Source organism: Zootoca vivipara, chromosome 8 (assembly GCF_963506605.1).
Source record: "Zootoca vivipara chromosome 8, rZooViv1.1, whole genome shotgun sequence".
NCBI classification, from domain to species: domain Eukaryota; kingdom Metazoa; phylum Chordata; class Lepidosauria; order Squamata; family Lacertidae; genus Zootoca; species Zootoca vivipara.
Genome location: NC_083283.1, coordinates 29,190,796 through 29,262,884, shown reverse-complemented (window position 1 = coordinate 29,262,884; position 72,089 = coordinate 29,190,796). Strand labels below are relative to the sequence as shown.

The 72,089-nt window shown below is 43.0% G+C and overlaps 1 protein-coding gene across 1 annotated transcript; it reads left to right on the top strand.

Moving 5' to 3' along the window:
- Positions 1-24,104: 24,104 nt before the first annotated feature.
- STMN2 (stathmin 2) lies at positions 24,105-63,445 on the top strand. The gene is made up of 5 exons (XM_035126226.2): positions 24,105-24,214; positions 54,516-54,611; positions 54,857-55,029; positions 59,456-59,647; positions 61,900-63,445. Exons 1-5 carry the CDS (start codon positions 24,196-24,198, stop codon positions 61,957-61,959), a joined length of 540 nt encoding a protein of 179 aa, XP_034982117.1. The 5' UTR covers positions 24,105-24,195; the 3' UTR covers positions 61,960-63,445.
- The last annotated feature ends 8,644 nt before the right edge of the window (positions 63,446-72,089 follow it).

The following is a 72,089-nucleotide window of genomic DNA, read 5'->3' as shown; positions in this document are numbered from 1 at the left end:
CAAAGCACCACAGGGCAGCAGGCTATGTTGTAAAGCAGGTGAGGAGAACCTGTGGCCCTCTAGGTGTGGCCGAAATATATCGCTCCTACATCCTTGACCACTGGCCATGCAGGCTGGGGCTGCTGGGTATCAAATCCAATGACATCTAGGAACACCAGATCCCTATCCCTGGAGTTTTGTTACCATTTTCAAAGAGCATATAATGATGGCTCAGTCTGAGTCCTGAATCACAGAAGGTCCCTCTCCTACCCATAGACACACCTGCATCAGACAACCTTGCTAATTACCAGAACTCTAACAATCAATCCCAGTCTACCTTCTGCCTGCCCCTGCACTAATCTGTCCCTTGCATTTCCCCTTTACTTTGACAAAGCACGATTCCCACCTGTACTCATTGGGGCATTAGCAGCTCTTTCTTGGAGAGAAGCTGAAGGTTTAAGGCCAAGACAGCTCTTTCATTTACAGGTAGGTAGCCGTGTTGGTCTGGATCGAAGTAAAATAAAAAAATTCCTTCAGTAGCACCTTAAAGACCAACTAAGTTTTTATTTTGGTATGAGCTTTCGTGTGCATGCACACTTCTTCAGATACCACTGAAGATACCACTGAACCGCTGTAGCGGTTCCTGTTTATCTACTTGCATTTTGACGTGCTTTCGAACAGCTAGGTTGGCAGGAGCTGGGACCAAGCAACGGGAGCTCACCCCGTCACAGGGATTCAAACCGCCGACCTTCTGATCAGCAAGCCCTAGGTTCATTGGTTTAACTACAGCGCCACCTGGGTCCCACCTGGGTCCCACACCACTATAGAGGTAGAAGACAGCAAAGGGCAAGATGGCATCTCTCCACCCGCCCTTCTACGATATGAAAGACTGCTTCAAGACTAGCAAAAGGATAGTGCCCTCCCCAACTTCCGAGGGCAGCAAGCTAGTTATGGGGTGCAGGAGAGGCCATGTGGAATGTCCAGCTATGTTCTTCAACAGAAGGGTGTGACTATGGGCTCGTGAGGATCAGCCAGGGCAGTTTCCTCCCTCTGCCTAATGGTAGGTCTGGTCCTAGGTGCTCCAGCAATAACAAAAGGAAATGAATAGCCTATTAAATAAGGTATTCCTGTGTAGGGACAATAGGGGACAACCTGAGGCTCTTCACTGAAGCACCAGGAAAGGGAAAGAACAGAATCCCTACATTTGCCCAGGGATGTAGTGGCGGAAGAGGTGGTTGCTAGGGTGGCCTGCTGTCCTGCTTTACAGAGAACAGTCTTCTACTGAGATGCTGTAAGAAGATTGTCCTCCAGTTAAATGACTCTCTGCTTCAAGTTCTGTTTAAAGATAAAAACAGCATAAGAAGAGAGAGTAGGGCCCTTGACATTTCCATCCAATTGCACAGCAGAGCAAGGCAACACACAGGTCTCTTGGCCACAGTCTTCCCCAGTCAAGTGAGATGTCTTGTATTTTGAGTTAAATTATACTACTTATTGCTAAATCTGCATCTATGCTGTAATTTAACAATTGCAAGTATCATGCAAATGTGTTGTCTTTAATGGTGATGGGTGTCCTCTTTTTTGGCAATGTGGATCCTCATCTCCTTCTTGTCTCTCTGTCTCTTATATTAGGATTCTTGCCACGTGCAGAAAAATGCACAGAGATGGTGATGGATTGATTTTAATGGTTTTTTATGTTTACTGTGAAGTGCTTTGTGATACATAAATGAAAAGTGGTATGTATTTTTTTCAAAAGAATACAATAAAATAGGACCCATGTCTATGCATTGCTTCACAGTTTAGTGCCCAGAGTCACAGAAATGTACAGTTCGGTTTAAATTCCTTGGAGTCTACACTGAGACAGTATGACAAGCACCTTGCAATAAAATTTAATCAAGTAGGAAGACAACACAGCTTAAAGGGAGAATGGGTCCCCCCCCCTCTACCCTAATCCGGTCAGTTTTATCTAATCACTGGACCATGTATAGTCCAGCTAATTTCTACTTCCATTAACATAGGCCTAAGCCAAGTGCTCATTTTAATTTAAATTACATAGTAAATGGAATGTCATCCCAAGGGTCTTAGTGGAATCTGGAAGGAAGAAACCATGTATGTATCATTTGTATTTCTGTTCTGGCATTAGATTTACAAGGATGGGGACTGGGAGGAGGGAATGGCAGGAAGAAAAGCACAAGAAACAACATTGGGAAGAGTCTTTTTGGGTTTTGTGTCAAACATGATTCAGTTCTGATCCATTAATTCTGTACTCCTATTCATAAGTCCGCTTATCAAAAAGTATGTTCCACTGAAATCAAGTTTATGCACTGCATGGGGTTGGACTAGATGACCCCTGGGGTCCCTTCCAACTCAGCAATTCTATGATTCTGTGACTTCTCTGTTACATTTCTTTCCCACCTTTCAGCCAAGGAACTCAAGATGGCAGTCATGGTTCTCTTTCTCTCCATTTTATCCTCACAACAACCCTCTGGGGTAACTTAGGCTTGGAGACAGTGAGTGGCCCCAAGTCACCCTGTGAGCTTTGTGGCTGAGTGGCAATTGAAGCGGATGGCCGAGCCTGCATGTCCAGGGATGACTGGGATGGCGGCCGGTATCTGTATCTCTCTGAATTTGCACCCTCTAAGGATTTCCAATATATTCTTGCAACCGTAAGTATCTTACTAGTTATTTATTGTTAACATGAAAACATTCGCAAACTCAGCATACATAGACAGCGGCACTCTTTTACACCTCTAAATCCTGTCCTGGAGTCTGCTTCCCTCTCCTCTTTCCCCATAATCCCACTTGGCTTCTGTTAAAGGGGCAGTAACATATTAACAATTAATAAGGGCAAATCTAAAGGCCTAAGCTTTTATGCTTTAATAAGCTTTCTTTTCCCCTTTGCTAGCATCCTAATTCAGAAACCATTAATAAGGCATGATTTGCACAAGAGGCCAATTGCATAGGTGACTGCTTGCATAGCAACTGCTATGTAGCAAGCGGTTTATATGAAGCAGCTGACCTTGTGGTTATGTCAATGTTAAGCAAATCATCATATATGTGGCAAGCTACATGAGTAAATTCAACCAAACACTCCTTAAATTAATCCTACATGGGAATTTTTTAGGATCAAGTTCTAGGGCACAAACCATGAATGACAAGTTAATGTCTGGGGTGTAGAAAGCTCAAAGGATTAAGAAGCTGCAGTCCTTTATATGTCATTTGACATCCCCTGGGCAAACGTTCCACATACAGAGAAGTAGCAGGAATTGATCCAAGCAAGATTGACAGGAGCTAGCAAGTTTTCATTTCAGGCTCAGAAATGAGCTGTAGAAATATTGGTAATCTAAAGCGAAGAATTTGATGTAATAGAGTTTCCTGGGGCTAATATTTTGCTTTCTAAGCCTTAGAAATATGGAGATTTGATGGAGAGAGGAAAATATTCAGTTACACCATGGATGCTTGTGTTGTGTTGAACATTGGAGTCCCAAGATTCCATCACAATCATTTTGACACCATCTTCTAATTTTTTGAGCTTGCCATTAAAAATTGCCATCTGTGTCTTGCCCTATACTCAGCTCTCTCACCCATCATTATTGTTCTTGTGAGGTTTCATTCCGAGCTCCCTTCCAGTTCCTTTCTCTCTCTCCATTGTGTTTTTTGTTCCTTCCATGGTGACAGAACACTCCTGCCTCCACCACTTCTGCAGCAGCTACCGGCAGTATTACGTACAAAGAAATAATCAAAAGAGGGGCACCAAATCATTTTCACAGAACAAAACAAAACACACACCTCAGTCTGATTTGTTAATCAAAGGAACTGAATAATCCCCAAGGTATTTTCATTTACAATCTCACAATTTATGTAATTATGTGATTTGAAATTGGCAGCAAATGTTTGCGAGTCTGGAGCTATAGCTTGGCATCATCATTAGCTTTCAACTGGATTTTGGGCCGTGGGTCTTTTCCTGCTGAATGTTTTCTATAGAAAAGTATCCCTGTGTATATGTATATATGCATTGTTACATATTAAATTTCTTTTTTTTTAAGAATAATATTTTATTAATTTTCCAGAAAAAAGGTTAACAAAACACTAAAGACAATAAAAAAGGCAAAATAGAAAAAAGAATGCAAATACAAAAACAAAGCAGAAAACAAAAACATATAAAACATTATATCTTATCTCCCTCACAATATATATTGGGACCTCCTCGGGTTCCCATCCCTGTGGTTCTTATATACGTTTATAATTAGCAAATTCTATATCAAATTATTCACCTTGTAAAAACTTCTTCTTTCCCTCTAGATAACATCTTCACATATTCCACAGTTTTATTTACAACTTAATTTCTAATCTAAAATGTTACTTTGGCATATTTTTTAAAATACAATTTAAAATCTTTCCATTCTTCTTCCATCGCTTCTTCTCCCTGGTTGCGGATTCGTCCAGTCATTTCAGCCAGTTCCATGAATTCCATCATCTTCATCTGCCACTCATCAATCGTTGGTAATGTTTGTAGCTTCCAGTTCTTAGCTATCAAAAGTCTCGCTGCTATGGTGGCATACATAAAAAAAGATACATTCTTTTTGGGAATCTCCTTTCCTACAATGCCCACTAGGAATGCTTCTGGTTTCTTAACAATACATATTAAATTTCTATACTGCACTTCATCTGAAGATCACAGGGTGAAGCACAAAAACACATAACATAAAAGCAAGCAAAATGAAACAAGAACACGTACACCCCAGTTTAAAAGTACCTGTATGTAGATTGCTTAATTAGTCAAAAGCCTGGGAGAAGAGGAATGTTTTTGCCTGGCAAAACAGGAAGTGGCAGAAGTGGGTGGAGTACAAGTCTTACTCTTACTTTTGTACCATACCATGCAAAAGCGAGAGTTTTGGACATCTACATCTCAATGCCGGTGAGAGGTGCTATCATAGTTCCAAGGACACATTCCACCAGGCAATGTACCCAAGGAGGGTGAAAACTGTGGCCTGAGGAGCAGGTGCAGCCTGGGGAGATTCCAGGGAGGGCAGATACAGAAACATAATTACATAAATTGTCATATTCAGACCCTGTCCACAAAGTTACCAACTACAGATTTAAGGCTAAATCATCATAGCAGCTCTTTGACCAATAATAAGATTAGGTTCAGAAGTTATATCAACCTATCTTTCCCAGATCAGATTCTCAATGTCAGCATCAAATGTGGGCCACCTGATCACTATAATCTATTCAGTTTAACATTTTAATAAATTCATTTTCTTCTTCAAATACCAGTGTAGTAAATAAGTAAATAAGTAAATAAATAAATAAATAAGATAAATAGGTGGGAAGATAAATGGCGTTTCCGTGTGCTCTGGTTTCCGTCACAGTGTTCCCTTGCGCCAGAAGCGGCTTAGTCATGCTGACCACATGACCCGGAAAGCGGTCTATGGACAAACGCTGGCTCCCTTGGCCTGAAAGCGAGATGAGCGCTGCAACCCCATAGTCGCCTTTGACTGGACTTAACTGTTCAAGAGTCCTTTAACTTTTACCTTTAGTACTTTGAACCAACCCTGTCCCAAATCTCAAATTCCTAGCTCTTTTTGCAGAGATGTCCTGTCAGGTGTCTTCTCTTAACATATCCCAATGATAAGTTGCTGCAGAACTGCTCTGCCCCTGAGTTTAGGGTTGATCTTAACTGTTTCTCTTTTCGTATCTCTTCTATAACCTCATTGTACACTGCTTAAAACCTATTAACACTGTAGTTGAATAGTTGAACTTAAAAAAATGACAACACTGATATTAAAAAGCCTGTGGCCTTCAATAAATTTTGTATCCCTCGTGCCATTCCAAAAGTCCAAGGTATCTCCATTAGATGAGAACTCTACGTATGCAGATCAGGCAGTGTTGTTTTTGAATGATTCTTCAACACATCATTGGAATATGAAACTAACTAAATGGTCAGTCAAGGGGAGGGGGGGAGAATATGTCAAAGGAATGATTTGTCAAAAGGACAAGCCAACTACATAACCTATTTTAAAAACCCAACAAGACCTCATAGTCCCTTCCAAATCTACAATTATGTGATTCTAAGATTCTCCATGAGGAAAGGCTGGGGTATACTCAAACCATTGGACTCCCCACTTCTCACTCGTCTCATCACAAAAAAGTATATTGAGGAATTGGAAAAGGTTCAGAAAAACACAGCCAGATTATCAAGGGGGTGGAGTGACTCCCCTATGAGGAACAGTTGCAGCAATTGGGACATTTTAGTTCAGAGAAAAGGCAAGTAAGAGATGATAGACATTTATAAAATTAAGAATGGCATGGAGAAACTGGATAAATAAATCTTTTTCTCTGTCTCATAACGTAACATTCACGGACATCCAATGAATCTGAATACTGCAAAATTCAAGACAGACAGACAGACAAAGGTCCTTCTTCATGCAGCACATAGTTAAGATACAGGACTTATTCCCACAGGAGGCAATGATGGCCACCAACTTGGGTGCCTTTAAAAGAGGTTTGGACAAATTCATGGAAAATACCTACAATTCTGGGCACCGTAGTTTGCTACGGGTTGCTGGGAATTGTAACTTTGCGAGGGGTGAATTACAATACTCATAATTCTTTGAGGGAGAGAATGTGCTTTGAATGAGCTTTAGAGGTGAAGTGCGCTCACAGCCTTAACAAATGCTAAGAATTGCAAATGGAAATGTGCTAAGGTGCTCTTGTAGCCTGTGCATCAATGTGTCATTATCTGTAACCTCTCTCTTGTTCAAGACAATAGCAGGAGGTCTATGAAATGTTCTGGTAATGAATTAAAATTCATCTTATTTGTATAATCTTCATGTGCTGGGACTGTCTCAATTTGTATACCATTGTTTTTTCCCCACTTTGCATTTTCTTGGCTTTGGGGGGGGGGGAGAAATAAGAAATTAATCAATTTCATTCTTTCTGCAATCTGTTGCGTTTCCTAGTTCCCAACGGCTAACCCTCCACCTATTTATTCCCTCCTTTCTCCCCGCAATCCGATTCTTGGGGCGGGGGGGGGGAGAACAATTTATATTGGATTTTGTTTCTTACAAAACACCAGCATAATTTTGAAATAACTGTCTTGCTGCATTTGGAATTATTTGGCATTATGGCCGACTTCTAAGTGGAAAGAAAATTAGCTCCAATATAATCAAAAACAGAAAATCAATTAAGTAAATTTTTATTCATCTATCAGTTTTATTCACACTGTTACAAAAGGCGACCATGCCAAGGTTCTGATTAAATAAAAACCTTTCATTAAAAGAACACCATTTGAATGGCAATGCCTATCAACTGGGGGAGGGGCTGACCCATGAAATATGGGGAGGGAAGAGACCTTGATCCCCTAGGAGTTGGCTCCTATAGTGCTCCACAATTATTTTCTGCAATGTATTTAAGAGTTCAGTATTGCAAATGTTGGAAGTAGAAAGAAGGCCAGTCAGGGGCAAGAGAAAAGCACCTTTGCATATCAGCCTTTGTAAAGGGAGTCCATGAGATCAGTCTTAATGCTGCAAGACAAAAGGAGAAGAATGACTGCAATATTAACAAGGGACCTTGTTTTTATACTGCCTGTTATTTTACATTCTAACAAGCCAGATTGTTCTGTCGGAACAACATCATTTTCTGGCTAATTAATTTATCCATTAATGTATAGAACCTTGTTCCTAAACAGTGACATGTGTGACATGTGGCATCTGTCAATGACCAAAGGCCGTTGTGATGCAAAGCAGAGTCACAGACAGTTCTCATTGTGCTCTTGGCTGAATCACCGAGCCTTGACATTAGCAGAACTATATTCTCTCTTTGCTAACTACCCTCCAGTCCTAGAGGGGAGAATGATTTCAGAAATTGAGTGAAAGGAAGGGGGAAGGGGACGAGATCATCACTGGGGAAACTGAGCTCTGGGGTATTTTTCCAGACCAACAATATATTTCACACATCCAGTGGCATGAAAATTCTGCAGTCAGTTACAGTGCAGGCCAATCTGCACAGATGCAACAAGCAGTGGGCTCAGGCACAGCATTGTTTAAAAAGCTGAATGCTAATATTCATATGAAACCTCTCTCTTCAGAGGGTGAACGTGGAGACAGGCAGGGCATGGCATGGCTCAGTCAATAGCTGCTGCTGCTGCCACCACATAATCCAGGTTCAGAGGGCTGGTAGGTCAGCTGAGCTGAAGATACAACAAAATCAGGCAGAGAACACAGGGCAAAGTACGGCAGCCAAAGAACCAGGTCTATTGAACTCAAATGTTGGATTGTTCATTGTTTTCAGTTTTGCATTTCAGGGAGTTGTACGTGTCTCTGAGACATTTGTTTGCCTAAAGTGATGAACAAATGTAAATAATAAAATATTTTTTTAAAGTGTACTGCGGTGCAAGCTGCACCCTCTGTTCAAGTCACTTCAGACAGGACAGGCAAGGAGCCAGGATATAGCGCTCTCATCCATACAGCTCCAAGGTTCCTCTCCCCATCCTTTGGTCGAAATAACTCCTCCAGGAGGCTCGTGATACCTTCAGATACTGCATCAAGAAGACATTCACATCTTCCCAGAAAGGAGGAATCTTATCAGCAAAATAATACGCTGCAGGTTGATATGTGGCAATGGGCACATTGGAAGCCACAAAGTTTGTGAACATACAATACCAGTTCTGAAGGAACAGCACCGGCTGCCAAAGTCAAGGTGATTGCTTTGACATATTAAGCCCAATATGGGCATCTGATGGACTACCTGCTTCCCAAACATTACGATCAGGCGATCATACCTCTCAATGGTGCCACAGTTGTTGAGTGTCTGATATGCAGCAACTCATGGAGTGTGTTCTCAGTAGCAGCACCTTTGCCCGGTCCTGCCCACCATTGGCACGCAGCTGCTAGGTTGCCCACAAGGTTATAAATACTGATCTAGATAGACTAACCATCTGACCCAGTATAAGATACTACTTCCTATATCCCAACCAAAGGTGAAACCTGCAAATAGATTTCAGGCGCCTCCTAGCAGAATGAGTTTATCTGTCAGGAACTCCCAAGGAAAGTAATCTTTAAACAGAACAGGCAGCAGCGGTATTTAGGAAATGAATCCAGTTAGTTAATGGATCACAGAGAAAAGCAGACAAGATTATCCTGCAAAGAGGATGTCTCTAAAGATGGATTATCTGTAATGAGATTACTCACACAGCAGAGTTCAGTTCCAAGAGAGGAGAAGAAGACTTAGTGCTATAATGCAATTCTGTTTCTAAATGTATATTTTTTTCCCCAGAAGAAATATTAATGTTAATCTCACAGTCATCACCTCCCTACTTCAGTCAATATTATGTAGCTGGTTACCATGATAGAGATATTATTATTGTTAATGATCCAATGCTGTGTTTTGTATTGCTCGTTGGAGTATTTCACATCCAACTATTCATGACACCTAAAAATGAGGTTCATTCCAGTTATATTATTGGGTTTCCTGGGTGCTGGAAAGCACAATCTGGGCAGGGTAAAATTATTTCCCCCTCCTGAGCCAGATCGCTGTCATCTTCTTTGACTTGTGATACTTTGCAACAATACTCCCCATTTTTATTTTCCCCAGCAGATGCCATGTTACTACCATTTGACCATATTTCTGTGAAGGCTCTAAGGGCTTATTGAAACCTATAGACATCAGAATGAAACAAAATCAGCAGATGGATTAAAATTAAATAGCTGTTGGAGAGTTGAGTGCCAGACAGACTCAAGTTCAAAATCCCATTCAGCCATGAATCTCACTGAGTGGTTTTAGGATGGTCACTGACCATAGCTGCCAAGTTTTCCCTTTTCTCGCGAGGAAGCCTATTCAGCATAAGGGAAAATCCCTTTAAAAAAGGGATAACTTGGCAGCTATGTCACTGACTCTCAGCCTAACCTACTCCATGGGGTTGTTGTAAGGGTCAAATGGGGAGGTGAGGCATGGGGAGGTGAGGCATGTAAACTACCTTGGGCTCCAGGGAAAATATAAACACACTAGCTGAATTTGTCTCCATAACTCTGTCCCAGAACATGAATATAAAGATTACAAAGTTATAATTATTTTCTTCCAAAAAAATGGAAATGATAGTCATTTTGCATACCTGACATATGGTAAATCTAAACTCAGGCAAAGGGAAGGACATCTTGGATAAAATTAATCCCTAGAATTAGACATCCTGTCAAAATGCAAGGTTGTCACTTTGCGTGTTCAGACCCAGAGACCTCCCCCCTAAATAAATTCACACTTGAATGTTCAAATTTTAGTTTTGGTTTTTGGCAGAATTTAGGCCACAACTTTATTGATTACAGTAAGTGAGTAGTTGCATAGGCTCTGGTTCGACTAGCTCCCTGCACCCTTACAGGCAGCGCTGACCCAGGGCACCACCATAGCAGCCAAGGGTGAACACCTGGATAGGCAAAAAGCCGGGAACAGACTATGTTTGCCACCCAGATGTCCCCCTGGACTCAGGCACGGGCACAACCCCCTCTCATTTGAGTCCCTGGATTCCTTTAACGGAATACCCTTCACATAGGGATGGCAAGACCATTCTCCCATCCCTATCACCTGAACCGTGCCTATCAACAACCTTACAAGTTGTGACGGTTTGCTACACGGCAGGCGAAACCCAAATGGCAAACGCCAATCAGCCAAGTGGGGGAAATTCCTGTCGTGCCCCTGTCCCAAAGACACACGACGGCATAGCAAGGTCAAGCGCAAAATGCCCTAAAAGTAGGGAGAGATGGGAGGGTGTTCCGAATGCACGGGCCAAAAGAGGAAGCTCTGGGTCACGTGCATGGGCATATATAGGTCCCTCAATCCATTTGTACTACGCCCCATTGTCCATATTGAACCCAACATCGTGGGATCGGGTGTTGTGGCTGACCAATCTTACCCACCCACAACACAGGGGATCAAGCTCCAGGTCCCACCGCAACACATGCCCTCTTTTAGGGAGGACACGATTTGTCACCCAAAAATAACTTTGTGACTAAGTAGAATGCAGGTCTGGTTTATTTGTTAATTTGTTATAGCAAAAGCTGCCAGCATCTCCTCCTGGGATTTGTAGTGTGTGGCACTGCTGGAAATCCACTCTTAACCTAATTTTTAAAAGTGCAATATATTCCAATTGTATATTTTCTGAATTTATTTTAAATCATTTGTAGTTAAAGCTTTTAAGTTTCATTTTAACTCCAAAGCCAAATGTGCCAGTAAATCAAAGCAATGAAGTGGTTAATTGGAGCCAAGGGAGGGAGAGGCAGGCTGGCAGGCAGAGGAACAATCAGCTCTCCTCACACCTGCTTCTGCTTCAGTAACCAAATCTCCCCATCACCACCACCGCACACACATGCATGGTGGCCATAAAAGAGTTTAAGGCTGAGTTGAAATTTTAGAGGCTGGGGATCAAAACAGAAGCTAAGACTATGGTAGGAATGGGAGAGAGGTTTGATTCAGTTTTATTTAAAGACAAACCCACCTCCTTTCCATAACAAAATGCAAACCAAAATACAACCTTCAAAATATGCACTTCTCCAGATACTGTGATGCAGTTCTCCAGCTGAACAATGTGTACAAAATTGCTTGTGCTATGTTAAAATGTGCATTAAAAGTACACATACTGATGTAAAGGAAAATGCATTTCGTTGGGAGAAATTCACATAAAAATGCTGGTGAATTTTCATAATATTTTTTTTAAAAAAAACGAAAAGAAAATGGGAAACGATGCAGAAATGTGAAGAAATGAACTAAGGATCTGAAAAATGGGAAACGGGGGGACCGAAATAGAAAGACTTCATCCATCCCTTAAAGCAGACTGTCTTTTCTTGCCAACATTTGCTATGCTGTGGCAGCACTGCTCCTGTGTGATGGAAGCTGCCATATTAGCCTGTAGGATCCCCCTTGGCATGACTGTCAATATGTTGCATTCTTCTGAGGGAGGAAATGGTAGCCATGGGCCAGAGGTACCAAGAAGAATGGCATTGCTGGTTGTAACCCCCATTCACCCACATTTTGCCTCACCCCCTGAATCACTTCCCTCCCTCCAATTTCACCACCTATGAAGGGGGCGGCAGAATGATTAGCCAACTGCCTTGTGTGAGAGGAGGAGGAGGAGGCAAGCAACTCACTATCTTGGGCCTACTCTCATGTCAGAGTTTACCTCTTTGCTACTGCCATCCTTTGTATTCAAAGGAGTTAGGTATCTCTCTTTTTTTGCTTATAAGACTTTTGCTTGTTTAGTTTTGTTTCAGGCTTGTTTTTCGAGTTCAACAATTTAACAATTCGTATGCAACCAGGTTTCCGCTTTGCTTCCCTTCTCCTCCCACATCAGCCCATTTCTTTCATGGCTTATAAATTTCTAAAATAGTGGTGTTATTTACTGGGACCATGACACTCTATGCAAGTTTTCTCAGCCCCTTGATGGCTTTGCTTAGAAGGTGGGATACAAATGAATGAAAGACCGGGATATCATTTAATCCTGCCTAGTGGCTAAGGCTGCAATCCTCAGCTGCTGCAATACCTGGGCACAAGCACCACTGAATTCATTGGGGCTTGCTTCTGGCTACCGTATATGTGGTTAGGATTGCAGCCCAAGAGAGTTCAAGCCAGTAAGCTTCTAATTCGACCTCAGTTCAGCCACAGACTCAGTAAAGGGTTTTAGGCTAGCCACTGTTTCCTCAGCTTTAGCTAGAGATAATAAAATGCCCATTTGCTTTCCAGCAATAACGGATGCGAAAGTGCTTTCAGTCCTCAAACCGTGCTGTCTATATGATAAATATGATTAAATAAGTGTGATCATTACCTAAGCCTGACATCACAGTTTAAAAGCAGATTAGTCATGACATTTCACAAACAGGGAATCTGACTTAACTGCCTGTAAATGGCCCTGATCTAAAGATGTGAGAGAGCAGCAGAGGTTATGGGCCCACTCCTTCACTTCAACAGATCAGCTATTTTTGGTGGGGATGCCTAGACGGAGACTAAGGCTCATCTCTTGCTTTCCTGCCCCACACAGGCCCTATTTAAGCATTTCCCCTCTAGTGTTTCCCATCGCATGAGGCAGAAGATCATGCACATTCAATGTGTCATCCCTACCTCCACTTTCAAGTGGAGCCTCTCCATCCCCATCGTTCAGCCCGGACACTGAGGTCCAGCACCGAGGGCCTTCTGGCAGTTCCCTCACTGCGAGAAGTGAAGTTACAGGGAACCAGGCAGAGGGCCTCTTCGGTAGTGGCACCCACCCTGTGGAATGCCTTCCCATCAGATGTGAAATAAATAAACAACTATCTCACGTTTAGAAGACATCTGAAGGCAGCCCTGTTTAGGGAAGATTTTTAATGACTGATGTCTAAATGTATTTTTAATCTTTTGTTGGAAGCCGCCCAGAGTGGCTGGGGAAACCCAGCCAGATGATGATGATGATGATGATGATTGAGTGTCAGTTGCTGGGAAACACACGTAGACAGAGTGCTGTTGCAGAGGAACATCCAGGCAGGGCCATGCAGCGGAAGTCAGTCCCTGAGGCACGCTGGCAACTTATGCATTACCAAAATAAGAAAATGCTTCACACACGAAGACATGGCAGAGATTTGCAAACACTAATTTACACACATACCTGTAGATGTAAATTTAGAATAATGACCATAATTTAAATAAGAAGACAATACGTCTCAGCGTCGGGGAGAAAGAATGCGACCAGGAGACCTGTGGGCCTGGTCTTCCACTCCATCCATATTGCTAGGTTGGTGTTCCAGGTTGCAACACATCAACACTTCTGATAGGAATCAGTCTGCTGTCTAGGTGCTAGCTGAACTTCAAAGACCTCCACTCTTTCTTCTTAAGGAACTTTATCATTAAATTGGATTTGAAGCAGGCAACCCTTCAAGGAAATGATTGTTCTGTTGAAGTAAGATGCATGGCAATGCCACACTCCTCCCAAGCCATTAACACCTTCCAAAATGAAAAGAAGCACACATGCTAGAAATGGACCAAGAGCTACCGTACTGTAGTTGTTGTTTGAAACCAGTGTATTTTGAAGCAGCTGCCGTTTCTGAACAGTGCTCAAAGTCAGCCCCATGTACAGTGCATTGCAGCAATCAGAATTTTTCAAAGCACATCACATTTGGGGGTGTCTGCAATAGTTCATTTCAGCCTGGCGATTTGTCACCGCAAATTCCCATCTCCTGTGCAAGGAAGCAGTGTTGGAGGTGATTAATATTACCCTAGGGATCAGCGTGTGGAGTCGTTTTTCATTTCCACTAAATCAACAAATTGGGCAGATGTTTAAATATTAAAATAAAAGCAAGGCCAACAGGTAAACGTCAACAGGAGAAAAATAATAATTACAACGCCGATCTACTTTATCCTATCATTTTAGTAATTTTGCACGTGTCTATTATTCAAATAAGATTTCACCATGAAATTATAGTTTTAAGTGGTGCCTTGGGTTTTGACATTTAATAAATGTATTTGTCTCATTATAGATGTTCTTTATCAAGTGTTCATTTGAAAAGCCCAGGAATCCCATATAGTAAAATAACATTTTTGATTGGAGATATTAATGAGGTGATTAAGATGTCTTGCAAGATTTAGCTTTCACTGGTAAACTGATGGCTCAATTCTAACAACTAGTAATTAGAGCAAATCATTTAATTTTAGCTGGTTACAACTGTGTTGTCTTGTCTGCTTAGCATTTTCTTTTGATATTTGCTCTTTATAAAGTCTGCTTTTAAATATTTTATTATTTTAACATTTATGTGTAAACAAGTAGTTGCATGTCAATAAATTAGCTGCTGAAGACCAACTATAGAAATGGTGTAGTAATTTTTTTAAAAAAAATTGTAAAGCACAAATCACTAAAAATATGGAGCTGGCTTCAAATCCTGCTTAAGAGAGAAGCTAACTTGCCTTAAATACAGCTTAGGTCAGCGCTGAAGTAACACCCACAACAATAAAAGAAAGGAGAGGTTCTGCAGTATGGAAGGTGCGGACCTGTTAACAATCGTGAGCGAGAAAAGCAACTTTACATCTACACTAGCCAATGAAGATGGCCCAAGACAACTTGGTTTCAATAGTGAAATGCTGTTTGCAACATTATGATGTTAACAGATAGCAACAAACAATTGGTTGTCACTTCAAAGGAATGGCCCACAGGAGATCACCAAGACCTTCAGGTGTATGATGTACAGAGCACACGGATTTTTTAAATAAATAAATAAAAAAACAAATCTATTCATTGCCTTTCAGGTGCTCAAGGCCAGCATACAATGACAAGCAAGCATAACAAAACAGAACAGATTCAATGAGCAGCACAGAGACTCAGACACAAATAAGATAGCAGCTCCAATAAAAGGCAAGGAAAATCAGGGCTCATCCAGACTCCTCTTTCTGCTGTGTTTCTTGGCTTCAAAGCTCATTGTCTGAGCATTTCTCTTCCCCCCCAGGAAAACTGCATTTTACCACTAAATTGGGACAAATGGCAATCAGATTTTCTGCGGATTACCACTTGCTTTGATGCAGCAGTAGAACATTAGTTTTCCTGGGCAAAGTGCCAAGGCAAAAAACAAAAACAAAAAACAACCCACTCAGACAAAGGACCATGTGCCTGGAAAGTGTGGTGCAAAAGGAAGTCCAGATGAACCCTTAGATAGGACTTTTGTTTCATGAGCCTGGTCTAGTTTGATTAAAGGTGGCTTAGAAGTTGAATGAGTGAATGAGTCCATGATGGAGAGCCTTTCTCAGCCTGAGGACTACATTTCCTTCTGGGCCATCTGCCATTGGTGGGTGAGGCCAGAAGCAAATGGTAGTCCAACAACATCTGGGGGACCCAAGGTTGGGAAAGTCTGCTTTGAAGACAAGGGCTGGATCTAGACACATCAAAAAGAAAAAAGAAAATGCATTGTAAACCGCATAATGAGAAATCACATTGCCAAAAAATGGAACTCCACAGCGCCATCTGGTGTCACAGTGTCATAATGCATTTAAAACACTTTTCTTCTCATGTAGCTGAGCCCTGGTTACATGTAGCAGCTCATGATTCATATACAAAATTCATATATTGTCCTTTCAGTTTAATATCCAGCTGCTGCTTTTCCCCTGGCAGAGACTTCAGGCATGACCAACAACCTTCAGGGTCTGAAAAGCCTCGGTCCTAACCCAGGGGTCAGCAAACTTTTTCAGCAGGGGGCCGGTCCACTGTCCCTCGGACCTTTGTGGAGGGGCCAGACTATATTTTGAAGGGGGGGAAATGAACGGATTCCTATGCCCCACAAATAACCCAGAGATGCATTTTAAATAAAAGGACATATTCTACTCATGTAAAAACACCAGGCAGGCCCCACAAATAACCCAGAGATGCATTTTAAATAAAATGACACATTCCATTCATGTAAAAACATGACCGTCCGCGGGCCGGATTTAGAAGGCGATTGGGCCGCATCCGGCCCCCGGGCCTTAGTTTGGGGACCCCTGGTCCGAACCTATTAAGCTACTGTGGACTGCATTTCCTGAGACCTCTGTGCCCTCTACAGATGCAGAAGGGGACAAATGTGTACCCAGGGAGCTGCCTGCTGCAAAGTCCACCTAGCTCAGTACTGTCTACGCTGACAGGCAGTGTCTCTCCAGAATTTCAAGCCAGGTTCTCCCCTAGTCCCATCAGGAGATGCTGGGTATTGAACCTGAGGCTTTCAGCATGCAAAGCAGATGCTGCAATGCTGAGCTACAGCTTTCACATGTACATCTCCCCCCCCCCCCATAACTGGAAGATAGCAGCAATCTCTGGGTTGATTAGGTCTAGTACCGGTAGTAGTCTACTTGGAACCTGGGTGTGTTTCTTTGCCTGGTCAACAAAGTGATATATTTTGCTCTCTGCATTCTCCAGGTTCAAGATACTGACCTTAGAAGGTCTGGATTGAGATACAGTTCAAGCCTTACAACCCAAGAATAACGAGGAATGAGAAAGGAGAAGGTGCATTTCTCCTTACCCAGCAATGTTCTGCTAAGAAGCTGCAGGGAGGTTCAAAGTTCTATCACTGTGTTGACTAAACACAAGAAAGTAAATAATTAAGAGAGACAGCCTTTTGACATTCTTTATTTTCACTCTGAAATGAGAATCTTAACATGACTGCAATGTAATTGTTTTTGCTGCATATAAACCCTGATGCTGGACAGGGCTTGTTTTTCTCTCTTTTTTAGCAGCAGTGAGCTACTGTTTTAATTGGCTTTTCTGAGCTAGTACATATTAATAACAGCTTGCAGTCTTTTTCAACTTTGGGTGTTTAATAAGGAGTCTCTTTTCTTATGATTTACAGCAGCATTTTTATTCCTCCTGGCCATTATTATTAAATTCAAATTTAAGCCTTCAAATTCCAGTGCAGGAAGCTATATTCTCTATCATGTAGTGCTGGTAATTAATTAGGATCTAATTTAGTATAATCCTTGTGCATTCTTTTTTCAACACAAAGTTGTATAGAAGAGCATCTGAATGGACTTATTATACCCATTTTTTCCCTTAAGGGTTCAAAATCATTAAGGATTTCAGCTTTCAGTTTTTACAAAGTCATCAAGCTTCTAGTCCTGAAAATTTATAAAATATGCATTCACAGTATCTGCAAAATGCTCTCTGACTTTTTCTTTTCACAGAGTTTCTCCTGTAAGGTTCCAACCAGGTCTGGATACAGTTCCTGTGTGTGTGTGTGTGTGTGTGTACGGCTTTACTGCACACACATGAAACATATTTTATGCTGCTTGCATGATTAGTATTTTATATTTCTTTATTGTTGGTTTTACAACATGCTGAATAATTTCAATGTGGGAATCCAGTTCAAAGCCTCTGTAGACAATAATCAAACCTAGGGTTCATCTCCCCCAAAATTCTGGATGGAATATAAAGTAGCTTTAAGGAGATCATTCCATCAGCATAAGCATCTCTGCTTGCCAGATGGCATATGTGCCAACTATGTGGGGCTGTGGGGGCCCAGGCACCCACAGATTTTCAGTGAAGGGGGCCACCCCTCAAAGTTCTATACAGCAGGGCGTGCACAATATGGGGTGTCTGCATGTCATTCAACACGGCCCCGCAATGTGTGCAAGTCACCAATCCAGACACCCTCTGTAGCAGGGGCAAGGCAGCGTACCTGCCTGCCTGATGGAATAATCTCCCATCTCCCCCCCCCCACATGCTGTTCTGGGGATTCTCCTGATTTCCCCAGCTGATGTGGGGGGGGGCTACAGGGGGAGCAGAGGAAGAAAGGCTGCATTGTGCTAGTGAGACTAGCAATTCAGCCAGACCTAACCCTGATCCAAACATTCTGATCATCTGAACTGGCAACATAATCCCTAATATGTTCCATGTCTATACAACCATGTGCTCCCAATTATCTCAATTTCTTATTTTCCAGCATACGTAGAATCATCTAGGATGCTAAAATATTTACACCTGCAAGAGGTTTCTCAGCTCTCCATTTGCAAAATGCAATGTGTGAGGTGCCGTTTACAGTGTATTGACTAAGGATGTGGTATTTTAAAAGCAATTAGATATTACCCTGTTCAGGAACAAACGTTTGAGAGAGAGATATTTCCATGAATGACAATGTACGCAAAACTAAGGGGACTTCAACTCAATAAAAGCTTCATATAGCCCCTCAGCTCTTGAAACATCTGAAGAGAATTATTGGAAGAGAGCATTTAAAAAGAGGCAATTTCTAATGTCAAATCCTGAAGGTTTAAACTCCCTCTCATCCCCCCAACTTTTCTCTACAATTTGTGTGAACTCAGTATAAAAAATTTGTAGCCCCGAGTGCTCCATAGAGGGCCTGATAACTGCTCCCCATAAATAACTGATATGCCAAGGGTTTGACATGACATTGATTGTCATGTAATTTTTTGAGCCCAGATTTTGGTGTTGGAAATCTCTACGGTACTCAAGACAGTCTCCTCCCTGTTCCCTCTGGGGGCAGGCAGATTTTTATGTGCCTGACAAGTTAATAATGTGGCCTGTTACTCTGCCACATTTTCTTTTCAAATATGGAAATGCTTGATCTGTGCTGCTAGCCACAATGAAAGAAACCCTTCCCCCTTTTGGCTCAAGTTGCCCTTTCTACTCCTCCCAGTGAAATCCCAGAGAACAAAGAAGCTGTCTCTGGATTATCATCCATTCTTACAGAATGGCATTAGGCTTTGCAGATAGCAGTGGTCTTAGAGTGCTCTGGTTTGCATACCTCAATACTCTTACATATTGTGTTCTTATAACAAGGATGATTCAGGGAACATTAAATCAGGTACTTCTTCATACAATGTATCATTAAGTTATGAGATTTACTGTGCAGTGATTGGCCACTAGCATTATCCGGGGTTGGACTCATCAGACAGACCAGTAAGGGTAAGACGGAAATGAATGAGTCAAACAGACTCATTTATGCTCTTCTGTAAATGTTCGGTCTCAAGCTGCTTCACAGATGTGCAATGGAGGGAATCTGCCAGCAAAGAAAATTACCTTCTAGATTCTACAGTAACAGCCAAAAGGTTCCTGAATGTTTGGATGCCTTATGCAGAAAACCCAAGTGACATAGACACATTGATTACCAACAGGAAAAATCCAACAGGAAGTTATCCTGTGGAAGCATAATGAGACTCAATGGGCTTCAAAATTTCTGCTCCTGTTTATTTAATGAGGCTTGTACAGGAAAACATCTTGGTAGGTTGTGTGCTAGGGGTCATCTTGCTTGTTCCCCACTCTACCAGCCTTAATTAATGCTTAATAAATGCACCATATGAAGTGACCATCACATATTGCCTCATTTCAGGAAAGCCTCTAACAGGAAAGGATTGGGCTAGGGCTGGGTGGACTTCATGCTGCCAAGGGTTGAAGGAAGAGTCCCTAGCAGTGGTGTAGTGGAGGGGCAATGCATGTGCTTTGTCACGGTAGGAGCTATGATGTCATCTGCCAGAGTGGCATTTGTGGGGGTTTCAGAGACAGATCTCGTCTGGCACATGAGCCTAGGGTAGACTCAGGCCCGAAGTCACCCAGTACAAATCATGACTGATCAGGCACTATAGGCTTCTAATTCTTGATTAGGTGTATTGTATTGCAGTGTGTGTGTGTGTGTGTGTGTGTGTGTGTGTACCTGTCATGATGAGCTCCTACACATCATACATTACCACTAAACCACTGTTTCCTGCACTGGAAAAAAGACAATACCCTAATGCTCTTGTATCCCCTCTGAGTATGACTCAAGGAAGCCATTACCTTTCTCTCTCTTCTCTGTAAATTAGAGAGAGAGAGAGAGAGAGAGAGAGAGAGAGAGAGAGAGAGAGAAGAGAGAGAGAGAGCATCCCCTTCCCCACACCCCCTCTCTACTGAGCTTTGCTTTTTAAATTGTTTCAGAAGAGAGAATCTGCTTTTTAAGATAAAAAGTAAAGGTTATTTTATGGCTGTATCTACGGAGGCCACATTGTGCTACACAAAGAGTTAACTGAAGTCAGCCCATCCCATTTACACCCATTCATCATTTACATCACATCTCCTATTCCTAATCCAGCTCAGATGGGAGGGTGGGGGGATTTAGCTTTCATACTTTATAGCCAGACGAAAGGAACAGAGTGAGAATATAATGAAAGTGGCAAGGTACTGACAGAAGCTACTGATTTCTTATGTTGGAGAAAATGTCGTATAAAGAAAGGAAGCAACAGATATACAGGGGGTGTTCCCCAAGCTAGACCCTGATTCATTCCCCTCCCCCCCCCCCACAGTTCCAGTCATTGCTGTGGTGAAGCAAGCTTTCTTATGATTCAGCTAAGTGATTCAATTGGCAATGCAACAGTCAGGAAAGCTGCAGCGTGTTTCAGTACCAAGGAGAGCTCCAGTGCTGCTGCTGACTTGCATTCTTGCTTGCCTGCTGAGCCCGAAGTCCTGGACAAAGCTTGTGTGTGAGGCAGCCACAAGCTGATAATTATGACTATTCTCATCTGCAACCTCATTGTGGGTTGGTTTCTGTTTCTTAGCCTAGATTTTAGAACCTTTTGGTGAAAATCCAAAGAAAGTCACCAGTGTTTGGGGCTCTTGCTACAAGAGCTGTCCTCTTATTCCAACACATGAATCCTTTCTTTTTCACTTCAGTACAGCAAACATTGTCTCATTCAAAGTCAAGCAGCACCTGTGCTCTCCCGCAAGACTTTGCAGTGCATCAGCAACCCTTGTCTCTGGTCTGGAAAATATCAACCATCTGCCCTCTCAGCAGGACTATAATGGTTGTTTTAATATTTGTTTCAAATAACCTGGGACTTTCAACATTTTTGTGGGGATATGAACTGAGAATCATACCTGCTAAATGGGTGGGGGGACCTCTGGCCTGTGGGCTAATCTTGGCCCACCAGAGGGTCCAATTTGGACCAAGAGGCCATTGCCCCCAAACCATGCATACCCATCCATTAGCTGACATCACTGATATCGGTTGATGGGCAGGAGGACAGTGTTGGCTGTGCAATTCTTTCCCCACCAGGGAATGCCACTAGCATGTGGCTCCCAGATAGTTGCCTAGATGGGAATGTGGCCTCGGGCTGAAAAGGGTTCTCCATCAGTGCTGTAGGTCAAGGCCTTGAAGAGAAATTCCAAGGTCCTCACATCATACTGTAAACTGCCATCCCAGTCTGAAAATTTGGGCAAGATTTAACCAATATACCAGTGACTCCAAATCACTTTCTGAAGTCAGGTTTACAATTTGGGGCTTCCGCTAGAATGCACAAACACCTTTGTTTCCGGGAACATCTCACCTAGTCCTAGCTGTACATGCCCTGGCAATAGCCAGACCAAATTACTGCCTATGTGGACCTGCTTGTAATAGTTGCTTAGAAATTTTAATTGGTTCAAAATGCACCTGAGAGGATCTTAACTGGGACTCATTGCATGGAACCTATAACATCAATAAGACATCATCTTTATTGCCTTACAGTTTACTTCTGGCCCCAATTCAAAATGCTGCTATTGTGCTTTGGAGCCCATAATAACAGAAGGAGGGGATTTTCAGTAATTGCATCCAGACTCTGGAACCCCCTTCCTGAGAATGCTTTGCTCCTTCTTGGTTTTCAGAATATTGTGAAGGCACAGATGTTCCGGGGGGATTTTTGAAGTATGACAAATGAAATCTGCCCTGATGCTTTAAAAAAATTTAATTGTGTTTTAGTTCTCTACTGGATTTTCTGGGGTGGTGTTGTTTTAAATAATAATAATGTGATTTTAGCATTTTTGGCTTTTTGATATTCTTATAACCAGCCTTGGATGTTCAAGTGAGACAAAGGTGAGATGTGTTTAAAAATTAGAGAGTGAAAATCCTAACATCACACACACACACACACACACACACACACACACACACACACAGTGGGTGCCTGACAAATCCTTCCCACCAATCATTTTCATCATAGCTACCTCACAATTATTTTCACTCACAAAGAAGTATGTGTTGTGGTAAATCTCAGGATACTATTTAATTCCATCACTTTGACTATCAAATATTACAAAAGAAAGAAGATCACTGGTATTAGTTCTTAGCCCCGCCCCCCCAAGCTGTGTTCATAGTCCTTTCTAGCACACCATCTTTGAGTCAGTATCTTACATGAATTTCAATTCTCTCCAACTCAAATTATCAGGTGAAAGCACAAATTGATGCTTTTGCTCTACTGGATCAGAGGGGAGGGTGGGTGTCCTTCTCTCTCTCTCTCTCTCTCTCTCTCTCTCTCTCTCTCTCACACACACACACACACACAGCCCTTTTGGCAATCACATTAGTGCTTAGTTGTGACAAAGGAAGGGAAACATGGCAGCAGAAATTAAATCAGATAATTATCATCACCTGGATATATAATTGCATCAGAGAGAACAAGAGAGATGTTGAGCCACTTGAAACACATTTTTCCCCTCAGGATTGTATTCTGATCATTTTGCAATTTCTCGACTGCTTATATTTATATTGGCTAGTCTCAGGCCAAGCTTTGCCACTTTCTTATTGTTTCTATATTGTTTAGAGCACTAAAATATTGGAAGACGGTGGTGAATAGGCCATTTCCATTCTTCATTTTAAAAACCCTATGGTTTATACACACTCCATCAAGCTAACAGTTCTTTTCACACTGATGGAATAGAGGTTAGTGCTGATCCTTCTCACACTCCAATGAGGCCACCTCATACGGTAATAAAATTTTATTTCTCCATTGTCACCACACCGCAGAAGAGGAAAGAACAGGTTCATTCTTGTCCCACGTTGGGTTCACAAGAGAATTTCCCCTGTTCCCAAATTTCAGACACATACTGTACATAAGCAAATGAAGCTGTACATTTTCCATTAATGCATTTGGCAGCCATCACACTTTCTCTGCCTTATCATTCTATATTTCTTAACAATGTGGATGTCAAACTTCATATTTTCTCTTCTTATTTTGGAATCTTGCAGTGATGATCCCACACTTTGCTTTTTTCGGTTATTGGCTACCTGCTATTTTTATGATATGCATGATAACAAGAAGAGTTGATAAGAGGCAAGCCAAAACACATTAAAAAGCAGTGGACTATTGGTGTTAGCAATACACTCATGATGAAATCTGATGCATGTCTACTCAGAGGTAGGTCTCCCTGACCTCCATAGGCCTTACTCACAGGACAATGTACATAGGATTACAGCCAATATACATATAATTCCACTGCATGGATGCAAAATCAGCTGTAATACTAGGTAATTTTTGTCTAATGTTCTCCCCGGCCTCCTCCTATTAGTACCATAAAACATGTTAAAGTGCATTTGTGCATGTTTTACAGGTAGCAACAGCCAGAGATTTCAAGACCAATAGGCTTTTCATGTAAGACATTAAGCATTTGACATGGAATGTACCACTGAAAGGAAAGCGAAAGGGGGGTAGCAGCATTCAAGAGCCAATTTCCATTTCAAACCGCATTCTGGCACTTTATACTCCATCACCATTGGCAGATCAATATTTAATGCTTGGAGATTCTAGCTCTGCAGGAGTCATGTCAGGGGACCTCTCGAGCCAATCTGCTTGGATAGAGGAGTAATAATTATTCATGGGCTCCTGCCTCTTGCTCTTTCTTTTGCACAGCCCCGCTCTGCTGACTCAGTGCCTTAGTCTTCTCTCTCTCTCTCTCCCTCCACTGCTGTAGCTGGACCTCTTTGCCTTCACAACCTCTGAGCGTCTGTACACCTCACAATGGCTAAAACTGCAATGGGTAAGGAAATAGCACCATCTCTTTTGTCTTCATCCTGTATAATAGCTGCTCTATTCTAGAAACCCGCTCTCCGTGGTGCTGACGGAGCGCTGATAATACTAATAATCAAAAATATTGTTTTTATTTCTATTATTCTCCTTGGGTTGTTGTTTATTTATTTATTTATTACAGCCAAAACCTGGAAGCAGCTGGGAATTTGAGGGTTCCTCATAAGTCTCTGGTTTACTTTTTAAAAGAACAATTCACTTCGATTGTTTTACACCTCTAGCCACAAATCAGTTCATCCGGAGTATTTAACAGTGCAATCCGATTACAATCCTAGCGGTCTCGTTTAGTGTTTTGGGTCAGGTAAACCCGAAACTCCATTTCCAGAGCACTTTTGTGGGACTGGCGTGTGTCAAAAAGGAACAAGTTATTCTGTGTTTTATGCGGAGTTGTTTTCAGCCTCCTAAAATCACGCCCTGCTCATCGCCTGGTGTTTGCAACCGGAGGCGGTGGGAGTTTAGCAGAATGCATTGGGGGAAACTGACCAGTCCTTTTCCACTCGAAATTGGTCGGTCTTTTTGGATTAGATGGAGACGGCATTAAGTCCAACAATCTTTATTGCGTGAAGAGGAAATGAAGGAGGGGGTTTAAGAATTAGGTTGCGCTGCCTTTGTGTTAAAGATGGACGGGTTGTGTGTGTGTGTGTGTGTGTTTTTCCCCTTACCCTGTTGTAGGGTGGGGATTTAGGGTTGCGGTCGCCTTGGCTTTCTTTGTGTAAGGCTGCCATGCAGCCGTTGCCCCGGGCGTTCCCGGCGAGAGCGCACCTGCAGAGAGAGCGACGCCACAGACTCCAGCAGCCCGACACAATGCAGAGCGACCCCACCCATATCGCTGTTGGTGCTGCTGCTGCTGCTACTGCTGCCTAGTCACAGGCGCACTGGGGAATCCTCCCCCTCCCCTGCTTTTTTCTCTCCCACCCACTCCCAACGCTCAGCTAGCAAGGAAGAAAAAAGAAGGGGCTGGAGGACAGGAAAGAAAAGCCACTTCGCCCTTTCCAAATTGCAGCTATTGCCATCAGCATCGGTTTTCCGCTCCCTTCCAGTTGTTTGTTTCTGCAGCAACCTCTCTGATCCCCTTGATCTCTAAAGGCTGGTTCTTTTAGTAGCCAGGTTGTGGGGGGGGGGAGAGAAAAGTAGGTCACTGGATTACAAACCTCTTCCTTCTCCCCATCCCGCTAGAATTGCCCCACCTGCTGTAATGCCTCCAGCGATCTTGTTTTTATTTTGTCTCGTTGAAAGCAGAAGCAAATCCCCCTCTCCACGCACACACATGTAGACTCAGCAACCCCCCCAGCCACACCCCTGCACCGCACCCAGCCTCCCTCCGCATCTGAAAAGCGGCTCATTGCAGTGCTAACCAAGAGCTCTCCAGCAGTCAGGACTGCAGGTCGCGATCATAGCTAGCTGTGTTTTCGGAATTGATACCAAGAAAGGTTATTCTTGGTGTCAGTAAAATCTCCTGATTTATTTAACATCGTTTGGAAGAGTGCCACGGGCTTTCTCTTGCCCCTCTGACCCCTCTTTCCTTCTCCCCTTCTCTCTCTTTCTCTGACTTTTTCGTCTCCATCCCAAAACTGAGTCTGCAATAAAACTGCTTTATGGTGGAGAAAACAGATATTGCAGTGAAGGGCGCGGTGGGTACTGGGGAAGTGAAGAGAGACGGTTTGGCGACCAGCATCACACATCTTGAAATGCCCTTTTAAAATACCCAATTCTTTTCTCCACCTTTTGCAAAAAAATCAAACCAATATATTATAAGGGGGTACCGATCCCCCCCAAAAAAACACACCAACTGACACACAGGCAACTTGGGGAGATCTCATATTTCTTTTTCTTTTTTTCCCCTTCCCCCTGGTCCTCCCTGTTGCAAACAAAAGCCTCGTCACCTAGGAATCTTGCTCATTTGCTGCACTCTCACTAGTCCAAAATTAATACGGATGCTCACTGAACCCCACTCCTTAAAGTGGGGCTTCGAGGTGTTCAGTGCTGCAGGAAGCCACTCCAGCTCACTGGCAGAGGGCTTTGTTATTCCAGAGGGAAGGGCATGAGACAGCTGTTTATGCCAATGCAGCCAGACAGGAGTCTGGCCTCATCCCCTTCCCACTCCTCCCCAATGCTGCAATCGGGTAATCAGTGTTGATAATTTGTAGTCAGCCAGAGACTGGTCACTGCAGAAGGCCCCTGTTCAGAATTCCATAGCCACAGTCGGCAAGGGATCTTCAGGGTTTGGCAAAAGAGGATTTCATGAATCCAATGCAGGTGAGGTGGTGAAAGTCACTAGCAGCTGCCGATTAACCCTGGTGATTAATAGACCCTTCCTAGTCACTCCACTATTCAGGCCTGCCTTACTTACTTACCAAGGGTATTGTTTGCTAGCATAAATAAATGCAGTGGCTTATTCTTAAAACCACCATGATTAACTGCATTACTGCATAGACAATAACATCTTCATTTTCAGTTTTTTTAAAAATAAAAATAAAAAATGGAACTGAAGTCATACGGCTGAAAGAGACCTCTGAGATCATCCTGCCAATTCAGAGATTCATTGCTAAAGCATCCTTGAAAGGAACATAGGAACTAGGAAGCTGCCTTAGACTGAGTTAGACCATTGGTCCATCTAATTCAGCATTGTCTACCCTGACAGGCCGTGGTTCTCAAGGTTTTCAAACAGGGTTCTCTCCCAGCCCTTCATGGAGATGTCAGGGATTGTACACAAGACCTTCTGCATGCAAAGGAGATGGTCTACCAGTGAGCTGCAGCTCTTCCCCCAAAATATTTTGAATACTGTATTAGAGCATGGGAACGAAGGAAATTGTCTTATACTGAGTCCATTGGTCTATCAAACTCAGTATTGTCTACACTGACAAGCCTGGTTTCAGACAAGGGTCTTTCCCAGACCCACCTGGAGATGCCTGGGATTGAATGTGGAACCTTCTGCATGCGGAGCAGATGCTCAACCGCTGAGCCATGTCCCAAGGTGGCTGTCCAGCCTCTTTTTCAAAACCTTTGATGAAGGAGAGTTCACCACCTCCTGAGATAGTCCCTTCTGTTGCCAAACGGCTCAAACCACCAGGAGGCTCTTCCTGACGCTTAGTCTAAATCCTGTCTCTTGTAATTTGGGCCCATTGGTTCAGGCCCCACCTGGGGGAGCAACAGAAAACATATTTGCTCCATTGTCTTTGCAGCAGCCCTTCAAATATTTGAATATGGCTTTTGTATCTCCTCTAAATATCCCTAGTGAAAAACTGCTTATGCAAAACTATTTTGAGTTGTTTACACATTCAAATTTGAAAGAATGTTTTGGTAGCTAAAATATAATCCATTTGTTCCCCCTCCCACTGGGTATGGTTGTAATCTTCTTTCCTCACTGAGGCTCTTTGCCTTTTCTCACTAAAAGATACAGTGATGGGAAAGCTATATCTGTTGAACTTAAGCCTGTAACAGCACCAGAGTTCTAGGGGGGAGGTGGGGTGAATCCTATACCAGTTGCAAAATTCTCTGATTAATGTCCTAGGGTAGGGAAGTAGAGTTGCTATTCCAGAGGGAACGCAGATATTCAGTCTTCATCTCAGTGTGGGAGAGAAACACTTGGTTCTCATTAAGCTGGAAGACTGTCAATTATTTTTAAGACAGATAATTGCACTGTGGGATATATACTTCCAAGGAAAATGGATCAATGAATAGATGAAGAACTAGACACTGATTTGACAATAGATGTATAGCATTATTTAATGGTTTAGGCTGACTTTCCATCATACATGGGCCCTGACATCAAGATACCAGCTTTCCAAGAACTGCATGAATTCTGGTCATTTCAGCTCAGCACAGAGGTCCTCGCCAGTTACTGATTTTCAAAGAAATATGTCAAGGGCATATGCTCAGATCTAGAAGCCCTCTCCTACTAAAAGATAGGCCAGAGTGAGCAATGGGTGTTCAGTTGGGAAGTTAAGAAACCTGTACATGTCAGAGGAATTCTCTTTCTATGTGAAATTACAATAAGGGGGCATCTTGCTGGAATAAGCCCATCTAGTCTGGCATTCTGTAAATGCCTGCAAAACAGGGTGCTGAAATCTGTGGCCCTCCAGATTTTGCAGGACTACAAGTCTCATTATTCTGAAGATTGGCCATGCTGGCTGGGACTGATGGGAGTTTTGAGTTCAAAAATGTGATCTGGAGGATGGCTACTCCTACTGTAAAATCTTACCAGGAAGAGTTGGTGATGGCTATCACCAACTCTTTGTCCCACCATCTGTTAAATTGCACTTAGGGCTAAGGTGCTTACTGTTAATTATGAGCAAATACTCATACTGGGGAAGGAGCCCTAAAATTGGTTGCCCCTTTCTTAGGAAAGTTCACTATCTGCAATCTTGAGACCAGCTAAGCCATTCCTGTTTAATCCACCTTTTATTCTACCATAGAAGCTGGCTGCGATCTTTGATTTGTTAAATTACAGTGTTTTCATATCTCATTTTTATTATGTATTGCACTTATATTTTATGTATTTTTAAAGCCATTGGAAGTTGCCCAATTTTAAGATAAAGGTAGATATAAATTGTTTAAGTAAAAACATGTATAGTTCCCTGTTTTCGAGGAATATTGATTCATATCTGCAGGGGTTTTTTGCGTCTCCCATGACACTTTGTTGCTGCTTTGGTCATGTTTTTCCTATCAAAACCTAACTATATCCTTTCTTTTCAAACTGTCACAGCTTTTATTCTAAATACATCAAGAACAGCCAAATTTAAGCACTTTTTAGTGCCACTCATTTAAATGGGGGAGAGATTTAAGCACATACTTAACACTCACACTGAAATCAATGGAACTTAAAAGAGCTAAGCTCTGACAGAAGCGTGTTCATTGCTCTCCATTCTAAAAGCATCACTAGGTTATGACACATGATGCTAGACAACCACATGCTTAAGTGCCTAGACATATACAGGCTAATGGATTGTGTCTCATCTACCAGCATCATTAATGTGAATTTATTAGAATATTGGGTTTAATGTGGGGAAATGTCTTAGGCCATAACCCTCAAACCATATCTCCAACACTTCAGCTTTATTTCATGGTTTGATTTCCAAATCATAGCCAGTTTGACAAAAATGTGCTGATCACTGTAATTAATGTGTCGCTTGCACAAAACAGTAGGGCACAATTTGGCCTAAAACAGAACAAGAATGCTATTATTTTTCTCAGAATGTCCACCATTCTTTGGTATGCATGCTTATGTTGTTCAACTTGATTTTTAAAGACTAGTAACTCAGTCTTCAGAAAGTGTCAAGGAGTTCCTGTTGCCAAATTTATAGGAAGCTGCTCTCTTGATTAAAAAAAAATAAGAACATAATGATCCAAAGCCAGTACACGCTTCTGAATATAATTGTCTATATCATTAATACAACAACAACAACAACAACAACAACAACAACAACAACATGTATAACTGAGGATTAGAGAGTATGTATAGTCCTAAAATCTCTATTGGCTTGTTGTGGTCTCTGGAATCCAGAAGCTGTGTCACATGGCAAGGCCAGAGAAGTCTCAGATACATAGCTGTTACCGGTTTCCATAAATCCCCCCCCCCCCAGCTTTATACAATTCTGTACTAAAATTTGAAATGTGTTTCTGTCTGAGTTATAAGCAGTTGCAAGTTGTGTTTGTAATGTTTCCTTACGATTTATATCAGGGTTGGGGAACCTGTGGCCCTACTAATGTTGCTGAACAACAGCTCCCATCATCCCTAGCCATTGGCCATGCTTGCTGGGGCTGATGGGAGTTTGTAGTTCAGCAACATCTAGTGGTCCACAGGTTCCCCTGATTTATACAGTACTTTATTAGATTTCTGCCTTGGCATTCCTTCAAGCCACTCATAACAGAGAACAAACCCTGTTTGCATTTATTCTGGGCAGGGGCAAGGATCATCTATTTAAACACATATCTGCTCCATTCCCAGAGAAAATGAGATGGTCCGCATTTAAAGGAGCATTATAAAGTGGTTCTCCAACTCTCCTCTACATCAGGGGTAGCCAATGTGGTACTCTTGAGAGGTTGTGGGACATCAGCTTCCATGAGCCCCAGCTAGCATAGCCCATAGTTTGGGATGGTGGAGTCTAACAATATATGATGTACACATACTGCAGGGGTATCTTCCTCTGTTGAGCTCAGATATTGGAAATGAGCTTGCCTATGGGAAGAAAGCATATTGAGAGAGGGATTGTAGAAAGGTATGTGGCAGTCAGAGTGAGGCTCCTACATTCCTTACCCAATGAGATATTTTGCTTTTAAAAATCATATCTACACAGCCATATTATTTTTCTAAATAAATTACAAAATTGTCCAATAGCACCTTAGAGACCAACTAAGTTTGTTCTGGGTATACGTTTTCGTGTGCATGCACACTTCTTCATGCACACGAAAGCTTATACCCAGAACAAGCTTAGTTGGTCTCTAAGGTTCTACTGGACAATTTTTTAATTTATTTCGACTGCGTCAGACCAACACGGCTGCCTACCTGAATATTATTTTTCTGTGCAACTGGGACATGGGTCTGGTGCCATAACATCTGAAGGGAGTCATAATGGCAGGCCCATAGACACCCAATGAATTTTGTGGCAAAAAGTAGGAATTCGAACCAGAGTCCTACACTTTGTACACTACCCTAGCGGTGTCACACTAGTTCACCATCCATTTGATTATTTTCCTCCAAAATAAATGCTTCAAAGATGCTGCCTAATGAAACAAAAGCAGTCTGTCTCTATATAAAATCAAGCCCATCCAATATATATATATATATACACATTTATAATATAACTATAAAACAAATTTTAGTACCGTAGTAGTAGTATTTATTAAATTTGTTAGTCACTTTATCTTACCCAAGGCAACCCAAAGGGACTTACAACAGCAATAATAGTAATAAGCAAAAAGAGGGTTCAACATTCCTCACTATAATTCAGACTTCCACTCTTTGCATCTGATTGGGGCAGACAGATGATTAAAGACTCAGGTCTGTGACTATTCTTTTGGACCACCACATATCCCATAGGAATCATGTCGAACAAAAGCAAAGTGGCAACAAATTAATGAGGATGTTGGAATGACCCATGCTGAAATCTGGAGATAGGCTGATTTGATCTGTGAAGCCAAATACATTCTTGTTGTTGACTTTACCCAACATGGCATCCAAGTTCTTTAGAAACGACTACATTGAAAAGTTATGTATTCAAGGAAGAAAATATTTAGGTATCATAATATGATGTCCACAATCATAATCACAACCACCTGTGATCTTCCAGGATAGTGCCCCCTGGTCAACATTAAGTGGTAGCAGCTGTCCAGAGTTTTACACAAGAGTCTTTCTTTCTGTTGGTCAATGGCCCAAGGGACACCTCTGAAATTACAGATCAGGTCAACTAGCAGTTGGACTGATCTACACTTTCAAAGCTCTTCTCCCGTGGTTGCCATATCTCTTGCTCACCTCCCTGCAACCCTCCTGCCCACCTCTGCTAGAACGAGCTATGGCAGGCCACATCAGGCCCATGGCCTAGAGGTAATAGATAATGGAACATAAAATTCCCCATATACCTTAAGGAGCATCTCCACCCCATCGTTCAGCACAGACACTGAGGTCCAGCTCCAAGGGCCTTCTGGCGGTTCCCTCACTGCGAGAAGTGAGGTTACAGGGCACCAGGCAGAGGGCCTTCTCAGTAGTGGCACCCGCCCTGTAGAATGCCCTCCCATCAGGAGGAAATAAACAACTATCTGAATTTTAGAAGACATCTGAAGGCAGCCCTGTTTAGGGAAGTGTTTAACGTTTGATGTTTTATTATGCTGTTAATTCTGTTGGGAGCCACCCAGAGTGGCTGGGGAAACCCAGCTGGATGGGCGGGGTATAAATAATAAAAATATTATTATTATTATTATTAACAATACCTATACCAAAGCACCTGCATTTCTCAAAATATGCAAAACCTGTGCACATAGTTGACTGTGGGTATGAGTGTGCGTACTGTGGAAAGCAAAATGTCTTATTGTATCACTTCCAGCTCTGAAAGCAGTTAATGCTCATCTCCAGACACTACTTTAGAGCCAAGTCACATAGTTCTACTTACACAAGCTTAATGTTAAACTCTCTCACTTTATACACTGTGCATGTTAGGGCTGGTATACCCATTTCTGCTTTGCCGCTTCAGGCTGAACTATGGACCTTTCTGACGAACCATATTTTGGTAGGATGTAGAATTATGATTATAAGCTTTTATATCCTGCTCACATGACAGCCTGAAGTATATACATGTTTCTAAGCCAGCCATTTTCAAAGCTGATAAGAATTTTTTTTGTTAGGATATCTTAGGGCAATCCGAAAACAGAACCAGGATTTATTTTAATTTCACCCTGTGCCAATTCTTACATTTGATATTGATTGTGCAGCTGTGTCAGAACACAATAGAATTTGTGGGAGCAGAAAAGTGACATTAATAATTACTTGGATTATTAATTTTGGATGAATATTTTCATGCAATATACTGAAAATGACATTTGAAGATTATGTCATATTATGAGGATTATTTTCTTAAAAATAAGTAGCTCTTTCAGTCATCTGGTTTTTTTAATGGTACTATTAAATACAAGTATTTTTACTTGATCTATTCAGCTTAATTTGCAAAAACTGCTTTTAAAGGTTGTATTCCAATCAACCATAACTAAAATGGATTTCTGAGATAATTGTCATGAGAAGAACAAAACTAAAAGCAGAAAATTGCTAGGAACATATCAAAGACTTTAATGTGACTCAGATAAAAATGGCAGTGCTGCCGTCCATGGCACACACCCAATTTCAGTAATTGTATATATAACAATTATCAATTCATCTTTAGCTGATTCCAGTGAAAGTTTCCTTATTTATCTAAAACACTCACATATATATTGTAATTGTCCTGAAGTATTTCAGTTAGGATGAGCGCTTGAGATGGATGAATCTGACAAGGCACTATTTAAACTTTAGGCTGCGTTAACAGGGTGATCCTATGTTCTCAGAAGTAAGGCCCACTTAATTGAATGTGACTAGCTAGCCTATGTGTATCTACTGAGAAGGAAATATCACTAAATTCAGTGGGACATACTCCCGTGGAAAGGGGGAATTAGATTGCTCCCAATTCTTGCTAAGGTATTTTCTTCCCTTCCTACTTCCCTTCCTATTGGTGTTGCTTCAGTCTGTACCTTTATTTTCTGCTCCTAGTAGTAACCAACCACTGTTTCATAGAATCATAGAAGAGACCACAAGGGCCATCCAGTCCAACCCCCTGCCAAGCAGGAAACACCATCAAAGCATTCCTGATAGATGGCTGTCAAGACCTCCAAGGAAGGAGACTCCACCACACTCCTTGGCAGCAAATTCCACTGTCAAACAGCTCTTACTGTCAGGAAGTTCTTCCTAATGTTTAGGTGGAATCTTCTTTCTTGTAGCTTGAATCCATTGCTCCGTGTCCGCTTCTCTGGAGCAGCAGAAAAACAACCTTTCACCCTCTTCTATATGACATCCTTTTATATATTTGAACATGGCTATCATATCACCCCTTAACCTTCTCTTCTTCAGGCTAAACATACCCTTTGCTTTGGCTGAGCAAATCTTCTAAGTGTGGGTGTTTTAAGAATCTGGTCCATTAGGGCAAATGAGGCACTTCCCCGCCAGTCTGCCCTTGACCAAATCCTAACTGCCTGTCTTCTTGCTTACTACCAATCGGGGAGTTGGGGAGTGGCACAGCCTAACCGTTTCTTCCTCCTTGCTGTTGTAGAACTCAGCAGGGATTAGGATGGAGGCAAAGTTAGTTGGCTGTGCCTTGTCATTGTCTCTGGTTCTGCCTTCTCTGGGGCTCCTTGCCTTCTGCCTTACATGTTTTGTTTTGTTTATTCATTAAATGTGTACACTGCCCTCCATCCACAGTTCTCAGGGTGGTTCACAACATAAAAACACAATATAAAAGCACAAAATACATGATAAAAAAACCCAATAATCACTGCTCTCTCCCACCCTTATCTAAGGGGTTCCAGCTCCCAACAAATACCACTACGGTTTTGAAACATGGTACCCAGTGCCCTGCTTACCACTTACGACTTTATTTATTTAAAAACATTTTACAAGTTGTTTTGAAGAGCTCAAGGCAACTTCTACCAAAGACAAAGTTATTGTCCAAACACTAAGAAAGGGTACCTCAACACAACCCCCAAACCCCCCACTAAAAATTCATTACAGTACAGTAGACACATAACTGTAACCAAGAACCATCAGCAGCATGAGATGTTTCTTTACATGCTTTATCTCAGAGGTAGCAAAAAAAAGCATGACAAAGTCAAAGCATTAGACATGCCCATTCTAGTATGGTCCTCGTGTATCTGTCTAAGGATCTGTGCTACATGTAGCATGCATGATACAGAATGGACTTCCATCTTCTATGGCAGGCATAGGCAAACTCGGCCCTCCAGATGCTTTGGGACTACAACCCCCATCATCCCTGACCACTGGTCCTGTTAGCTAGGGATGGTGGGAGTTGTAGTCCCAACACATCTGGAGGGCCGAGTTTGCCTATGGCTGTTCTAGGGGGTCACCAACCTTTCGAGGCAAGTGAGCACATTTGGCTTTTGAGCAAGGGCCATGGGTGTCAGTCACAAAATGGCTGCTGTGCGGTGTCTGACATAACACAAAATGGCTGCCACATCTAAAAGAGCAGAGAAAGAGGCAGAAACACAAAATGATGCAGACATACCTCCCCTGTGTCATGCACTGTGGATTTTTGAGAGGGTATTTACAGAGGCCTTTTGTAAGGGCCATAGGACATATTTGTACTGGCTCCTTTCAATTTTTTACACTTCTCATGAGTAAGCATGTGATCATTACAAAACATGCAAGCTAGGGCTTGGTATTCATATTACTATGGTATTCACTAAATATATTGTCTCTGTTACAAATAGAAGACCCTACAAGCTTCCAGTAAATCACCAAAACAAATCAACCAGGTGAATAGAGGCTGTTAGTAGCAGCAACAGGAGGAGGAGATATGCAAGACTAATAAACATCCCTAAGCAGCAATTCAAAGATCTGGGTAGCCCATCTGAGCATTTAACCAAATAGCCCTAATTTTAAGAAGCATTTAAAAATAGGTATCCAAAAATGTTTGCTTCATATGAAAGCAATTCTGGTTCTTCCTTCACATTCTCTACAACACTATACAGTATCTCTATAGCATCATACCAATTTATATCAGAAGTACACCTAACTTTTAACATTGTGGGTTATATTCAGATTTCGTCCATTTCCAGAAGGGACCTAAGTCCAGTGGAGACCAGTAATGTGGTGGCAAGTTTTAAAATGCAGGGTCCCTTTTTGATAAGTCACAGCCATGTCTCCTCAAAACCATGCCCCCTCACAGCCATGCCCCTTTTAAGATTATATTATTATTATTATTATTATTATTATTATTATTATTATTATTAGGGGTGCATCTCAGTGATCAATGCTGGGATCTCCAAGTGTTGCCTTTCGGCTAGATCTGCTATTTTATGCATGCATACATGGGCAAATGATTTGGAGTGCTCCAGTACCGTATTTTGGAATGACTTTAGCTGTGTTTTCCTTGAAGTTCCATTGTACGTAATCGCATTTGTACACCATTCTCTTGAAACCGAAGCACCCTGTGTTTTCTATGTTCCTAAATGCTTAGTTTGGGAGCATACAGATAAACTCCTCCTTGGTGTTGTTCCCACTTGCCTCCTATACATAGCTGCCAAGTTATCCCCCTTTTTAAGGGATTTTCCCTTATGCTGAATAGGCTTCCTCGCGAGAAAAGGGAAAACTTGGCAGCTATGCTCCTATAGAGTGACCCTAGGAGCCAATCCTCTGGCTGACCCATCTCCTTTCACTCTGATTGGCTCCAATCATTGGCTTTAAAAAAAACCTCCCATTTCATGATGAATGGACAGCTCTAGAACATTGGAGACAAGGTCTCCGCTGGGACCCTGCTGCAAATACTGTATACAGTTGTAATGGGTCTTTGACTCACCAATCCCTTATGATCCCAGACCACTACACCTCTTGTGGAAGCTCCACCTGAAACAAGGGGAAGGAAGTGATTTTGACTGACTCATCCATCTTCTTCCAGCCAGCTTCAACATGGTACCAGAGGGGCTCCTCCAATCCACTGAAACAGATATTTAGGGGCCGCAGGAGGGAAAAATCCACAAAAACCAGCTTCCCACCACTTCTTAACATGGGAGAAAATGAGACCTCTGGATTGAGTCCAGTAATAATATATAATAAGATTGTTGGTAATAGTTCAATCTCATGTTGACTAGGCTGGCTGGCTAGTTAGCAGTAAGTATTTTAGAGACAGTCTTATATTAGCAAGGAATCAGCAAATTTCCACTTTCCAATGTTTAAATTTTAAAATATGAGATTTCCAAAGGAATATTTTTGAATGGAGAATATTGCTTCAGAATTTTGAGTGGTTTGGTATTGTTAGTACCTATTGGTTGTTTTGTTTTTGGAAGCTGTCAAATAGAAAAAGCTGCCAGCTCTCTAATACCGAATTCATTTACTTAGTTAAATGCCATTGCATACTATTCAGCAGCATCGAGTACTGTCAAAAACTATTACATGCGAACTATCAAGTACTGCCAGGTGCTAGATATCCTTGCATATTACTAAACCATAGACTTGTGTTTTTAAAACTATTGTACACCAGTTCCAAGATACTAAATATAATTGTGTGTCATCCATCAAGTACTCTCAAATGCTAAACTAAGCCTACACAGCTTGGGATCGCTCCCTCCAAGCTAAATGCGGCCCTATAACCCCCACCAGGGATTTGATCAACCCCCAGGTTCTGCTGCCTGCTTGGGAGTGTAAAAACACTGGGGTGGGGGTAGTGCTAAGCAACTGTCATGCAGGCATATATGAGATGGCAGGTAGCCTCCATTCAGCTTGCCTGACCTCAAAATTGCATGCAGACTGTATTTCGTACTATTTCCCATCAGCTATCAAATAGCAGCAGGAGCTTGATAACACCTCTTTTGCAAATCTTGTGGGAGCAATGGAGGTTTTTTAGACCTCTGGTGAGGCAGCACATATAGATGGATCACAAACTGTGTTGCCCTGATTTAGGAGCTCTTGAGTACCGTAGAATTTAGTCATCATATCTTCTGTCTTGGGGCACTATTTTTAGGGAGAACCTAGGCTTTATTAAGCTGTTTTGGCACAGGCTGAAGAAAGGGTGTGGAAAGTTTTTCAGCCAATGTTTCATTTCCTTTGGCTAACTTCCTGGGGGCGGGGGGTACCACATGCTAGTGGGAGGCAGAGCCTGAGGCAAAAGTAAGCAGGTCACTGATTGTGAATTTTACCTTTGTGCAGTAGGCTGGTTTCCACCCATGCATGCACATATCTGTATCCTCCATCCAGGCAGGTAAAAGGCCTTATCAGATTTCAGGGACACATTCCAGTCAGGCAAAAACACTTGAGGAGAAGGTGCAGCCAGGCTGGTCGTGGAGAAGCGTGGTCTGGGAAGAGCAGACAGAGCGGCTTGGCCACCCAGCCTGAGATACCTGGTCTCTGGGTTAGAGTAAAGTAAGCTGAAGTCTTAATTCACTCCAAAATGTGGCAAACTTCTACAGTGAATTCTTTTGTGATCCTTTGAAGGGGCATCTACCGGTACCACCCTGGCTCTATTCAGAATTAGTTCAGTATTTATGAACATTCTCTGCAGATTCTTAGAAAGTCCTTTAACTCATACAGCTGACAAATGCAAGTTGGTGCTTCTTTAAGAAGCCACTGCCAAGCAGTGTAGACTCAAGCCCCAAATATCTGAAAGACCACCTACTTCTCTAAAGATCCTCTTGGGTACTGAGATTGGCAGATGGGGTCCTCTTGGTAGTTCCTCCACCCTCAGAGGTTTGGGGTGGTGGCCTGGGAATGGGCATTCTCTGTGGTGGCCCCTAAGTTGTGGAATTCCCTCCCCACAGAACTGAGTCTGGCACCTTCATTATACAGCTTCCAGAGTATGCTGGAAACACACCTCTTTTCGCTGGTTTTTGACTCCTGGAGTACTGTATATATATTTTAGGACCCATCTTATTTTTTGTGGTTGTAAGTTGTTTAAAACTTTTTTTAATATTGTGTTTTAGTGTTTACATTTACATTTAATATTGTGTTTTAATGTTTACACCTTTACATACATAAGCCCTGGGGACATTACAATCTAGATAAATTTGTACTTAACTACTTAATTATGGGGTCGCAGGTGGTGCTGTGGGTTAAACCACTGAGCCTAGGGCTTGCTGATCAGAAGGTCGGCGGTTTGAATCCCTGTGACGGGGTGAGCTCCTGTTGCTCGGTCCCAGCTCCTGCCACTCGGTCCCAGCTCCTGCCAACCTAGCAGTTCGAAAGCACGTCAAAGTGCAAGTAGATAAATAGGGACCGCTCTGGCGGGAAGGTAAATGGCATTTCTGTGCACTGCTCTGGTTCGCCAGAAGCGGCTTTCTCATGCTGGCCACATGACCTGGAAGCTGTACGCCGGCTCCCTCGGCCAATAACGCGAGATGAGCACCGCAACCCCAGAGTCGCTCACGACTGGACCTAATGGTCAGGGGTCCCTTTACCTTTACTTAATTATGGGCACTGGTGATGTCTTTACCTCAAGCCAGTTTAAGAGTCTTTCCCTCTCTTCAGCGAACCCTAGGAGCTGTAGTCCTAAAGCAGGAACTAGGAATCTCTAACAGGGAATTGTCAGCATCTTCAGTAAACTACAATACCTAGGATTCTTTGAGAAAAGCCATGGCGACAGTTAAAGGGATAAGCTTGCAGTATAAAAATGCCAGCTGTATTCCATTCTGATTGTCATCAAGATAACATATGCAAATTCATGCTGATATGCCAGCAAGAGACTCAGCAAAAGGGTCTCAGCGAACAGTTGCTTTCATGTATTGCTTTTGTTTGCTTCTAATTGATTCACTTGCAGTTGTTTTGTAATTGTATATGTTCTACGATTCTATGTATTTACCAACTTCTGATTAAAGTCAGCCTATCACAGGCTACAGTTAACATATCATAGCCTTAGGAGAACAGCACCCGTGCTTCTCTGTTTAAATAACAGATGAGATGCTTAGTGTTAATAAGATGTAAATCACTTGCCTAGTCTGCAGCCAACACCTTTACATACATACAATTCTATCCCATGTATCTTCAAGAAATTCAGGTATCAGTCAGTACCTGAGAGTGAAAAAAGGCATTGACTAAGAGTGGACTTCTTTGAGAACTATGGATGCTTCTTCCAATTACCGTAGCACAGGGTGGTACCTACGGTATCATCACAACTTTTATGATGTAGATTAGGCTGACAGAGTAACTGGACAAATGTAACCAAGTGAAAGCTTCCCATGCAAGGTAATCAGGTTCCAGACTTGTGGAGCAGCCACCAAACAAGGCTCCTCTGTGCTCCCTTGTGTTGTTGTGGACTTGGACTTGTTGCATAAAGAGCCTGATGTCTGGGACTACAAGTATCAACTATCTTCTCCAATCTCTTGGACAGCTTTCATCCTGATATTTAGAAATGGATAATGAACAACAGTTTGCTGCCAGGATTCTCAAAACAGCCTAAGAAGAGTGCCTAGAGCAGTATTCTGGTTTCCAGCAATTTGCAACCAGAATGCCTCAGGAGATTATTGTTCATTCCTACCATCAGAGGTTGACCACCTTTTGGAATTTCTGCTGCTTTTCAATCCTTGATTGCTGCATAATTGCCTTGCTGATTTAAGAAGCAGCTTGAGTCCTTTGCTAGCGTTCACTTCGATCACATAAGGAAAACCATGCAAAGAAGGGGAGAGGCAGCCCCGCAAGCTCTGCCCCACCTATGCTGCATCACATCTGCACTGAAGGACATTCTTCCAAAGTGAGGAGGCTCTTCCTCTCATGGAAACTCCCAAGTCACACCTATAACTCCATAGGCAGAGGAGGCTCCTGATTTCAGAAGAATGACCTTCAAGGGAAGGTCATGTGCTGGAGAACATGACATAGGATAAACCCTGCAGCTGGATCAAACCAAGGACCCATCTAGCTCAACACTCACTTCTCACAGTGGCCAACCAGATGCCATTGGAGAGCCCTAAGCAGAACCTGAGCTCAAGAACACTCACCTCCCCACCTGCCACCTTCAGCAACTGATTCTTAAGAACCATGCTATTTCTGCCAGCATAGGGAACAAAAAGACTTGCCAAATGCATGATTTATTTATATATTTTATTTGTGAATCGGTTCCCATGAGGCATCTTGAAGCAATTTGCAATATCATTGTAAAGCAATTTACGAGATAATTATGTATTTGCCAACAGGATTCCTTGCCGGCCCTACACCAGAAGGTCCCAGGGCAGGTTATAAAATACAATATTCATTGCACAAGTGAATTGAAGGCCTGAACAGGCTTTTGGTGCCCCCCGGGGGCAAGGACAGCACAGAATTACAGTCCTTTTTAGTTTTTTTTTTTTTTGCTCTTTACCCTGCTTGACTGAAATGTAAGTAAATTCATTGTTTAAAGGATGCCTGGGCACATTTGATTCCCCCCTCCCTTTTTTAAAATTGATATCTATCTGGATGCAAATGCTAGGCTGCAGAGTCACATCCCCTCTCAGTCACATCAAAAGCCAGTGCAAGAGCCCTTGCTTTCCTCTGGTGGAAAATAAAAGGCACAATTAAAATTTCATTTTGCATTAGTGTTTGCATTCGCTCAGCAAAACCGACACATTAACTCATGTTTGAGAAGCGAACATAACAATAATGAGTCTAGGAATGGATTCTCTGTAGCTTGTTCAAACAGAACTGCAGGAATGAAGATACTGTAAAATGGCAATTTCAGGCCTTTGGGGATATTATTATCTTTTGGCATCGGTAAGCAAGCAATATTAGTATTACCTCAAGATCAAATCCTGTAAGTGCAGCACAAATAATTCAGCTTGGCAAGGGGTCAACATGGAAATAACAGAATGGCATATCAATCAGATCTCTATCCAGTGGTTTTTTAGGCATCCCAAAGAAGAAGTACAATGCCCATATACCTGTGCTTATTTTTTGCAACCTTATAAGCATCATAAATCCAGTCCCTTAACTATTCATTGTTAAGCACCCACCTGATCACTATGGGTTCTTTGGTCATTGTTTTCTCAATGGACACATACAAATTTCTGTTTTGAAGATTCATGCTGAGCAGTGCAAGAGAGCCATGGTGCAAGGATAAATTTCTGGCAGTGGTGGTGAGCCTGTCTGGCCCATGGACCTAATTAGGCTAGCCAGGCCTCTTCATTTGGCCTGCAAGACCATTTTGGCCAAGGCACACCCACATGCTTGACATGGGGCGTATAAAGATGTGGCTCAGCTGAAAAAGGGCTTTGCAAGCACCACAAATCATCTGATTGTCAGTGCCTACAAAGCATCATTTCACTTCCCCACACAATTTGATTTCAAACCACACAGGCAAATGAAAACTGGTCACCTGGTTTCACTGTGATTTCGTCACTGACAGATGGGCAGCCCCACTCACATGTCAAACTGGGCCCATGTGAGGTGGGGTGAGTTAAGAGTCTAGCCCAGGCACCCCCAAACTGCGGCCCTCCAGATGTTTTGGCCTACAACTCCCATGATCCCTAGCTAACAGGACCAGTGGTCAGGGATGATGGGAATTGTAGTCCAAAACACCTGGAGGGCCGAAGTTTGGAGATGCCTGGTCTAGCCTGTTGGCAATATCCAGCTTCCCACCCCTAGCCTATGAAGAGTATTTGGAGTCCTGATGATAGCTATGTTTAGATTGTCCAGCACAGTCAAACAGTCAGAATGTTGGGGCAGATGTACCTTGCAGCAAAGATATGTGCAGATTAGCATGTTGCTCAACAACTGGGACCCAGGTGGCGCTGTGGGTTAAACCACAGAGCCTAGGGCTTGCTGATCTGAAGGTCGGCGGTTCGAATCCCTGCAACGGGGTCAGCTCCTGTTGTTCGGTCCCAGCTGCTGCCCACCTAGCAGTTCGAAAGCACACCAAAGTGCAAGTAGATAAATAGGGACCGCTCCGGCGGGAAGGTAAACGGCATTTCCGTGCGCTGCTCTGGTTCACCAGAAGCAGCTTTGTCATGCTGGCCACATGACCCGGAAGCTGTCTGCGGACAGACGCCGGCTCTGTCGGCCTATAGAGCGAGATGAGCGCCGCAACTCCAGAGTCGGACACGACTGGACCTGATGATCAGGGGCACCTTTACCTTTACCTTTACAACAACTTGGCAGGAGCCTAAGGAGAGTTTATATACTGTGGCATGGTCTTTGCTTCGCCTTAATGGAAATGATTGACTACTAGTCTGAAGAAGTGTGCATGCACAAGAAATCTCATACCAATGACAAACTTAATTGGTCTCTAAGGTGCTACTGGAAGGATTTTTTAAAATTTTGTTTTGACTACTAGTTGACTTCAGGACAGTTGCCTTCAGGAGAAATAAAAGACAGTACATCTTCACATAGTGCATAGTTAAACTATGGAACTCACTCCCACAGGAAGCAGTGATTGATGACAACCAACTTACCGATAGATGGCTTTAAGAGTGGTATGACAGATGACACCTGTAGCATCAATTTCAGTACTCACAGATTCTCATATTCACAAACGCCAGCTCCCTCAGCCTGAAAAGCAATATGAACTCCACACCCCACACTTCACACCTTTGACTGGACTTAACCATCCAGGGGGCCTTTACCTTTTACCTATTTCCAGTCAGCTCTCCACATTTCTGCAGCAATCAGCATTTAAAAAAATTCAATCCTTTTTGTATGCAGCTTTGACTAATATACATATTTTGCAAGTGGTTTTCCCTAATGTAGTGCATACTATAAGAATGCTTTGCATTTAAAAAAAAAGGAAAAAGAATGCTTTGCATTTCCACAACAGTCTGCAGAATGTAGATTGGTTGTGAGCCAGAATAATTCATCTTAGATTTATGTGACTCCACCTATAATAGTAAAAGTCAGTTGATTTTTAGCACTCACATTGGGTCTGGAGCCCAATCTACACTATACATTTAAAGCAGTATCATACCACTTTAAACAATCATGGCTTCCCCACCAAAAATCCTAGGCACTGTAGTTTGTTAAGAGTGCAGAGATCTGTTAGGAGAGCCCTATTTCCTTCACAGAGCTACAGCTCCCAGAGTGGTTTTACAATTAATCTCTCTTCCCTTCTTAAAGTACTATGATACTGCTTTAAATATATTGTACAGGTGGGTCCACATTACATTTTTATTTATCCCTGCTTTTTATGGTCAAAAGTATGGAAGACAAGTAGTGACTGAAGTGAAATATCCACCCCTGAATTACTAGGAAATGGTCACTCACATGTCTCCGGTACTCTGATTTCGCTCTTCTACATGGCAGAAAATTAACCTTGAGAAGAATGGCTATTCCAGTGTTTCTCAACCTTTTTTGGGCCACGGCACACTTGTTCCATGAAAAAAATCACGAGGCACACCACCATTAAAAAAGTTAAAAAAATTAACTCTGTGCCGCCCTATATTGACTATATAATTATGACTGTAAGAAACACTTGCCAAATTACAAGGGCGCGCGCACTTCCAGGGGAGCTGCGGGGCGGCTCAAAGGCGAAAGGTTACCTTGGCTGCTGCTTGCGAGTAATTCCGGACCGCGAAGCCCAGCGTCCGCCGCGCAGCCATGGCGAAGGACGGGCGAAGGAGGCAGGGGAGGTGGAGCAACCTCAATGCGGCTTAAGGGGGGCCGGCGGCGGATCTGGAGCGCGCCTCCCTAGGGGGCCTCCCTGGACTCTAAAACCACCCTCCAGTCGTTTGCACTGAGCTTTGGGAAAGAGGAGGAGAAATATTGCTTTCCGGCGGGTCAGCGCTGCTTATTGGCGGCCGGCAGGCACGTGACAATGCAAATCGCCCTTCTCGTCGCCGCACGTCGCCGCACACCAGTCAGCGTCTCGCGGCACACTAGTGTGCCGTGGAACAGCGGTTGAGAAACGCTGGGCTATTCCATGTAGCCCTCTACTCCACAGTCTACTATATGTGCTAATTCTGCATGCCAGTCTTTGAGATTACATGCGGTCCCAGGGTTAATGACTTGCCTTCAGATCATAGAATCGTAGAAGAGTTGGAAGGGACCCTGAAGGCCACAGTGACATGAAGGTTCAAACCCCATTTCTGCTATTATCGTATTATGCACCTGGACAGAATGAAGCTTGAAGAGATACGTTTGCGATCAGAATTAACTAGTAGCCCAGTTAACAATGATAGTACCGCAAATTGAAGCACTTTTAAAATGTTTATTTCTGCCCGGCTGGCAGGTAGAGTGGGACCAGGGTCGTCACATTTTTGGTGGCAGCGTCGTGATCGAAATTCAAAGCTCACGCGCCTAGTTTGGTTTGAGTCTGTCAGGATTTTCCTGTGAGGAAAATGACTCACGTAAGAAAACCCAGAGAGGCAAAAGGAGATGAAAGAACGGAAGGGGCTGAGGGAAGCCCAGGTTCTGAGGTAGAAGTTATGAAACTACGAATTGAGATGGCCCGAATTGAAAGTGAGAGAGAAAAAGCTAGAATTGAAGCTGAGAGGGAAAAGATGGCATCTGAGGAGAGAATGCAGTCCGAGAGGTTAAGGGTTCAATTAGAACAGGACAGAATGAAGCTTGAAGAGATACGTTTGCGATCAGAATTAACTAGTAGCCCAGTTAACAATGATAGTACCGCAATTAATTTAAAAAGGTTCCCCAAATTTGGAAAAGACGATGATGTCGAATCGTTTCTATTTACCTTCGAACGCGTTTGTGTGGAATTTCAAATACCTGAGGAGAACTGGATGCTTTATTTAAGACCTCAAATTTGTGGGATACTAAGTGAAATTTATGCTGACCTGAGGGAAGAAGAGCTGTCAAGTTACCAAGTATTTAAGCAAAGGGTCAGGGTTCGATGTGGACTCACGGCTGAACAAAGCAGAAAGGCTTTTCGTGAGGCAAAAAAGGAACATAAAGAGACTTATGCCCAACTAGCTAGCCGCTTAGATAAATTACTTGACAGATGGATTCAAGGGAGTGGAGTGAAGGACTTTGATGAGTTAAAACAATTAATTTGTTTAGAACAATTTTTTAAGCAAATCCCTAGCAATTTACGTTGGTTCTTGAGGGATAAAAAACTGAAAACTGTGGCAGGGGTTGCCGAGGTCTTAGACGAACTACAAGGTGATTTCAATGAAATAGCATTCCCAAAACACTCACAGAAGGGTAATCCATGGAGAAACAGAGAAATTAAAGACAGGCAAGAAAATTTTCCTGTCAGGGAATCAGTTTCTGACAAGACAGGGTCTAAGAAAATCACTTGTTTTTTCTGTAATCGTGAGGGCCATGTACGTGCCAGGTGCCCCCTGCTGGTTAAGTCGCAAACTACACCTACTGCAGCTAAACAAGTAAAACTGGTAATGCAGTCACAGGAAAATAGCTCGCCTCAGACAGAAGGCTCAGAGAAATCAGACAGTCCAGCTGAGACTACTTCTAAGGTCTTACAGGTCTGGAGGGCTGAGCAGGAGTGCAACCAAGATTACATGGAGCCTATTGAATTAAATGGTCAGTCTTGTTTAGGTTTGAGGGACACAGGAGCAGAAGTCTCACTTGTCAAATCACAATTTGTTCCAAAGGAGCAGTACCTCAAGGGTCAGTCCTATAGTTTAAAAGGCATATGGGGCCCACATTTTGAAGTACCATTAGCTGAAGTTGATATTACCTACAAAGGATTTTGTGGCAAATGGAGAGTAGGAATCCTAAATGAATTGGAGGTACCCTTTTTAATAGGGAATGACCTAGCTAGTCAGAAGCACCGTATTCAAGTGATAACTAGGTCACAGTCTCAAGTCACTGAGAGTAATCCTCCTGCAGTTATAGAGTCACCCATAGAGCCTGGTGAGGATGAAGGGCTGATTAGCGTGCCAGTGGTCCAGGAGCACGGTGCCCAATTCTTGAGTGATCAAAAAGAGGATGAAACTATAAAAGAGCTGTGGGGTAAAGCACAAAGTCCTAATGCCGAAGTAACTGTGGAGAACCCCTGCTTATTTACCACCATTGAGGGAAGACTGTATAGAATTTCTAGGAGGAGGAAAACTGCTGCTGTTTGGGAAAGGAAGAAACAGTTAGTGTTGCCAAGAGCTTACCGGTTGCAAGTGCTACAAATGGCACACGACGCACCCTCAGCAGCGCATCTAGGCATTAGAAAGACTAGTGATAGAATCCAAGCAAGATTTTACTGGCCTGGGATGGGCAAGGACATCAAAGAGTATTGCAAGTCCTGTGTGATCTGCCAAAAAGCAGGCAAAAGAGCGGACAAAACGCGAGGCTTGTTACAGTCTATTCCCGTAATTACTGAGCCCTTTTCTAGAGTAGGAGTGGACATCCTCGGGCCTATCTCCAGAGTTACTAAAAGGGGGAATAAGTTTATTTTATGCCTAGTGGATTATGCTACGCGCTATCCAGAAGCAATACCTCTAAAGGACATTGACTCAAAGACTGTAGCAAAAGCCCTCATGTCGGTGTTCCTAAGGCTGGGATTCCCCAAGGAAATTATAACAGATTTAGGGACATCCTTCACGTCCAAGACCATGGAAGAGCTTTTAACTCTTTGTGGGGTTAAGCATGTTAAAACTACGGCTTATCATCCGCAGTCGAATGGCTTGACGGAGAAATTTAATTCGACCCTGAGCCGGATGCTAAAAACCTATTCCATCAATCATCCTAACGACTGGGATGAGAGGCTGCAACACTTCCTATTTGGTTATCGCGAAGTGCCGCAGGAGAGCACAGGGTTCAGTCCTATTTGAACTCCTATTTGGACGACAGCCACGAGGACCCCTAGACTTGATGAAAGCAGCGTGGTCAGGGGAGGAGCAGATCGACAGCCCTGATGTTGTGACGTATCTACAGGAGCTGCAGAGCGACCTTCAAGAGCTACGGGAGCAAGCTGCTCACAACTTGCAGCAGGCACAGCGTCGACAGAAGCAGTGGTATGATGCACACGCAAGAGACAGATCTTTCCAGCCTGGTGACAGTGTGCTCGTGTTAAGAACAAGACGTCGAAAGAAGTTGGAGATGTCGTGGGACGGTCCCTTCAAAGTGGTCGAGAGGATATCAGCGGTGAACTATTTGGTAGAGTTAGATGGGGAAGGGAACCGATGTAAAAACTTTCATGTAAATTTACTTAAGCCTTATTTTGACAGAAATAAGTTGGTGTTACAAGTAAAGGGGAAGATGACCCAAGGAATTCATTTAACTGGGTGGGGAGAGCTGAGTAAGGGCACAACTCTAGCAGAGGTGTCATTCGATGAAAGTCTGACCCCAGAGCAAAAGGAGCAGTTAAAAATAGTCCTTGCTCAGTTTGCTCAAATCTTCTCAAACATCCCAGGGAGGACCAACCTAGCAACTCATAAAATAGACACAGGGTAAGCACATAAGTGGGAAGGAAAACATCATAGCGGACGCTTTGTCTAGGTATATTTTTGAGAGGTATAGAATGGTGCAAAGTATTATATGAAACGGTGATAACCCTAGCAAAACATTTGTGCTTAGGAGTTATAATCTAACACATGCCAAACATGGTTTATCTGTGTACAAGTTTATGAGATGTTAATTTAGTTGACTTTGTAATATGAATGTTATAGAATGCATTGAAGTATTTTGGACCCCAAGCCCATTGCTTTGGCATTGCTCTAGTTAATTAAGAGCAAGCCGACGCAATGTCTTTGTGGTGGGGGAGATATGTGACAAATTGAAGCACTTTTAAAATGTTTATTTCTGCCCGGCTGGCAAAGAGTTAACCCACCTCCAGCCTGACTGGCATAGAACTCTGATGGGGGCGGGACTGTGCCCGGTTTGAGAGGAGGGAGTGTCGGTTTTGGTGAGTTAGGAGGGAGAGGGAGGAAGGTGTGGTGTGATGTTATGAGGTGGCTTATATGAAGACAGTTAAGAGGCTATGAAAACTTAAAGTTAAATGTTTGACTGAGTTTATTTTGTACAACTGGAACAAAGCTAATTAATAAATGACACGTTAAAGAATCACTTATGTTTTTAACACAATAAAACTTCATCTCTGTTTTTGCCAACAAGAGGTCCGTTTGTATTTTTCCAGCGAGGTACCAGGACTCACAGCCGTGGTGACTCAAGAGAGGGCCAAACTCACCTCAGGCAGGGAGGTGGTGGTTTGTGTCCTGAAGTTACACGGAGGAGGCTTAGAAGGGTAACCTGAGGTGCCAAGAAGTTGCCAGAGTGCCTAGGGCAAACTTCTACAGTGGGGGAATCCAACTGAGGGAGACCCTTTACAGGAGGCAAGAGGTTATTCCTGGGGGACAGCCTAGAGTTTCTTAAGGTACCAGGCCACGTAGGCTGGAAGGCTCTCCTTACTTAGAAACCCATCAGGAAAAGGGGTTTATTTTTGAGGCGGCAGGAGAAGAGGGTGGGTGTTTTCCCCTCTGGATTCCTGTGTCGCAGTGATAGTAAGGTAGAGTGGGACCAGGGTCGTCACAGCACCCCATGAGCAAGTTGTGTCGAAAGGCCTAAGGCTGCAATCTGCAACACTTTCCTGAAAGCAAGACCCATTGAACTCCATGGGAACTGACTTCTTACTATAAAAATGCATGTCCAGTTTCCTACTTGCGTTGTTGGGTGAATTGTGGGCTACTTCATGGTGTCGATCAGAGGTGGGGAATTGAAGGGCTGGATTTGAACAAGGCCAACCCTCCAAGAGTCCAATTCCCATAGTGGGTGAAGACAAAGGGAAAATAACAATAAAGAAGAAATGAAATGAAAAATTTAAATCACGTCTCTGAAAGAAGTGGGAGAGAGAGAGTGTCGCTAGCAACCAGGAAGTCTACTGACATCTACTGGAAGGAAATCAAGTCTCAGAAGAAGAAGAAAAATAATATAGTAGTACAGGTTTGATACACCAAGTTAGTCCATTCCCCTGCCAAAAGCAGCAGGGATGTGGGTGGAGGAAAGGCACCAAAACCAAACAGCACCTCAATTTCATCCAGATTCAAGGTGTTAAATGGACTGTCGAGCCCCAGCTGCAATCAGGAGCACATGGCATGAGCCATGGGATGTTCCCTAGTGCTCTAAGTGCAGGTTACATTATGTGATGCTGGATGATTGACAGTTGTGGGAGGGCTGGAGGGTGCAGACAAATAAAAGAACATACATGTTAACTCAATCAGTCGTTAACAAAAGGGGGGGGGGACACAGTGCTTAACATCACTTCCCCTTGTGACCATTGCCTATTACTATACAGTAGTTGTATTTTAACTGCCAGTCTAAACAGTTTTAGCAATCTAACAGAATAGTAGATATGGCAATGTTTTAAAAACTAGGGAAGGAAATATGAGGCTAATGCCTACCGTGTTTCTCATATTTTAAGGCATCCCTAAAAAATAAGGCATGGCAGGATTTTCATGACCTGGCGAAATATAAGGCATACCCCGAAAATAAGACGTAGCAGTACCGGGTTGTGGTGGGAGCAGGTCTGTACAAAATACGGTACCGTAAGAAGAAAAGGAAGATGCCTCCTCGGAACCGGATGCCGCTGCCACGTGGAGCTCCGTCCGAGTGGGAGCCAGCAAGAGCTGCAGCACGCACAGCAAGAGCTGCAGCAGGAGCCTCAGTGCGAAGCCCGGCTACGGTAGAGCCTCAGCGCGCGGCGCCGGGACCCTGCTAGACCCGCAGCTCAAGCCGCGCAAAGCCTGGCAGCCGGCAGGAGCCGCGGCGGGCAAAGAACAAAGGATTGGGACCCTGCTAAGCAAAGCCCCGGCAGCCGGCAGGAGCCTTAGCGGGCAGCGCGCAAAGCCCGGGAGCTGGCTGGAGCTGCAGCTCAAAGCGCGCGAAGCCCGGGAGCTGGCTGGAGCCGCAGCTCAAAGCGCACTATCGGTAAGCCCCGGCAGCCAGCAGGAGCCTTAGCAGGCAGTGCGCGAAGCCCGGGAGCTGGCTGGAGCCGCAGCTCAATAAGACATCCCTTGAAAATAAGCCATGTTGTGTTTTTTTGAGAAAAAAAATAAATATAAGACATGACTTATAATATGAGAAACACGGTAGTTCTAGGATTTCTACTAATGTAATTTTTCCATAACCATTTATTCATTGTGGTTGATCAGAAGCGTGAAACTCCACATTGTGAATCACAAAGGGAACAAAATTAAGAAATCTGCCCAGCAAATCTGTGTCGGTTTGACACTGAAAGGAAAATGCAGGCTTTACGCTGGCAGCATATTTAATACAAACCCAAAAGGCATATCTGAATCGCTTAACCTTCAGAATTCGAGAAACTGCTTTTGCCAATGGAATGACCGAGGGATCAATGTAAATGCAGTTATGATGCACTAAAGGAAATACGACCCTCGCGTGGCCCGCATTTCATGCTCCATCTAATTTGAACCTCCTGCCTCTGCCTCTCGTGGCGTCTCTCCCAAAGCAGAAAATGAAATTGGATTCAGGGTCGGGAACTCAAATGCATCCTGAAAGCCTGCCTAAGCAGCGAAAGGCTCTGCAACAGACAGCAAGGTGGGACTGAGCCAGAATATGGTTTCCCCTTTGAGGAATCAGCTATGCCTGTATGTGTGTCAGCAGGTTCCAGGAACCCTCTTGGTTGAGAGATTTTGTGAGTGATCTGTGAGTTTGTTTGGGCCCTGGGTGAGAGATGGGAGGCTGAGAGGTGCTGAACGTGCTGGAATAAGGATTTTTATATCCATATTTATTCATTCATCATTTGTATTAATGGTTTTATTGTGCATTTTTGTAACGCACTGCTGTTTTGTTTGCTGTTCGCTGCTTAGATATATTTTATGAATTAAGTGGTACAGGTGTCTAAATAAAATACATAAATAAGGTGGCCAAAGGGCGTTTTGTCTTTTGTCTCTAAATCATGCCTCCAGTGGTCTGCACTTTGTACCCTTCCTTAGATGTCTGTGCTTCGTGAAAACTCCATGACATCTTCAGTTGGGTTTTCTAGGAAGCTCAGAAAGATTGGGAGGCTGCCTACTCCTCACCTGGCAGCTGTTTGACGTTTTCCTTTTAAAGAAATCTGCATGGAAAGACTTTGCTAAAAATTAAAAGGAAGAAATTCTCTTAAAAATGAAAGTGGTGTGTGCACAGTCACAGGTGCTCAGCAAACAGCCTCCCCATGTTCCAGTTAAAGCTCTGAATGAACCTCTCCCATGTGGCCCTGAGTGTTGATGTTTTTTATGAAATGGAGAGACAATGTACGGTATTGTGAAGCAAAACAGTGAAGCATAGAGGGGTCTGCTCATTCTGCTTTTATGAACACAACAATATGCAAATTATGCTTTTCTTCCCTCCCTACATTAAAGTTGATTAAGCCATAGATGATAGATAGATAGATAGATAGATAGATAGATAGATAGATAGATAGATGGAAGGAAGGATAAAATTAGTGCGCAAATATCCACAGTGTTTATTTGACTGGGCCATCTGCAGGCATAGCAGTGTATGTCCATACATCCATCTCTGTACTGTAGGAAAAACTTAATCTGTGACCTCACTAAAAGCATTTCAATTCTATTTTATAATCTCAGGTCCAAACTATGTTAAATGTGTAGCTTGGCCTTGCATGATTCCTTTTTAAATTTTAAATAGCAGCTGCTGTGAAGGGAGTTGAGCAAGATTGGACTGCAGTGAGTGAAACAAGCCAACTTCAAACAATGGATTATAAAGTTGGCTTGTTTCAACAATCCACAGTTAATATTAGCTGCAGTTTAGAAGCAAAGGTCTCTGAGTTTCTAGGTGCCATTCTAATGGAGAGAAAACGAAGGGGTATGCAGAATCAAGGGTTACCACTGCGATAATAAACCATAGTTTCTTGTGACATGCAGATGTAGCCACGGTACAGTTTCGCTGTGAGATTCTTCCAAAGTTACCTCCTACTGAGATTTCTCTGATGGGGTTGTTTACATCCCATTCAGCTGCTACTTAGTTTTTGAAAGAATCACACAAACCCAGACTATACAACTCCAGTTTGGCCCCCAGACCGTATGAAATAATAATTGTGAAATAATAATAATAATAATTATACTCAAAACCAAACAAGACACTCTCAATTGTTAGCTAAAATTTCTGTTTAGATCTACAGTGTATGTTTCATGCAGCATTATTTAAATATAGTGCATTGTTATGTAGTTCATTCCTCAGATGTTTTGCATGCCACTCAGAGTTTACTATATTTTACTCAAAACCCTGGATTCAAAGAACTATGGACTTTGGACCTGCATTTAGACTCCCCATGTCATATTGCAGAACTCTTTTGAGACTGACAGGAGTTTGTGACATGGCAGTGAGGTAGGGGATTGATGAGAATGCCACTCAAATGGGGTAGGGGGGATACTGAAAGTAGGTTTCTGAATCCCGGCCAAAGTATATCCTATTAGTGTGTGTAGACCTTTTAACCACCCCCCGAAATAAATTCAGACAGGACTCAAATTTTGTTTGGTTTTTGGCAGAATTTAGGCCACAACTTTATTGATTACAATCAGGTGAGTGGTTGCATAGGCTCTGGTTCGACTAGCTCCCTGCACCCTTGCTGGCTCTGGGCACCAACCATAAGTCAGCCTCGGGTGAACACCTGGGACAGTGGCAAGCAGGCGCCCTGCTAGGCCTCCACCAAGATGTCCCCTGGACTCAGGCTCTGGGCACAACCCCTCACAGGAAAGACCAACCATGAGTCTGTGGATTCCTTTAGCGGAATACCCAACGCATAGGGATGGCTAGGCATCCTCCCACCCCTATCTACCTGAACCAGAGCCTATCCGCAACCTTACAAGTTGTGACGATTTGTACGCGGCAGGTGAAACCCAAATGGCACCAGCCAATCAGCCAAGTGGGGGAAATTCCTGCCGTGCCCCTGTCCTGGCGACAGGCGACACACGACGACATAGCAAGATCAAGCGCGCGAGCCCTAAATATAGGGAGAGGTGGGCGGGTGTTCCGATGCAAAGAGGAATCTCAGGGACACATGCATGGGCTTAAATAGAGGTCCCTCGATCGATTTGACTGGCGTCCCTCTGGCCCAGTTGCTCCCGGGATCGAGGGACCTCCAATAGGGCGTTGTGGTCATCCAAACATTCCCACCCACAACACAGGGTCTGGTTGCCAGGTCGCACCACAACACATGCCCTCTTGTTAGGGAGGACCCGATTTACAGTCTTGCCAAGAAACATGCAGGTTAGATATTGATGTACTTGCTACATATATGAAACAGACAGTTCAAGGCTAGAAGTTTTCTTTGCATTCACATAAGCTGGACCTTGGAGGGGAGGTCTCAATACTTGAACAGTTGGCACTGTGGTGCTGGATCCTGGCTTCATAAATGCAGATTGGCATACATTCTATGTTCCAATTTTTCTCCCCTCTCCACAGCAGAGAACTGACCAATAAAAGCCATCAGAAAGACCTATGCATAGATGCCAACTCCATATGGCTGAGGTGTCTTCAGACCCTTCCCCCAAAGTCTGTTGGGATGGGGCTGAGTGCCCCACCGCCACCTTGAAGGGCTGGGCTTCATGGTGGTAGGCCTCACCGGGCCTTGTTGCAGCAGCAGGCCTGGCTACACCTCATGTCACACATCACATGTGTGTGTGACAGCATACTGTGCATCATGTGTGTGACATCACACACGCATGACAGTGCCTATCCCTTCCATGTTGGGCAGAACTCAGGTGCTTCTGGACCTACGTGAGAGACTTGGGAAAGGAGAGGCTGAAACAAAACTTAAATCCTCAGTGCCCTTGGTGGAAAGACTTTATTCTTTCACTTCTCATTGGAAATAAACAGTTATCAGTCTTTAACTGCCCATAAGTGAAAGACGATCCCTGATGGGTGAGGGGGGGGGGAAGACAGAAACTGCAGCCTTAGTCATATTTACTGCTACTGGCATGATGAGTGTGTGTGTGTGTGTGTAGTGTGTGTGTGTGAGAGAGAGAGAGAGAGAGAGAGATCAAAGATTATTCAATGCAGAATAAATTATTTTAAAAAAACATCATTTATGAGAAATCTTTCATCTTCTTAGATATTTTTTCACAAAGTTTTAGTTGAGCAATTCATTTTGCAGATCTACCAGCAACACTAATTGCCATTTATATTAAACATTCTGTAAGACAGGAATCGGGAAAGGTGAAACAGATTAATACAGTCTCTTTCATTTCAGCCTACAAGGAAAAGATGAAGGAGCTGTCGATGCTTTCTTTGATCTGCTCCTGTTTTTACCCTGAACCTCGCAACCTGAACATATACACATATGATGGTGAGTAACTTTCAGTGGATATTCTTTGGTTATTTCAGTGGATATTCCTTGGGCTGCCTTTTATAAGAGGTGTCACCCCACCCTTATATATAGTGTGTGTGTGTGCGCGCGCGCACACACCATATATTTTCTAATGTCTGTAGCAGCCCAAGAAGCCATGTGCATTATCTGTTGCCATTGCTCTTTTATCAGCACAGATTACTAGCACAATATTGGGTTGAGATATTTTAACTTTTCCTTTACAGACATGGAAGTGAAACAGATCAACAAGCGTGCCTCTGGCCAAGCTTTTGAGCTGATCTTGAAGCCACCTTCTCCAGTCTCAGAAGCACCACGGACTTTAGCCTCTCCAAAGAAGAAAGATCTGTCCCTTGGAGAGATCCAGAAAAAGCTGGAAGCTGCAGAGGAGAGGAGAAAGGTATCTAGCCACTTACTTCAGGGTCAAAACACGTAACTGGGAGGAGGAGGAGGGATCCATTTAAGTTAATCTACTTGCAATCCATGTCATTACTGGCACCAAAAATGGTGAAGCACTTTTAAGACTAGTTGATTTATTGTGGCATATGCTTTTTGTAGACCAGAGCCCACAGCACCAGAAAACATATGTCATGGTAAATCTATTTGTGTCCAAGACTCCCGTGGGATTCCTAGTTGTTTAGAGTTCTTACACTGTCCCCCAAAGGCAAGAGTGGGAAACAACACTTCAAAATGAAGTTAGACATATAGGAGAGCTAATATTGTGTATGTGTGTGTACTATTGCTGTTACTGCTACTACTATGCTTTAAACGATTTAAATACCACCTAAGTGCAATAGTCTCTAAGTGGTATACTGTACAGGAAATACAATTCAGAAAAGGTAAAAATCAGTCCCTACACATTCAAGAAATCGATAGATCACTTGCTTTTTCACATATCCCAATCTTGTACCTAGTTTCTCATTCACATTCCTCCCCACTCAGATCAATAGCACTCACCTATGTACAATTGGTATCAAGTTTACACCTGAAGAGAGGGACGCAGGTGGCGCTGTGGGTTAAACCACTGAGCCTAGGGCTTGCTGATCAGAAGGTTGGCGGTTCAAATCCCTGTGACGGGGTGAGCTCCCGTTGCTCGGTCCCAGCTCCTGCCAATCTAGCAGTTTGAAAGCCTGTCAAAGTGCAAGTAAATAAATAGGTACCGCTACAGCGGGAAGGTAAACGGTGTTTCCGTGTGCTGCTCTGGTTTGCCAGAAGCGGCTTTGTCATGCTGGCCACATGACCTGGAAGCTATACGTCGCCTCCCTCAGCCAATAATGCAAGATGAGCGCCGCAACCCCAGAGTCGGTCTCGACTGGATCTAATGGTCAGGGGTCCCTTTACCTTTACCTTACAAGACTACAGGCTTGCTTGCAGGTTACACTGAGCACAGGTGCAAGGCATCTCCACACAAGTACAAGTGGTTGTTTGGAAGAATGTGCACTTTTTGATTTGGACGACTCCACTGTTGTGTACACAGACCGCACACGCAAACACTACCAAGTGATTAACTGTACAAGTGTACAGCTCAACTTTTTGTGTATACATATTGTTCACTTGTTGAATGTAGTGTGTGAACTCCCTGTCATGATACCTATGAACTATTTCAGATGTCATGATAACCATGGCTTATTTCCTCTGCCATTTCCACCTCTGTCATAATTAGCTACAGTTTAGCTTGTCATCTAAACTCTGAATTGAAGCTATGGTGGTGCTACTAGTATATGGTTGGCTGTATAATTATTAGCACCAGTGCCTATAGTAGTATTTATATTATTTCACATCCACCCCTCTCATTTTCAAGAACCACAAATAAAATCCATCCAAATATATGGTCCCCAATACACTAAAAAAAATGTTTCTGAATATCAGTGAAAGACAGAATTAATGCCATAGCATCTATTACCCAGTCCTTCCCCAACTGAGTGTCCTTCAAATATTTTGGATAGCTGTGGCTGATGGGAGTTATAGTCCAAAAAATCTGGAGGGGATCACATTGGGAAAGGTTTCTATAACCACTGGACTCAAAATACTAGCTGTTAAACCAGCTTCCAAGGTTTTAAAAGCAAAGATTGAGTTGTACAGTAGGATCTTCCTTAGCCAGAACATTGATATGAAAATTATATTCCAAAGGGATTCATATTCTTAGTAGCTTTTGGATTATGGTGCAGAAATTACATGTGATCCTATTAATGGATTTGCATTTGTGTGAAAGGTAATTGAGAAGCCCCTGCTGTTTAACATTCCATAGAATTGGGGATAATGTTCACCCTTTTAAGCATTCATGCTGTCAGCTGTTCAGTGGCCATCTTTTGCTTGTTAATATCACTCACCATAATGACTATATGCAAAAGAAGCTTCCACCTAATCATCAGCAAAATCTTCTCTGTTACAGCAGATGGGCAATGCCATCCGATTTCCTTTTCTAGTCTATGAATGCGGAAGCTAAATAAACCTTTATTTTGAATCTTTATTTTAAAACAAGCCAGTGGGAAGGGGAGGTATATGCCTCCTCCTTTGCTTCTTACTTAAATATACTAGAATACTGTTCATGATCTCCTTTTCTGTTAGGTTCAGGGATCTCAAGCAAAACAAGCACCTCTGCCCATGACCCGCTCTCTCAAAGCTTGTGTTTAATCTCAGAATTTATTGAGCTCAGATAGAGAATACAAACTTGCCCCACTATATAGTTACATCTACAGCTATGCTCAGATTCTTTTTGACTGTGGGGAAGAATACTTTGGGGCTAGTTTAGGAGCTCATTCCTGACTCTTCAATTGATCTGCTTGGACCAAGCCACTAGTAAATTCAACAGTGTGGTGTGTTAGCTCAGTCATGTGGGCAGCTCAGATCTTTCTGAGATCTTCTGAACTGGAAATTGGCCCCTCGCAGTCTGAACCCATACAAGCAAGATGACACACACACACACACACCAGTCTTAAAAACCACTAGGCTGATGGAAATCACTGCACATATTAGTTCTCTCCTCATGGCGAGCTGACTGTATCCGTTTCACATACCATGTGCAGGATTTTATTGTTTTCTTGCCATGTTTAATGAGCAAACTAGACAAGACAGCAGGAGATATAAAACTGGAGCTGGTAAGTGAAAGTAAATGCAACTATCGTGGAGCGGGGAGATATAGTAACTGTATGCTTCCCCTGAAGGGCAAATAACAGCTCTAGGGAGGATGTGAATTGTAATAAGTGCGTGAGGGAAAGGGTTAACTCTTCTCCCTCCAGTGCCATATTCCCATTATCTTTCTCCTTTTGAAAAACTGTAGGGTCTTTAATCATAGACTTCTCACTGCCTTATATCACTGGAGCCCAATTCACTTTCAGAGTAGTTAATGGTGGGGTGTGTGTGTGTGTGTAAATACGCACCTGAAGTGGTGTGTACAGCAGGTGTGAGGAACCTTTGAACCTCCAGATGTTGCTGAACTACACTTCCCATCAGTCCTAGCAAACATGGCCAATAATCAAGGCTGATGGGAATTGTAGTCTAGCGATTTCCGAGGAGCCAAAGGTTCCCCACACCTGTTGTATGTAATGGGTAACATATAGACAGCCATTCAGTGTACATGCAATTTCAACCAGATGTCATCATCTGACACCAGTCCACAGGTTGTGTGAATCATCCCCCAGCTGACAGTAAAGGCCAGCTTCACGACACAAAATAACCTTGAGAATTTGGGTCATGCCCATATGCTACCTTTGAATATTTAATCAATATTTAGATGAATAAAGTTAAATACGGAAAGTGTCTAGGAGAGATTTTTAAATGCAGGTAGTTTTGTCCACCCGTTCAAAACAACCCAAACAGTAATGTAATAATGCCTGTATTAAGGATGAAAGCCAACAGTTAACTTCAATGGGGAAGGGCTGGCCATTGCCTTTTTGCTTAACAACTTGCAGCAGGAAGAAGAGTCTTATAAACTCAAAAGCTAGCTCGCTGTTTCTGTAACTGTTAGTGGGTGGTAATCAAGACAGTATGCTATCACTAAAGTATCCAATGGTTATAAACACATTCCAGCTCGTTAGCTAAGAAAAATTACTTTCGGTAACTCCTTGGGTTTGAAGCCAGATTAAACAACAAAACATTTGGGGCATGGTGAAATCATGAATTCCGTAGGATATGGAGGGAATGTGAACTTCCGAGACAATTTGCAATCAAGTAAACAAATGTACAGTACTGTGAAATACTGTACATAACTTGAGTGAAATACAAAATGCACAGGCTGTGATCTAGCAGTGGCTCCCACCAGAGGGAGCCATTTCTGTTGATTTCTCTGCCTTCTGACAGTATCCCTTTGCCCCTTCCCAAAATAATGGGAAGGTGAACCCCCTGAAACAATATGAGATGTGGTGCTAGACTGCAGGAGGAAGGGGAAGCTGGTGCATAAGAAGCATAACTCCCAATCAAACTGTAGTTTTTAAAGAAGCCCATAAAATTTGCCTACAACCCCATACAGAACAACAAAAATAGAATGGCATAATATTTGGAGGAGGTTCTGTTAGTATGAGTGCTGCTCAGGGATTCATGTTTGTCAGATGCTCTAAAAAATTCTCAGACATTTTTATTTGCATTTCAGACCAGAGGTGGGGGACCTGTGACCACACACCATTGGACTACAACTCCCATAATCCCTTATTACCCATGCCAGCTGTGGTTTATGGGAGTTGGAGTCCAACAGCATCTGGGAGGCCACACAGTTTCACCATCCTTGCTTTAGACAAACTGAAGTTGACATATTTTCCTTCCAACCTTGGCTGAATGCTTTTCAAACAGACTGTCCCCTTGGATCTCTTTCTTTCCCCTGCCTTCCACAGTCCCAGGAGGCCGTGGTGCTGAAACAACTGGCAGAAAAGAGAGAACATGAACGAGAAGTCCTTCAGAAGGCTATGGAGGAGAACAATAACTTCAGCAAAATGGCAGAGGAAAAACTGATACTGAAAATGGAACAGATCAAAGAAAACCGTGAAGCTAACTTAGCTGCTCTTATTGAACGCCTCCAGGAGAAGGTAACCAGGCTAGGATTATTTTGGGAGGGGGCAAGTGGTCACCTGTATTTCAGTATGCATGGTGGGCATTTTAGTCCAAAACATCTGGACTGAATTCATGTGACAGTTTACTCCATTCCCCCAATGTTTCCTTAACTACTAATTTCTGCATTACAGGTAGGTAGCCGTGTTGGTCTGAGTCGAAACAAAATAAAAAAATTCCTTCAGTAGCACCTTAAAGACCAACTAAGTTTTTATTTTGGTATGAGCTTTCGTGTGCATGCACACTTCGTCAGATACGAATTTCTGCATTGTATTTGAACGTTCACATGACATAAAAGGCACTTCTGGAAAACTAAGGGAATATAGTGCATGCTTAGTGCTCATTTCCATGTTACTTGATTCCAGGGAAAAAATCCATTAAATCCCTAAACCCAGAAAATCAGGGGAGTAAAGTGATGTAATTTGAGGTGGTATGCCAGCATACAGTTCTTTCTTGATGTTTTCATGGGGGAATCATGCATGAATAGAAGGTGTATGTGCAGAAAGAGCAGGTAGCATTTGTTGTCATGTCAAACCACACCCACTGGTGTGAATAAAATTTAGCACAACATGCCAGTTTCATCACTCAAAAAGCCACAGTTCCCTAATGCATCGGGTACTGCATTGCAAAAGGAACGTCAGAAAACGGGACAGAAGTGCAGAGTATTATAATTAGAAAAACTAAACCAAGATGCCTCGTGTCTTAATGCAGCCCGGAGGGCGCCAGATTGGGAAAGGCTGCCCAGGTGCTAAAGGCGAAGAGAGAAACAGCCAAAGAAAGCTGTGTAGGCATGGGGGAAATGCCCTCTGCTTTCCCCAGGAGGTATAGAAAAGGGACCAAAGGCAGCAGACATGCTTTCAGCTTATTTCCTGCCTCAGTCTAAAGGTGACTTTTGATGTCCCAAAGATGTCATAACTTTCTTTCAGATGGATTCAGAGATAAGCGTGCAAAGATGGCATGTGGTGTGGATGCACAATCATGTCTGCTTACCTTCCACCCTCTCAGGTGTGCCTAGCCTGAATCTAATACAGGGCACCCAGCTCCCACCAGGCAGCATAACTAATAATGAGGATGGGAGTCCAACAACCTCTGAAGGGGGAATCAGTATGGAGAAGGCTGCTCTAGACCAACTACCTGTCCACACAGTGGACATCATATTTGGTAGTGTCTATACCCACTTAGGTAGGTATAGTGCAGGTGGCGCTGTGGGTTAAACCACTGAGCCTAGGGCTTCCTGATCAGAAGGTCGGCGGTTCGAATCCCTGCGACGGGGTGAGCTCCCGTTGCTCGGTCCCAGCTCCTGCCAACCTAGCAGTTCGAAAGCACATCAAAGTGCAAGTAGATAAATAGGTACCGCTACAGCGGGAAGGTAAACGGCATTTCTGTGTGCTGCTCTGGTTTGCCAGAAGTGGCTTTGTCATGCTGGCCACATGACCTGGAAGCTATACGCCGGCTCCCTCGGCCAATAACACGAGATGAGCACCGCAACCCCAGAGTCGATCACGACTGGACCTAATGGTCAGGGGTCCCTTTATCTTTTTATACCCACTTAAGTACCATTTATGTTGACCCATGTTAATGACTCCAGAAATTCCATGTGGAAGTTCATTGAACCTGGAGGACAGGACCACATGTGACTCTGCTCCCTACCAAGCACAGCTGCTTCACACTTACAGGGTGGCCCAAACCCTCTTTCTATCTCCATTCTGCAGTTCCTTCTAATCCAAAGAGGAATGGAAAGGAGCACTAGTTATCCTAGCCAAGAGCATAGGTTATATTCTACCTCAGAGGTGGGGAACCAGTGGGCCTCCAGACTACAATTCCACATTATCTCTGATTGTTGCCAATGTTGGCTGTGGTTGATGGAAAGTGGATTTGAACAACATCTGAAGGACTACCAGAGGTTCCCTGCCTGTTCTACCTAGTTTAAAATGCTTCTAATGTCCTTGCTTACTTTGCAGTCCATGAAACCAAATAATGGTTGTCTTCTAAAATTCTTTTGGGAAAAACATAGGAAGGTGGGGTTTGAGAGCAGTACATGTGAAAAGGATCTAGGAGTCTCCTTCTTTGGAGGTCTTTAAGCAGAGGCTTGACAGCCACCTGTCAGGAATGGTTTGATGGTGTTTCCTGCTTGGCAGGGGGTTGGACTGGATGGCCCTTGTGGTCTCTTCCAACTCTATGATTCTAAATATTTCCTGTTTTTGTTTTTATTTTATTTTCTTCTTCCTAGGAGAGGCATGCTGCAGAGGTCCGCAGAAACAAGGAGCTCCAGGTGGAACTGTCTGGCTGAGCCCAGCAGTGGAGAGGGTGGGATAAGTCCCCACCCCTCCTCAAACTCCCCTGCCTACAGATCATGAGATATTAGTATGGGAAATGTATGACACGGTTTAAAAAAGAAGAAGAATCAAGAACTCAATAGAAAACAAAACAAAATAAAACAATGCAGTTTTTGCAGAATGATTTGCTTGATGTTTAAAAATAAAACTTGGATCTTATTTTGTAAATACTTACATTTTTGTTAAAAAATACAAGTATTGCATTATGCAAGTTATTTCATAATCTTTACATGTCCTGTAACAGGCTTTTGATGTTGTCTGTTTCCATTTGGTTGAATTTGTTAGATCTGTTCCTATGAAGTTCCCTGCAGCAACCTCCATGCATTCCAAGTGAGCATCCAAGTCAGTGGAAGGTCTATGGTGCTAGAGTCTAGCCATTGCTTAATTACCTAGAAAGGTTTGCGATCAATACACTTCCTTAAAACAATAAGCAAATTACAGGCATTGGGACTTGACAGAGCAGTCCTGAAACACGCCCCCTGAATCATTAAGCCGTCATGTTTTAATTACAGCCTCAGTGCTCCACTAAACAACAACAACAAAATTGCAGTGCGCCACACATCTCTTGTTACATCTCTACACAGAAGTCAGACCCCATCAAATTCAATGGGACTTAACACCCATTGGAGAAGGTAAGAAAAGCCTGCAGGCATAAACACACTTACAAAGGAGTAAGCACCACTGAACACAGTAAGACTTACTTCTGAGTAAACATGCACAGCGTCGTGCTGCAAATTAGTATTCACAGGAACAATTTCTTCTGCCTTTCGAAGAAAAATGCTTCTGTTTTTCAAAGGCAAGTGTCACTGACAAGGAGGCAAGCAGAAGCAAGTTTTGACTTTTTAAAAAATAGGCATTACATGCAGCTGAGAATGACCAATCATATATCTGGCCAAAAGAAGCTTGGGTTTGGGGGAAGCTGGATTTTAAAATAACTCAAAATCTGCCTCTTCACCGATGAAGAAATTATTTAACTTGAGTCGAGAAGCTTTTAAGTGTAGATGCTGTGACCTGTTCTATTTCTCTTAGGCCACAGTCCTGCCCACCATTGCTAAAATCAGTGGGGCAGCCAGGTGCACTTTTGTGGGCAGGATTCAAGCCTTAATCTGTTTCATTACAGTACAAGATGCTCTGTAGGACATTTTTCATCCAGACTCCACAAGCTTATTTTTAATCCTGCTGACTTCTCCTCTCCTGCCTAGTTTTAAAAAGATACCAAGAATGACAAGGGCTGAAGCAGCAGGAGCGACTAGTAGCCAGGATGCTTGGTCCAGGTGTGGCATCGCCCACCTGCTTTCCCCATAGATCTGCCAGTTTGAAGTTGTCCTTCTCCCTCCTGGGAATTGCTGCCTGCATAGTCTACTCTTCATTTGTGCTATTTTTCCTGTATGTCATTGTGAGCAAGCTGTGATTAATAAAGAATTGGGGTTCTGTGAACTGAAAAAGGACTGGTCTGTTGACTCGCTCATTCCCTTCTCCCAGCGTGAAAAGTGTCGGTCCATATATAAGCTAAGAGTGTGGAAGGGGAAAATATCTGTTTCATTTGTCCAATTGTTTCACTTCATACCCCCAGGCATTTTGACTTGCCTTTGTTCATTGATTGTGATTGTTTCTGTGCGGCATTTTCCAACCAAAGGGCATTTCCCATCCAAATGACACAGGGCATCAGAACACCCAAATTTCAGATTGGATAAAGAGTCTCCGTTTTATAGGCGATGAAAGAAGATACACAACCTTAAATAAAGCCTTTCCATTTCATAATGGAAGCACCTGCTGCATTTCTTCGGCTTACAATGCGGGTGACCATTGACATGATTTTGAAGGCATTCTGGCACTCTCCAATGGGGGGGCACCCATGGGTGCATATGCACCTACAGCAGCCTTCTCTTGGACTCACATTTTCCCCTCCCTCCCGAAATAAGGCTTGAAATGCGCATTCTCTTATATTCTGAGGTTATGGTTGCTTGCAGCTCACAATTGCTTCTCTAGTTCACAGATGTGCCCCAAAAGGTTGGGCATCGCACTACATGTACGTGTGAATGAATGGATTTTCATTTGGCAGGTGCCCATTCATTTTTAATGTAACAAACAAAGGGGGAGGCATCCTTCAGATTGATATTTATTCATTTAAAAATGAGCACGCAACCCTAGCAGAAACCAAGAGGTTCCTATGAGAGAACCAATGGAAGTTCCTGAATCACTTCTACAGCAGCACGAGACTAATGCTTCCATTTAATCGTCTTATATTTGAAGTAGGACCATATATAGTTCAGTGGTAGGCCACATAACTTTGCATGCAGAAAGTTCTGTGAAGTCCTGGGAAAGATCCATTTGAAGACCTGAAAACTGCCAGTCACAATCTGAGCTAGATGGTCCAGTGGTATGACTTAGCACAAGGCAGCTTCCTGTGTTCCTATCTTTTCAGTCGGTCCTTTGTTAGCTGTTTTTGGATCACATCTTGTGTAACTAAGCAGTGCACACATACCTATAAATTACCTGGAAAAACTGGGACCTCCTGTCCCGCCCCCGTGAGAACACAGCAACCATTTAGGGCACCTTACTCTCATGTGATATCGGGTCAAGATCTTGCCATGAAAAGCGCTTTTTCCAGGTCCACAATCTCACATGGGTCACGTGACTCGTTTGGGATTTCAGACTCGGAAGATGGTGTCCCGGATTTGGACCGTGTCATATTGGAGAGTATGTACACATGCACACAAGAGGGGAGAGGGAGAGCCGAGTGGGGGGAAATCATGTATTGAACTCTGGGCTCCACAGCTGTAGCTGGAAGCAAATATTCAGACAAGAATTGGGGGCTGTGAATGTGGGTGGATATTCCCATTGGCATCAAAAGATGTATCTGTCTGGGTCAACAGCAGAGAGTGGGGGCAGCCAGGTACACTTGCCCCAGGCCTCAGAGGACTAAGCTGGCTGGGGGGCCCCAACAGGGACCAGCTGCTTTTTTGCATGAGTTTTATAATTTTATTCTTACATGCCTTCCAACTCAGACCTCAGGCAAGCTCTGCATGGGCCTGATCAGAAGCACATTTGCATGAGCAACATCACACAGCGCTGCGCCATACTTTCAGAATCTAGTCTCGGGCTGAGTTCTCACAAATCCTATGCCTGGATTGTGCCTATTCAAAACTGGAAAGGGATCTTGCATCAGCGAAAGTTCCTCCATCCAAAACCAAAAACCCAGATTTAGAAAATTAGCAGGTTGCAAAAGACTCCAGCCGACCCCCTTCCAAGATGGCGAATTTGCAACTCAATAAGGTGGCTGTGGTTAAACCACTGAGCCTAGGGCTTGCTGATCAGAAGGTCGGCGGTTCGAATCCCTGTGACGGGGTGAGCTCCCGTTGCTCGGTCCCAGCTCCTGCCAACCTAGCAGTTCGAAAGCACGTCAAAATGCAAGTAGATAAATAGGAACCGCTACAGCGGGAAGGTAAACGGCATTTCCGTGTGCTGCTCTGGTTTGCCAGAAGCGGCTTTGTCATGCTGGCCACATGACCTGGAAGCTATACGCCGGCTCCCTCGGCCAATAATGTGAGATGAGCGCGCAACCCCAGAGTCGGTCACGACTGGACCTAATGGTCAGGGGTCCCTTTACCTTTACCTTTACCTAACCTCATCACATGATTAGAGAACAATCATTAACCCATTTAGGAGCTTAGTGTTGGATTTTTTGAATAGTCAAGTTACTTTAGAGCCGGTCTAATGTAAATACTGTCTGTTTAAGAGAAACAGGTGCAGGTGATTTCGGCTAATTGCCCACAGGCGTGGGCTCTGCTCCTTGTATATAAGGCTCTGCCAGAAAGCCTTCTGTATCTCTTAGTTAAATCTCTTAGTTAGATCTTTCAGTTTGATTCATCTCTAAGTAGATCACTCTCTCAGTTGTTCTCAGTTTAAGAGATTCCTCAGTTGAATCTTAGTATGATTGCTTAGTTATAATGCTAGAATGCTGTTAATTCTTGGGTAATTTAATGGGAGTTATGTGGGAGTTTGTGGGAATGTGGGAGAAAGCATTTATCTTTAGTTTAAAGTCTCTTTGGAGTCAGTTTGTTTTTCAGTTAAAGAAACCCAACCGTTTGTATTTTCATCTGCATACTTTTACAAGTGTGCAGCTAGTAAGGGGTTTCATATAAGGGAGATAATTCCCTACGCTCTTGGTGGTGTTTTCTTAGCCAGGTCAACTTCTGACTGCGTATACTCTGCGTGAAGCGTACTTTAAAGGGCCGCTGTAAAACTGGGATATATGATTTAGGTTAAGTAAGTTTCAATACCCAGTTTTCTCCAATATTATTCTTATCATATACTGTATATTATATTCCAATACTTAGAGTCCCATAGTATGCCACTGTGGGGGGAAACCATGTTAATCCTTCAGCAATATACATAGGCATTTTCCATTTCTGTGTGCATTAAACAATTATACAGTACTTAACATTACGCACATTCAAGTCATGCACAACCATACATACACGTGGCGCTGGAAACCTGGAAGTGGGGGAGAGACCTGAAGAGCAACATGCCCCTCTGTGGCTCCGGCATGTGAGGAGACCCTCCCTAGAGGCCAAAGGGGATGTCTCCTTTGGGCTCCAGATCAGGCTCCCCGTGAGCTGAAGCCACTCCCCACTTAAGTGCATTTCATTTATGTGAGCAGGGGGCCAGAACAAAAACCCCAAGTAAGTGGGGAGTCACTTGTATTTCAGAAATGCAAACAAAGAAACACAGAAGCACCTAAAAGGGCATAGAACAGCAGGATATATTATTTTTCTCCACACATCCCAGCTCCACATACAGAGTGAGAGGGAGGGAAGAGTGGGCATTGGAACAAATACCACACAAAAATTCTCTGATAAGGGAAAATTCTCTAAGGGAGAAACAAAGAGAGCCGCAGTATTTGCAGTGGCCTGGACTCTCTTCATTACCTCATCTGTTGGCAACTGATAAACCCTTTTTTTGCAAGATACAATATTAGACGCATATATGATGCAGATTTCCCAGAGTTAAGTCACAACTGTGGATCTCTCTTCTTCTACATCCATTTATCCCTGAGCATCTTCCAAAAAAAAAAACCTGTAAGAGGCGATTCAAACATCCGAAACTAGCAACAAACAAACACATTTGCAGATCATAGGTCCTATTAATGCTGTAGTCTTTTCTTAAAACACACACCCACACTCCAGGACCTCATCCGATTTCACATTAGATTTCTGAAGAACATGTAAAATCCTAGTTTATCACCAGAGGGCAATATAGGATCATTAAATATGAAGAAATTGATTTTTAAGGAAAATCAGGCAGAGGGAGCTGTGAACTGGCCAAAGCTGCATCATTCTTGGGGTGAAGTTGTCCTTTAATGGTGCTGTAGGATTATCAGTTTTGCAGTCTGCTCATAGGAGTGTATGTGCTATGCTTGTGTATTTGTAAACAAAGCAAGTATTATTTTTAAAAATGCATGCACACATACAAAACACATTCTTTCCCTCAAATAATCCTCGGCACTGTGGTTTGCACCTTACAGAATTACATTTCCCAGCAGCCCTTAACAAATTCATTGCCGTGAAGCAGGGTGGGAATGTGTTTTGAATGTGCTCTAGTCTCCACAGCTCTCTTACTCAATGGAAGCTAAGCCTTGTAAGTGCTGTTTTGGAAGTTCCTAGCTCTTAAAAAGGAAGAATGCATAACAATAACATTAGCAGCAGCCCCAAAGCATACACTACAAGCACTGACCATTCCCTATGTGAATAATTTCAAAGTCAGAATAGTCCACCTATATTAATGGCCAAGTTAGAATTGTATTTGCATTTTTGGCCAAAATGTTGCTCTATGCTACACAGGACTAGAACCTTTGTAAAGAACAGCCCCATTCAGGCATTTGACAGGAATGCATGGAGGGGGATATAGGGCTGCACACACTGGCCTCACCTCCGGCTTCACCATTCCTTCATACATCGAGTGGGTCTGAATGGAGCATTTCAATGGGTCCAACCAATTTGTGTTTAGAATCCTCAATCACATGGAGGATTCTGAGCGCATTCAGTAGAACACACAAATAGTCTGATGAAAGGAGTAAAATGAAGCTACATCACCTAGCCTGTGCTTTCAGAACAGGAATGTTGCTGTGCATCTAAAAGTAAATTGCATACAGATCAACGCTGATCTGTTGAATGTCACCCACACGGGCTGATCTACTCCGCCCGTCTCCCCGCCAACGTGTTCAAAAGCAGGCGTGCCAATATACCCTGCAATTGAATCACTGCAATTGCTCATGTAGTCACACAGAAAGCTCTAGCAGCACTTGAATAAACCTGCCACTTATAGCCCTCCGCAGAGACTGGAACCACAATAAGACACAGCACTCCGGCTCATTGAACTTTGTGTGCCATGTTGTGTTCAGCGCACACTTACCAACCTACCTAGCGGCAACGTGCTGGGGCTGTGCATCATCCTGTCACACACCACTTTGGAGAATGTCTCCTTTAGGTGATGTTAGCTTGAGACAATGGCAAGAGCACCGAGCGAGCTGGGACTGGGAGGAGCTACTGCAAGTCAAGTGACAGGTCAGCTCGCATTCACGTCTGATGTGAATCGTCTTAACAAAGTCAACCAGGCGGCTGTTTGCAAGAGCTGCTTCCCTGTTTAGATTTGTTGTCAAGCCGAGTTACATCTCAGATATGGGCTGGGCCCATCCACTGGAAGGAGAAGACATCTGTTCTGGACAGCTGCTCCTGCAATGCTTCTTCCCTACATATACACACACCCATTTTGCCATATGTTGTCAGACCCATCTCAATAATATGCTGGCTCCTCAACATGCAAGGTCTTGTTGGAGCAGACTGCTTTAAGAAACATGCTGTTAGAAATGCCTTTTCTTCTGAGCTTCAGATAATTGTGTTCTCGCATGCAAAAACACTCACAAGTACACCAGCTTGTTTATCTTCCATCATATATCTCTAGCTAATTCTTAATAATAGACACCTTGCTATTATCTTGCTGTAACAACTGATCAGCGCCTATATCGATCTTCCTTTGCACCGTTATTTGTTTTGCCAGAAATGCATTTCATCCCTTCTTCCCCACCACCAGCACCATTTTTCATATGTTTGTTCATTTTCTATTCATTGCTGCTGCTCTTTTCTCATATTCAAAAGGCTTTGAAAGAAGAAAAGGAATGGAAAAAGCCAGTCATTTTAGCACTTGCTTTAATAAGCTACTTTCCCACTTGTTCTAACAACTAGCTTTGAAAAGAAAACACAGATTTCTCAAGCATAATAATAATAATAATAATAATAATAATAATAATAATAATAATAGTTCCTAAACCTATGACTGGTGAACATAATTACCATGTCTAGGCTGTCTCTGAGGACAAAACCTATAACTCAGTTCATCTGAGGTATAGGTTTTGTCCTCGGCAACGATCCAATCTTCACACAAGTGGAAAGAACACAATACACCCACAGAAAAAGTTTTCTGCTACCGATCAGCCTTGCCAAATATACAATAGCCAGCAACCAGTACAGCAGTTCAGTGGTAAACCTTAAAGCAAAGGAGCTCATAATGATAACCCCCATAGCTAATTTCATGCATACCAATTAGCTAATTTATAAATTACCTAATTTATTAGGATTAGCATGACTGCATGACTTCTTCAATCCTGTGCATCACTCCTGGAAGTTAGATCCACTGAACTCAACTCAACTTGTAACAGACATGGAGTTTTAATAAAATATCTTCAGCCAGCTGAAATACAGCTTCTAACTTTTGATTTGCAATCAGTGTTGCAAGGAAATGCTACCATTTAAACTGCTAACATGAACTATGAACCCCAGCAAAGAAAAAGAAGTAAGTCCCCAGCCTTATTCTATGACTGCCATATATATAAATATTACAAATTAAATCAACAAGCTTGAGCACCTCATTATTATTATCTCATTCACTTGCCAAAACAAAGAGAGTGCATCAGTTACTCAGGTGCTTTGGCAAGCAATGTCCTTGCTTCTGCTCTGAAACAGAGTCCTGGAGCTGTGAACCTTTACGTTCCACCTCTATGTCAGGATGTGAATAGATGCTAGGAGAGAATATCTTTATTATCCTTCCTTCCTCATGTTTGTGAGTTCAGCAGAGTGTTATCTCTTTGCAGCTTAAAAGGAAGCTTAGCTTTTTAGTTTAAAACTAATGCTTTAAGCAGACTGGTATTCCTCCTAGTATTTCCCCCTTAAAATAACAATTAGACAAACAGTCTTGTAAAAGTTTTTTTAAAAAAAACTTTTCTCACCCAGAGTACTTGTTGAAGAGTAACAGATACAGCAGCTTTGTTCAGGCAGGCTTAAAATGGTAATTCAGTTACAAAGACATACTTAGGTCTAGCTTAAATGTAGTCTGAGCATGCAGCTCAGACTTTGCAGACAGGGAACTCTGTGAGAGACACTCCTACCGTGAGCTGACAGGAAGTGGGTGTAGCTACATATATTCTCCTACTTGCCTCTTACTCTTTCCATCCCTTTCATCACCAAGCCAGCAATGTGAGAACCATACTGGTTTCAGACAATTTATCGCCCAGCCCCAGTTGTAAGGCACCTTCAGCATGGCTTTAACTTTGGAAAGGAGGCATACCAATGAAATGATGGATGGATGGATGGATGGATGGAGGGCCAAGGGGTTTGATAGAGCTTTCCAGTGAGGAATTTGCCAGGCAAAGATGTTCCTCTTTAACCAGGCCTTTGGCTGACGCACATCCAATGTTCTTTTAAAATGTTTGGGGGGGTGTTATTGGGTTGTTGTTTTTTTCATTTTGATTATGTATTTTGTGTTTTTATATTGTGATCTTATTCTGTGAACTGCCCTGAGACCTGCAGTATATAGGGCAGTATTTAATAATAATAATAATAATAATAATAATAATAATTCCACAACTGTGGAATTATTTGCACTAATGCAAAGTTTCCATCAGTTTGATCTTCACTAGTTAGTAATGGACCAGAGACCAAGGCTTCTGATAGTGATCTTTGGGCTCCAGTAGGTTCATATGAGCTATTCACACTTCATGACAGATGAGTGCCTCAAGAGGCTTGGTTCCCAGTAAGTGACACCAAAAGGTTGAATCCTAGTTATCATGAGGAACCAGCAAGATGAGGCGACAGAAGTCATAGCCAGTGGTGGAGCTAGGAAACCCATGCCTTATGTGCTGTAAACATGCAGCTACAGCCTGAGAATGCCCACTGCTGCCGCCGCTGCACCCTTGCCTTGGGAGCACAACTTCAGGCCTGCATAACTGATGAAACTATTGAACCAATAAGGATTACCTATTGTACAAGGCTAGTGTTTGTGATACTAGTCAAGGCCCATGACCTGTTTAGTGGTGGTAAAACAGTATTTGTTCGTAGGCACTCGAAAGAGCAATCAGCCTTTCAGAAGGAGCTTTCTTTCTTTGAGACACTTGTGGGACAAGAGGGGCTTAGTGGCCGAGACAGAAAGAGAGAGAGAGAGAGAGAGAGAGGCAAAGGCAGGTGTTCAGGGCTTTTTTTCTGGGGGTACTCAAGGGTATGCCGGCATCCTTTTTCCTAGAAGAAAAGCACTGGCGGTGTCCAAAATATGGAACTTTTGCTTTGCTCTGTGTTTCCATTTATCCTTCCTTATTATAGTCAGTGTTAAGAATCCAAGGCGATCAACCTCGGCACTGAAGCAGATGAGCTCACTGGGAATATCGCATGTAATGAGGCAACAGATGTAGCAAGGCAACACTTTGCTTTCACTGCTCATACATCATGAAAGCATGTGAGACTTCTTAAAACCACACCGCTGCTAAAACCTGTTCAAGTCACACACAAGAAACTGTACGGAAGCCAATCGTTCTTGTGAAATGGAATGTCGATGTTTTGTGTCACTTTCAAGGGTGAGTGGGAGAGAATCCTGCTTTACCAAACAAAAGAGCTGTAGATGCATTTAAGGATTTCTCAGGAAGGAAGGAAAAAGAAAAGCTGAACTGTGCAAACCTTAATTACACTGACATTTGTTTGCCAAGGTTGGATCTTTTTGTTGTTTGTTTATTTCTGTTTTAAACGGACAGGCAATATAT

Excerpts from the sequence above, each read along its gene's own strand:
- STMN2 (XM_035126226.2), top strand. Across the intron at positions 54,612-54,856 it reads GAACATATACACATATGATG|ACATGGAAGTGAAACAGATC; the intron begins GTGAGTAACTTT and ends TTTCCTTTACAG. Across the intron at positions 55,030-59,455 it reads CTGCAGAGGAGAGGAGAAAG|TCCCAGGAGGCCGTGGTGCT; the intron begins GTATCTAGCCAC and ends TGCCTTCCACAG.